General features: G+C 51.0%; 1 protein-coding gene across 1 annotated transcript; it reads right to left on the bottom strand.

The window, feature by feature from the left end:
- Window positions 1-39446: 39446 nt before the first annotated feature.
- LOC140395992 (sulfotransferase 1C2-like) lies at window positions 39447-67218 on the bottom strand. Its single transcript, XM_072484028.1, has 7 exons — window positions 67000-67218; window positions 61190-61318; window positions 59204-59301; window positions 57440-57566; window positions 50416-50510; window positions 43408-43588; window positions 39447-39610 (listed from the first exon to the last, which is right to left on the bottom strand). Exons 1-7 carry the CDS (start codon window positions 67196-67198, stop codon window positions 39498-39500), a joined length of 942 nt encoding a protein of 313 aa, XP_072340129.1. The 5' UTR covers window positions 67199-67218; the 3' UTR covers window positions 39447-39497.
- Window positions 67219-71855: the final 4637 nt, after the last annotated feature.

Raw genomic sequence — 71855 nt, 5'->3', positions numbered from 1 at the left:
GGGCTCAGGGAGTGTGTCGGTGTTTACCTGGGGGTTCAGGGAGTGTGTCAGTGTTTACCTGGGGGCTCAGGGAGTGTGTCAGTGTTTACCTGGGGGCTCAGGGAGTGTGTCAGTGTTTACCTGGGGGCTCAGGGAGTGTGTCAGTGTTTACCTGGGGGCTCAGGGAGTGTCAGTGTTTACCTGGGTGTTCAGGGAGTGTGTCAGTGTTTACATGGGGGCTCAGGGCGTGTGTTGGTGTTTACCTGGGGGCTCAGGGAGTGTGTCAGTGTTTACCTGGGGGCTCAGGGAGTGTGTCAGTGTTTACCTGGGGGCTCAGGGAGTGTCAGTGTTTACCTGGGTGTTCAGGGAGTGTGTCAGTGTTTACCTGGGGGCTCAGGGAGTGTGTCAGTGTTTACCTGGGGGCTCAGGGAGTGTGACAGTGTTTACCTGGGGGTTCAGAGAGTGTGTCAGTGTTTACCTGGGGGCTCAGAGAGTGTGTCAGTGTTTACCTGGGGGTTCAGGGAGTGCTTCAGTGTTTACCTGGGGGTCCAGGGAGTGTGTCAGTGTTTACCTGGGGGCTCAGGGAGTGTGTCAGTGTTTACCTGGGGGCTCAGGGTGTGAGTGTTTACCTGGGGGTTCAGGGAGTGTGTCAGTGTTTACCTGGGGGCTCAGGGAGTGTGTCAGTGTTTACCTGGGGGCTCAGGGAGTGTGTCAGTGTTTACCTGGGGGTTCAGGGAGTGTGTCAGTGTTTATCTGGGGGTTCAGGGAGTGTGTCAGTGTTTACCTGGGGGCTCAGTGAGTGTTTCAGTGTTCACCTGGGGGTTCAGGGAGTGTGTCCGTGTTTACCTGGAGGTTCAGGGAGTGTCAGTGTTTACCTGGGGGCTCAGGGTGTATGTCAGTGTTTACCTGGGGGTTCAGGGAGTGTGTCAGTGTTTACCTGGGGACTCAGGGAGTGTGTCAGTGTTTACCTGGTGGCTCAGGGAGCGTGTCAGTGTTTACCTGGGTGCTCAGGGAGCGTGTCAGTGTTTACCTGGAGGCTCAGGGAGTGTGTCAGTGTTTACCCGGGGGCTCAGGGAGTGCGTCAGTGTTTACCTGGGGGCTCAGGGAGTGTGGCAGTGTTTACCTGGGGGCTCAGGGAGTGTGGCAGTGTTTACCTGGAGGCTCAGGGAGTGTGTCAGTGTTTACCAGGGGGCTCAGGGAGTGTGTCAGTGTTTACCTGGGGGCTCAGGGAGTGTGTCAGTGTTTACCTGGGGGCTCAGGGAGTGTGTCAGTGTTTACCTGGGGTCTCAGGGAGTGCGTCAGTGTTTACCTGGGGGCTCAGGGAGTGCGTCAGTGTTTACCTGGGGGCTCAGGGAGTGCGTCAGTGTTTACCTGGGGGCTCAGGGAGTGCGTCAGTGTTTACCTGGGGCTCAGGGAGTGCGTCAGTGTTTACCTGGGGGCTCAGGGAGGGTGTCAGTGTTCACAGGGACAGTTCCGGGAGTGTGTCAATCCAGTCCTTTTGCTAAGACAGCACACGCAAACACGAAGCTAGTTTTGACAGTCACCAATTAATCTCAAGTAATGTCCAATGTTTGATTAGCAAGTTATCCACAAAGTCACGGGCAATCATTTGAGCAAACCGGGAGGCCCCGGCTAAGTTAGAAGCCAATGACGCAAGTGGGGGGTTAAACCAGAGATGAGAACTCCCTTAAAAATGGGACCTCGTGGTCGAGGTTCTTTGTCCCTGAATTCTTGAATCTTCCTGTTTTGTGTTTAGTGATTTATTTTGTGGTTATGTTTTTGCCATGTGGACTTCTAAGTTTTCTTCAGTGCTGCAGTGTGGAGTGTGTCAGTTTTTACAGGAGTGTTCAGCTCGTGTCAGAGTTTACAGCGGGTTCAGGGAGTGTATAAGTCTTTGCGGGGGGGCATTCAGGGAGTGTAAGTGTTTACTGGGGTATTCAAGGAGTGTGCCAATGTTTACGGGGGCTTAGCAAATGTGTCAGTTTATAATTTACAAGTTTATAGTCAATGGACAAACCAAATTGAATAGTCAACTTTCTCCAACTTTGAAATACCTGTGTTCATTACTGAAGGTGCTTTTATTTAAAAGTTGGGACAGTTTTGTTTTCATGTTAATAGAACCTTATTTAGCATTTACCCAAGTTTAATCATCAATATTAAATGGCCCAAAACCATCACAGGATTGCTATTAAATGAAAGACGTGGCACAGTAATAAATAATAATAATCTTTATTAGTGTTACAAGTCGGCTTGAAGTCACTGCAAATCCCATCGTCACCACACCTGCATCTGTTCGGGTACAGTGAAGGAGAATTCAGGATGTCCAATTTGTCTTTCGAGACTTGGGGGAGCAAACAGTGACCCAAGCCGGGAATCGAACCTGGGTCCTTGGCGCTGTGAAGCAACAGTGCTAACAACTGTGCTATCTTGTATGCAATCCATTGGTCCCATTCAGCCCTGACAGTACGTCGTCCCAGTCTGGTTAGATGTCATGAAGCTCGCCGGATCAATCGACCCATACCCTCCCAGTAAGCAGTGACACACTCCCGGAACTCCCAGCGACCTCCGACACACTCCATGAACCCCCCTGCAAACACTGACGTACTCCCTGAACCCACCCTTTAAACCTGACGCACTCGCTGAACCCACCCTGTAAACACTGACACTCGGGGGTTCAGGCAGACACTGACAACACTGAAAGAAAGATACACAAACATTAACAAGTGAAGCAAACATTAACAAGCGAAGCAAAGTTTGACAGACATTAACAAGCGAAGCAAACATTAACAAGCGAAGCAAAGTTTGACAGACATTAACAAGCGAAGCAAAGTTTGACAGACATTAACAAGCGAAGCAAACATTGACAAGCCATGCAAACACTCACACACCATGCAAACACTCACACCCCATGCAAACACTCACACCCCATGCAAACACTCACACCCCATGCAAACACTCACACCCCGTGCAAACACTCACACCCCGTGCAAACACTCACACCCCGTGCAAACACTCACACCCCGTGCAAACACTCAGACAACACGCCATGAACTCCCTGTCAATGTTTACAGGGTGTGTTCAGAGATGCATCCAGTGTTTTCAGAGTGGGTTAAGGGAGTACACCAGTATTTACAGGGGGGTTCAGGGAGGGTGTCAGGGGTTACTGGGAATTCAGGGAGGGTGTCAGTGGTTACTGGGAGGGTTGATGGTTCGCCGGTGGGCCGATTGGCATGGCGACCTCCATGCTGCTTTAGCTTCAACTCAGAACTGGGATTCCGTCAAGTCAGGGCTGAAAAAAATTGGACCAATTCCTCCCCAGTCCCGGCGTAATTCCCCATAGCGATCAGCTGGGTCTGATTTCCCCAGGGTCGATCATCTGGGTCGAGGTTATCCCAGAGTCGATCAGCTGCGCCTGAGTGACTCCCCCCTGGGTCGATCATCTGGGTCGAGGTTATCCCAGAGTCGATCAGCTGCGCCTGAGTGACTCCCCCCTGGGTCGATCATCTGGGTCTAGGTTATCCCAGAGTCGATCAGCTGCGCCTGAGTGACTCCCCCCGGGTCGATCGTCTGGGTCTAGGTTATCCCAGTCGATCAGCTGCGCCTGAGTGACTCCCCCCAGGGTCGATCATCTGGGTCTAGGTTATCCCAGAATCGATCAGTTGCGTCTTGAGTGATTTCCCCAGGGTCGATCGTCTGGGTCTAGGTTATCCCAGTCGATCAGCTGCGCCTGAGTGACTCCCCCCAGGTCGATCGTCTGGGTCTAGGTTATCCCAGTCGATCAGCTGCGCCTGAGTGACTCCCCCCGGGTCGATCGTCTGGGTCTAGGTTATCCCAGAATCGATCAGTTGCGTCTTGAGTGATTTCCCCAGGGTCGATCGTCTGGGTCTAGGTTATCCCAGTCGATCAGCTGCGTCTGTCTCCATCCCCTTCACCGGCCTCCACACTTTGACGTTTGCGGAGGTGGCATTAGGCGGCGCCATCGCACTTTGACTCGAGGCAGGCTCTGCCCGCTGACCTTTCAGCTGGCATTGACAACGCCGCTGGTCTCACAGGCCCTGCCCCAAGGATGGCAAAAGCCCCATTGGCTGATGCCCGATTGGCCCCGCCTTCTGGAGGAGCAATGACCCACCGCTTTCCTTTTATCTGGCAGAGCTGATGATGACACAAACCCACAGCCTGATGACGCCACAAGTCCTGTGACGACACAATCCAGATTCCCAGAGGCACCGACCACACCCCTTATTAGGGCACAGGCCCCAGCCCCTGTGATGACACAATGCAGCCCAGCGGCACTGACCACACCCCTTATTAGGGCACAGGCCCCAGCCCCTGTGATGACACAATCCAGCCCAGCGGCACCGACCACACCCCTTATTAGGGCACAGGCCCCAGCCCCTGTGATGACACAATCCAGCCCAGCGGCACCGACCACACCCCTTATTAGGGCACAGGCCCCAGCCCCTGTGATGACACAATCCAGCCCAGCAGCACCGACCACACCCCTTATTAGGGCACAGGCCCCGCCCCCTGTGATGACACAATCCAGCCCAGCGGCACCGACCACACCCCTTATTAGGGCACAGGCCCCACCCCCTGTGATGACACAATCCAGACTCCCAGAGGCACAAACCACACCCCTTATTAGGGCAGGGGCCCCACCCCCTTATGTCATCTCTGAATTTCTGGTGACGGCTGAGGCCATGCCCCTTGGTGATGGTTTGACCCCGCCTCCTCAAGACCGTCGTCTCTTGATGATGGCACCAACCTCACTCTGATGATGACGCTCCCCACCCCATAGATGGCTTGCCCCCGCCTCCTGATGATGCCACGTGAGCCAAAGAGGGTTAAGGGGAGGGGCTATCGACCCTTATGACGCGTGTGAATGCCGCCATTCTGATTCCCACACTGCAAGGGAGCACCCCACCAGCGTGATTCCCAGCAGCTGAATCAGTCCAAAACTGCACAGAATTTACACAGAACAAAGGATTTACAGTGCAGAAGGAGGCCATTCGGCCCATCGAGTCTGCACCAGCCCTTGGGAAAGAGCACCCAACTTCAGCCCACGCCTCCACCCTAACCCAGAAACCCCGCCTAACCTTTTGGACAGTAAGGGGCAATTTAGCACGGCCAACTTAACCTGCACATCTTTGGACTGTGGGAGGAAACCGGAGCACCCGGAGGAAACCCACGCAGACACGGGGAGGGACGTGCAGGCTCCGCACAGACAGTGACCCAAGCCGGGAATCGAACCTGGGACCCTGGAGCTGTGAAACAACTGTGCTAACCACTGTGCTACCCTGCTGCCCTAATTACACAGATTAGTGGTAGCTCCGAATATTGGTAAATCAGTTCACACAAGCTGAGGTTTTAGGAAAACATGCCACTGCACGCTTCAAAAATAATTCTAAACATCTGGCATGTAAGGAAATCAATGCAATATTCCTGCCTCTTCTGTGTGTAACCATAAGACATAGGAGCAGAATTAGGCCACTCGGCCCATCGAGTCTGCTCCGTCATTCAATCATGGCTGATTTTTTTCCTCATCCCCATTCTCCTGCCTTCTCCCCATAACCCCTGATGCCCCTATTGATCAAGAACCTATCTATCTCTGACTTGCAAGGTAGCATAATAGTTAGCATTGTGGCTTCGCAGCGCCAGGGTCCCCGGTTCTATTCCTGGCTGGGTCACTATTTGCGGAGTCTACACGTTCTCCCCGTGGCCGCGTGATTTCCTCCGGGTGCTCCGGTTTCCACTCACTCGTCCCAAAGGACTTGCTGTTAGGTAATTTGGACTTTCTGAATTCTCCCTCTGTGTCCCCGAACAGGCGCTGGAATGAGCCACTAGCTTTTCACAGCAACTTCATTGCAATGTAATAATAATCTTTATTGTCACAAGTAGGCTTACATTAACACTGCAATGTAAGTCCACTATTGACAAAGATGATTATTAAAGACACTCAGTGATTTGGCCTCCACAGCCCTCTGCGGCAAAGAGTTCCACAGATTCACCACCCTCTGGCTGAAGAAATTCCTCCTCATCTCTGTTTTAAAGGATCGTCCCTCTAGTCTGAGGCTGTGTCCTCTGGTTCTAGTTCCTACAAGTGGAAACATCTCTCCACATCCACTCTATCCAGGCCTCGCAGTATCCTGTAAGTTTCAATAAGATCCCCCCCCCCCCCCCTCATCCTTCAACGACGACAGACCCAGAGTCCTCAACCGTTCCTCATACGCCAAGGGATCATTCTTGTGATCCTCCTCTGGACCCTTTCCGAAGACACACTCCAGGAGTCACTCCGTCAGTGACACACTCCGGGAGTCCTTAGACATGGGTCCCAAAACTGCTCACAAGACTCTAAACGGAGTCTGACTGACGAATGTGATATAAAATAGTTAGTTTAAATATATTAGTTACAGTAATGTAGATGTGGGCCGGTCTAATTCTAGTGAGTTCACAGACAAAGGGTTTCAGAAAGCGTGGCAAGGAAGGGGGAGGGGTGTCTGGTAGAGGAGGAGAAAAGGATGCTGGGTAACAAGAGGCCCAGGGTTAAGGAATGAGAAGTGAGCCAATCAGGATGTATGGCCAGGTCAGGTGGGGTATAGGATGACCTATGGGAATCAGTGTGAAACTTGATGCCATTTGAATGTATTTGCAGAGATCCCTTTGTCTCCTTCCTCATTCGATTCCAAGGGGTCCAGGAGACTGGTTCTGTGTCCCTGAGAAGCGAGTCAGACTTGCAAGTTGGTTAAAAATAAATAATACTATGCCTACAAATCCATCTCGAGTTTTATTGAGGCCAGACTGACGGGTAAAGAATTCAACATTTGTCATTTGGTGCCGGAAACCCGGGATTTCTCCAGACGGTTATCGACCAACTGAGAAATCAGAATTAGACTGATTGTGGACAAGGAAAGTGGAAACGGGCCCACAATGTGTGTAGCTGGAAAATGACACACATTGGTCTTCCCCTCTCCTTATGGTCTGGTCACTCGCGGTTGGTACCAAGACGTCATAAGGTTACAGGAGGACGCTCCTGAGAGTGATAAACAAATGTGGAAATGGTTAGGTTGTACATATGATTCTGTTTCCTCTTTATGGACCACGCCAGCACATCAGACTTGTATGTCTGATGTACTGGCTTTATGGGTCACTGAATGTGTACACTTTGCAACTCATTGTGGGGCTCGGGGGACTAGTGATTTGTTGCTGGACACTTGGTGGCACCCTAAAATGCAGGGACTGGCCCAGAGCATCAGTAATCGGTGTTTAATCTGTCAGCAATATAACACCGGCAAAGGTATCCCTTGTGGGATGGGGCAAACCCTGTTACCCAGTGGTCCCTTTGAGACGCTCCAAATGGATTACATTGAGTTGGAAAGGTGTCAATGTTATAAATATGTTTTGGTCCTTGTGGATGTGTTCAGCAGATGGGTTGAGGCGCATCCGACTATCGATAATAAAGCTGCTACTGTGGTTAAAGTTCTGATGCGGGAAATCATTCCCCAGTACGGCATACCAGCTCAGTTAAGTTCTGATAACGGGCCTCATTTTATTGGACAGATTAACAAGGAGTTCTGCTCCCAGTTGGGCATACGCCAGCAGTTACACTGTGCGTACAGACCGCAGGCGGCCGGGGTGGTTGAGAGACACAATCAGACCCTCAAAACTAAATTGGCAAAATTAAGAGCAGACACGGGACTGACATGGCTTAAGTTGCTCCCCGTTGCCCTCTTCCAGCTGCGGGTTACACCTGCGGGACCGGCCTGGCTCTCTCCTGCCGAGATCCTTTATGGCAGACCCATTAGAACTCCCTGGAACCTGCATGTTCCCAGACTGGTTCAGTTTCACCATATGACTGAAGAGATGACTACCTATGTTCTAGCCCTCACTAAGGTCCTCAAGGAGCCCCATGGCCAGGTCCGCGCGGCTCACCCGTCACCGCCCCCATTACCTAGCTCACTTTCAGTGCAACCCGGTAGTTATGTCATGGTCAAAAAATTGGACTGGGAAAGGGTCGGAGCCGCGATGGGAGGGACCCTTCCAAGTTCTCCTTACCACCCCCACTGCAGTTAAAGTGGAGGGGCGGAGTGCTTGGCTCCACCTCCACCACTGTAAAAAGGCCGGTCACTAACCTGCCTCCCTTCCCCTGCGCTGTTTTACAGGTGTGGAGCATGATGGGGTGGCTGCGCACTGCCTGTGTAATCTTCGGCCTCGCCTCGCTTGGAGTGACATCGGCGACGGACATGGAAAAGGGAAATATCATCTACACCTGTAACCCCAACCAAACCACAAGGACATTTTGTTTCTGCAGAGGTGATGTTCTTCGCTGCCCCATATACGAGGACATGGTATCGACTCAGGGAAGGTCATCAGGTTAACGGGCAATGCGGGACTCATGAAGCAATTGCACCGGTCCCGGCGATGGTAAGGGAATATTATATGGACATTGCCTTGTTTTTGGAGTACATGTAAATTTAATTTCGGATGTGTTAAGATTGGTGCCATAAAGGTGAAGTCAGACCGTGCGGAGTGGGTAGGAAGAGGTTGTGAGAGAGAGAGGGGGACTAGAGAGAGGACGGGGCGTGTAAGGAGGGGAGTACAACTAGAACGTAGGTTATCAGGAGATACACTTAATTCATTTAGGGCCCAGACTGAGGAAAACCCGGGTAGTATGAATCTCTTCTACCAGATTTACCTCCGCTTGTATGGCCACGGACGGGTTGTCTGCTATCCGAACCCCGCAGCGGTGTGTAGGTTATTTTCTGTTTCACCGCTTTGGGGCACTCCCCAAACGGTGGTTCATTGTCAGCGTTCCGAGCCAACGCACGAGCAAGTCACTCTCCCTTCCGACCCGGGTTCAGCACCACCGGCTATTTGCCTTCCCCTTTCTATAAAATAGTTACTTTAAATATATTAGTTACAGTAATGTAGATGTAGGCCAGTCTAATTCTAGTGAGTTCACAGACAAAGGATTTCAGAAAGCATGGCAAGGAAGGGGGAGGGGTGTCTGGTAGAGGAGGAGAAAAGGATGCTGGGTAACAAGAGGCCCAGGGTTAAGGAATGAGAAGTGAGCCAATGAGGATGTATGGCCAGGTCAGGTGGGGTATAGGATGACCTATGGGAATCAGTATGAAACTTGATGCCATTTGAATGTATTTGCAGAGATCCCTTTGTCTCCGACCTCATTCGATTCCAAGGGGTCCAGGAGACTGGTTCTGTATCCCTGAGAAGCGAGTCAGACTTGCAAGTTGGTTAAAAATAAATAATACTATGCCTACAAATCCATCTCGAGTTTTATTGAGGCCAGACTGACGGGTAAAGAATTCAACATTTGTCATGACCAGAGCCTCATACAGCCTAAGCAGGACATCCCTGGTCTTCAGGTTTGTCAAGTAATTCCGAATAAAAAGAAACATGAAAATTTCGGCTGATGCATCAAAATTAATTATTTTGTTTCCGCAGCAACGAAAATGGATAAATGTGATTTATGTTTCAGATAGACACGTTTGATTCTAAAAGGCTGTTCAGAATTGTGATGTTAATTTTTGTTTGATTTCACATCAAATTCACAAGTGTTAAGGAGCGCAGTATGATGACTCCCACAAGTCCAGAAAGACATGCTTGTTAGGTGAATTGGACATTCTGAATTCTCCCTCAGTTTACCTCAACAGGCGTTGGAGTGTGACAACTAGAGGATATTCACAGGGTCCCCATTGCAGTGTTAATGTAAGCCTACTTGTGACACTAATAAACATCATTATTTCTACTTGGGACATGATAACAGACATTATGTTGATGTTGGTAACACATTCCAAAATTAGTTCTCCAGGAAGATGGCAAAAATTGGAGGAATCAATATTTGTATGGACTGGAGAAAGTTATAGTGATAGGGAGCTTTGTACAAGCTGGATGCGGTTAGTTATCGTGGGGCGATTGTGGCTGGAGAAGGCAACAGGAATGGGGAGGGCAGTAGGGGGTGCAGGAAGTTAGAGAGATAGAGGGCTGTTGTGGCTGGAGAAGGTTACAAATATGGGAAGGGTGTACGGGCTGGAGGAGACCGGGGACAGTTGCTGGGATCGGGAAGCTGGTAGTAGCTGATCTGTGCTGTGGGGATACAGAGGGAGAAGGGTATATAGCCATTTGATAATGAATTTTAAAATTGAGATATAAACTGGGATCTAATGTCCGTCAGTGAACACATGGGAGATGAGGCAATGGGACCTGCTGCAAGGTAGGATATGAGGCAGCAGAGTCTTGGATGAGCTGGAGTTTATGAAGTGTTGAAAATAAGAGGCCAGTCAGGCGATTGGGAGAATAATCAAGTTTGAAGATAATAAAGGCAGCGATGAGAGTGTCAGCGCCAGATATTGTTCACCCAGCCGCCAACATTAACATACTGAGAGACTACATTCACAATACGTAACGCAGGATAATCGCCTCAATCCCCAGAGTGCGTCCCTGATAACTGTTCACGATGTCGTTTGTCTTGGGAATGTCACTTGAAGAAATGTTTAGCTGCAATGATGTCAGAGTGTGGGTGGAGCTGAGCTCTGGCTCTGCTTTTTAGTTTCGCTTTGAGGCAAAGCTTGGGTGTGTCTGTGTTTTTTGGTTTCATTTTAGTGTTGGAGCTGAAGCCAGCCAAAGAAGGTGTAATTTCGATCTCTCTGCCATCTAAAGACTATCAAAAAGAAAGAGAAAGGGAGATACAGATCATGGAAAACGATGGAGAGAGAAAGTTGGAACTTCAGAAAATGGCCCTGAAACATGACAGTCAGTTAAAATTGGCGGACGTAAAGGGAAACGTACAGTTGGAGGATTGTGATGAGGATAGTGAGTAGGAGCGTCTTAGTCGAAGGCTTCATGGGGATCTATTTAAATATGTCCATGCAGTTCCAAGGTTTGATGAGAAGGACGTAGAAGCCTTTTTCATTTCATTTGAGAAGGTAGCTAAAGAAATGAAATGGCCACAAGTGGGTATTGCTGATTAAAACAAAGCTGGTAGGGAGGGCTAGTGAAGTGTTTGCATCACTATCAGAGGAGGTATCTGGGACGTATGAGGAGGTGAAAAAATCCATCTTAGGTACAAATGAACTAGTGCCTGAAGCTTACAGACAAAGGTTTAGAAATTTAAGAAAAGAATTTGGTCAAACATACATGGGGCGGGATTCTCTAATCCCGACGCAGAGTGGCCACGCCATCGTAAACGCCGTCACGTTTTATGACGGCATGAACGGGCCGACCCGACAACTAATTCTGGCCCCTACGGAGGGCCAGGATGGCACTGGAGCGGTTAACGCAGCTCCAGCTGCTGATATCGGCGCAAACTGTGCGCCGCGGGATACCTGCATGCACAGTGGCGCCAGTGCTAATGCGCGCAGGCTTCCTTCAATGCGCCGGCCCCGACGCAACATGGCGCAGCGCCGGCGCGGAAGAAACGGGGCCCCCAGCCAGAGAGGCCGGCCCGTCGATCGGTGGGCCCCGATCGCAGGCTAGGACACTTCGGAGGTCCCCCCCCCCCACCCCGGTTTGGACCCACCCTCCACACAGGCCGCCCCCAGACCCTTTCATGCCTAGGTCCCGCCGGCTGAGAGCAGGTGTGGCCGGCGCCGACGGGACTCGGTGCTTTTACGACGGCCGCTCGGTCCATCCCGGGCTGGGAATCGGCGGGCCTGCCCCCGACCGGCACCGCGCCAACCACGGCCCAGCCCTGGGCTGATAGAATCCCGCCCGTGGAGTATGAAAGGATCAAACAGAGTAATTTTGGTGGATACGGGCTTTGAAAATAGACCAAACGTATGAAGCTCTCAGAGAAAATATACTTTTGGAGGAGTTCAAAAATTCTGATGTAGTGAGAACTCATGTGGAAGAACAGAGGGTTAAAACTGCGAGATGAGCAGCAGAAATGGCAGATGATTATGAATTAGTTCATAAATCAAAGCTTGGTTTCCGACATCAGTTTCAGCCGGTGAGGGCTAGAAACTGGGGACATGAGAAATACTCAAGTGGTAAAGGTAAAGGTGATCTGATGGGAGACAATAAGGAGAGTGTACCTCAGATTAAAGAAGGAATCTAGGAGGGTGAAAGAGACATGAAAAGTTTAAAATGTTTTCACTGCAATAAACTCGGCCATGTAAAGTCACAGTGTTGGTGGTTGAAGAAAAGCACTGGGAAGGCTGATGTGGTAAAACAGGATAAGACAGTGGGGCTTGTTAAAGTGGTGATGGAAAGCCCAAGGGAAGCGAAGGAGGTGCAAACGATTGTTCAGCCTGTTCAAGAGCTCATTGATAAGAAGGTGCCAGATCTCTTTAAAGAATTTACTTGTGTGGGTAAAGTTTACTCGTGTGTATCAGGAGGAGCAGGTAAAGAAGTCACAATTTTAAGAGATACGGGAGATAGTCAATCTTTAATGGTAAGAGATGAGGAATTATGTAGTTTGGGAAGAATATTGCCAGAAAAGGTGGTAATATGTGGAATATTCAGGGTGAGAGGAGTAGCGTTCCATTATATAAGGTAAGGTTGGAAAGTCCAGTGAAGAGTGTGAAGTGGTAGTAGGAATAATAAAGAAACTATCTTGTCCAGGAATACAGTTTATCTTGGGTAATGATATAGCTGGATTGCAGGTGGGAGTGATGCCTACCGTGGTTGATAAGCGAGTACAGAATCAGACAACTGAAGTGTTGAAGGGTGAGTAGCCTGGGATTTTTCCGGATTGTGTAGTAACAAGGTCGCAAAGGCATAGGTTAAGACAAGAGGAGAAATCAAAGAGTGAAGATGAAGTTGAAGTGCAATTATCAGAAACGATTTTTGATCAGGTGGTTGAAAAAGAACAAGAACAGGTGGAGGATGAGGCGGATATTTTTAGTTCAGGAAAATTGGCGAAGTTACAACAGAAAGATGTAGCAATAAACTGGATGTATCAGAAAGCATACACGGAAGAGGAATCTGAGTGTATACCAGAGTGTTATTACCGTAAAATAATGTCTTGATGAGGAAATGGAAACCTTAACATATGCAGGTGGATGAAAAGTGGGCAGAAGTTCATCAAGTAGTATTGCCGGTAGGGTATAGAAAGGAGGTGTTGCGAGTTGCACATGAGGTACCAGTGGGAGGTCATTTGGGAATAAGGAAAACTCAAGCTAAAATCCAGAAACATTTTTATTGGCCTGGACTACATAAAGATGTAGTTAAATTTTGTTGATCATGTCACACATGTCAAGTGATAAGGAAACCTCAAGCAGTGATAAAACCAGTGCCCTTAATACCCATTCCAGCATTTGAGGAACCTTTTACAAGGGTCTTAAATGATTGCGTAGGACCGCTTCCTAAAACGAAAAGTGGGAATCAATATCTTTTGACTATAATGGATGTGTTTCCAGAGGCCATTCCAGTACGCAATATTTCAAGAAAAAGGTGAAGTTTGGACTGTTATACCCAGCCCGTCTCTGGGTCATGCATGAGGATCAGCACTTTTACTTTGAGTCACCTGAGGACGCGTTGGACTTTGCAAGAAAGAAAGGGCTGGCGAAGGACTGAGAACTTTTGAATTTGGCTGCAACGTTCGTGTTTTTGTTTTCTCTGTTTTTGTAAAGAGTTTCTCGTTTTGCTTGGAACCAGCAGTAGAGCTGGGTGAGTTTAGGTTTTCAGTTGCACTGTTGGGGGATGGAGGTGTGTTAGTTTTGATCTTGGTGTTTTTCGGTTGGGCAATTATGTGGGGATTGTTTGATGTTGGAGTTTGTTTGTATGAGCGGGAGGGAGGGAACAATAGGTGGGAGACTATCTGGCACCAGGGATGGGGCCCACCAAGCTAGCTGGGCGAGCTAGCTCTCGGAAGCGAAGTGGGGGTGTGTGCATATGTTTGATTTAGGAAAGGGATTGGGTTACAGGGTGTTGTTGCTAGGGGAGGGGAGGGGGGTGAATGTTCTGCTGGCGAGGGAGGGACTTGGGCTGAGAGACAGAGAGGAGGTTGGGGCTGGGGGCTGCCTGGCGACGCACCGTCGGAGGCGCGGATCACGGGATGGCGGCGGGCCTAAAAAAAGGGGATGACTGATCGACGAGAGGTGGTGGGGGGGCAATGAGCCCTCCAACTAGGCTGATCACCTGGAATGTTCGAGGGTTAAATGCCGGTCAAAAGGGCACTTGTGTTCGCGCATCTTCGGGGACTGAAGGCGGACGTGGTAATGTTGCAGGAGACGCACCTTAGAGTAACTGACTAGGTTAGACTGAGGAAAGGCTGGGTCAGTCAGATGTTTCATTCGGGACTTGATTCAAAGACTAGAGCGATTCTGATCAATAAGCGGGTGGTGTTTGAGGCGGGTAGAATAGTCTTGGACGTGGGAAGTCGGTATATTATGGGTAGTGGGAAACTGGAGGGGGTGCAGGTGGTATTAGTGAATGTGTATGCGCCAAATTGGGATGATGTGGAGTTTATAAAGAGGATGCTGGGGAAGATACTGGACCTGGACTCGCACAGATTGGTCATGGGAGGGGACTTATAAGAATCTTTAATTTATTGAAATCTTAACCTGTCGAACCACGCCAAGTTTGGGGGAAGCTTAGTTGATGAATCAAGTCATACGACAAGTTGTAAGATTTGTAATATTTGTAGACTGTGTTAAGTTGTTCGATTCCTTGTATTATTCGACTGTGTATAGTTGAAGGAATTTATATAATTTCCACTATTCGGTTATCAGTAGCACTTTGCGAATACTGGAACTCAGCAGAAATTTGCAGTATAAACTTCTCAGGTGCCAAAAGGAATTGTTTTATTTGTAGTCGCTTGATTACAATTTGAAAGTCACTTAAAAGGCAATTCGTAGACAATTCGAAGCTTTCAGAGAATGACGCCCATTATCTTTCTTTGCTTAGGCAGACAGCTCGAAAGTAACTTTTAAATGGTCAAAGTCTGGCAATGAAACATGAAGAGAGAGAGAAAGCTAATCTTCAGCTAAACTCAAACTCAAAGTCAAAAGTGGACTAACATCACTGACACAGACTGTTAGACTGACAGAACCCCCAAAAGACATGTCTAAAATGTAGACTATAAAGGACAAAACTGACTAAACTAACAGAAAGACAACACAAAGACATCTCCTCAACACACACACTCCCAAAGACAATACACTAAAATGGCGGGCGGAAACTTTTCAGTTATACACTTTCATATCTGTCTTAAGTCGTCTAATTACACCCCAATATAATCCTAATTGGTTTGGGTTAGACTCAAACACATTTGATTTGATGGCAAGCCGTCCATCTTCAATGTGCAACATCAGCTTTTTAATTGTTTCATGTCTACAAGTTATGGAATGTGATATTTTACTAATCTTTTAGCTGGCTTGGCTAATGTAACAATTGAGACTTCATATCGAGGATATATATATGATTCAATGCTCTTACGAACTGCATTGGACTCTTGCCACCTAGTTGCCATGGAACTCCGTCCTTGGCCTTGACAATTAGCACAAGCAGTGTCAAATTGTCTTGCAACTGTGCTGCTATAATCTTATCATGGAATTTTATGCTGTTTCATGTATCACATTGAAGTCCTGAATTTATGTGTGCTGAAATTCTCATTTTTAAAAATGAGTACTTAAACAGCTATCTTTTACCTATACTAGTTAGGGTTAGGGCCTTACTGATGGGGGTGGTGGACACGGGGTACTCGGCGATCACAATCTCAGACCATGCTCCACACTGGGTTGACCTGCAGGTTAGTAAAGACAGTAACCAGCGCCCGCACTGCAGGTTAGATGTGGGACTTTTGGCGGATGAAGGGGTGTGCGAGCGGCTGAGGAAATGCATTCAGAGCTACCTGCAGGTCAACGACACGGGGGAAACACCGGCAGCGGTGGTTTGGGAAGCACTGAAGGCGATGGTAAGGGGGGAGCTGATTGTGATCCGGGCTCATAGGGAGAAGGTTGACAGGGCAGAGACGGACCGACTGGTAAAGGAGATATTACAGATCGACAGGAGGTATGCGGAGACCCCAGAGGCAGGGCTGTTAAGGGAACGGCGGAGGCTGCAGGCGGAGTTTAGCTTGCTGACCACAGGGAGGGCGGTGGAGCAGCTGAGAAAGGCGAGGGAGCGATTTATGAACATGTGGAGAAGGCCAGCAGAATGCTTGCACAGCAGCTTAGGAAGAGGGAGGCAGCTAGGGAGATAGGGAAAGTAAAGGACGGAGATGGGAACCTGGTTGGTGATTCAGTAGGGGTGAATAAGGCGTTTAGAGATTTCTACAGCAGGCTGTACAGGTCGGAACCCCCTATGGGGCCGGAGGGGATGAGGCGCTTCTTGGAGGGGCTGAATTTCCCAAAGGTGGACGGAGAGCGGGTAGAAGGGCTGGGGGCCCCAATCGGGCTGGACGAGATAGTGGAGGGCTTGAAGGCCATGCAGGCGGGTAAGGCCCCGGGTCCGGACGGGTACGCAGTGGAGTTTTATAAAACGTTCCCGGGAATACTGGGGCCAGTGTTGTTGAGGATGTTCAATGAGGCGAGGAAAAGAGGGGTGCTGCTCCCCAATGATGTCACAGGCAATGATTCCGCTGATTCTTAAGCGGGACAAGAACCCGGAGCTGTGTGGGTCCTACAGGCCGATCTCCGTGCTGAATGTGGATGCCATGTTGCTGGCCAAAATCTTGTCCTCCAGGATTGAGGATTGTGTTCCGGACGTTATTGGGGAGGACCAGACGGGGTTTGTCAAGGGCAGGCAGTTGGTGGCCAATGTAAGAAGGCTGTTAAATATCCTCATGATGTCCCCGGAAGGTAGGGCGGTGGAGGTAGTGGTCGCAATGGATGCAGAAAAGGCTTTTGATCGGGTAGAATGGGATTATCTGTGGGAGGTACTGGGGCGGTTTGGATTCGGGCGGGGCTTTATTGACTGGGTCAGGTTACTGTATCAGGCTCCTGTGGCAAGCGGACGAACAAGACAACTTCGGACTATTTTAGGCTGCACCGGGGGAACGAGACAGGGATGCCCCCACTCCCCACTGTTGTTTGCGCTGGCTATAGAGCCATTGGCAATAGCTCTGAGAGCTTCAAGGGGCAGGAGGGGACTGGTCCGGGAGAGGGGGGGGGGTGGGGGGGAGCACAGGGTTTCGCTCTATGCGGACGACCTGCTTCTGTACGTTTTGGACCCAGTAGAGGGGATGGAGGAAATCATGAAGATTTTAGGGGAATTCGGCCGGTTTTCGGGGTGTAAGCTAAACATGAAAATGAAATGAAAATCGCTTATTGTCACAAGCAGGCTTCAAATGAAGTTACGGTGAAAAGCCCCTAGTCGCCACATTCCGGCGCCTGTTCGGGGAGGCCGGTACGGGAATCGAACCGTGCTGCTGGCCTGCCTTGGTCTGCTTTCAAAGCCAGCGATTTAGCCCAGTGTGCTAAACCAGCCCCGAAGATAAGAGTGGGATGTTTGTGTTTGCGACTGGGGGTGCTGCCGTTTAGGTCAGTAGGGGGTAGTTTTAGATATTTGGGTAACCAAGTGGCGCGAGAATGGGACTGGCTACATAAATTGAATCTGGCCCGGCTAGTGGACCAAATGAACGACGATTTCTGGAGATGGAACGTGCTCCTGTTGTCGCTGGCCGGGAGGGTACAAACGGTGAAAATGACGGTCCTCCCGAGGTTCCTATTTGTATTTCAATGTCTCCCCATTTTTTTCCGTGGTCCTTTTTAAAGCGGGTCAACAGGGTGATCACGGGCTTCGTCTGGGCGGGCAAGACCACGCGGGTATGGAAGGTAATGCTCGAGCAGAACCGGGGAGAGGGTGGGCTGGCGCTGCCAAATTTTAGTAACTATTACTGGGCGGCTAACAGAGCCATGATCAGGAAGTGGGTGGTGGAGGAGGGTTCGGCGTGGGTGCGTATGGAGGCGGCTTCATGCAAGGGCACCAGTCTGGGGGCGTTGGTAACTGCGCCTCTGCCGTTCCCGCCGGCGCGGTACCCCACCAGCCCCGTGGTGGTGACGGCCCTGAGAGTTTGGGGCCAGTGGAGGCAGCATGTGGGAGCAGTGGTAGCATTGGTCTGGGCCCCAATTTGTGATAACCACCGGTTTGCCCCGGGGAGTATGTGATAACCAACGGTTATGGCGGAGAGCGGGAATCGAGAGGATGGGGGAGATGTTCATAGAGGGGAGCTTTCCGAGTATGAGGGCACTGGAGGAAAAGTTTGGGTTGGCAAAGGGGAACAAATTCAGATATCTGCAGGTGCTGGAGTTCCTTCGTAAACAGGTGGCAAACTTCCCGCTCCTACCGCTGAGGGGGATTCAGGATAGGCTAAGTTCCAGAGGGTGGGTAGAGGAGGGGAGCGTCTCGGACATCTATAAGGAGCTTATGGGGTCGTAGGAGACGCAGACCGAGGAGCTGAAGCATAAGTGGGAGGAGGAGCTAGGAGGTGAGATGGAGGATGGTTTATGGACAAATGCATTGAGTAGAGTCAACGCATCCGCAACATATGCCAGGCTCATCCTGATACAATTTAAGGTTGTGCATCGGGCTCACATGAGAGTGGCCCGGACGAGCAGATTCTTTGGGGTGGAAGACAGGTGCGCAAAATGTGCGGGAGGACCAGGGAACCATGTCCACATGTTCTGGGCATGTCCAAAGCTGAGGGGATTTTGTCGGGTTTGCAGATCTCATGTCCATGGTGTTAAAAACAAGGGTGGCGCTGAGTCCAGAGGTGGCGATTTTCAGGGTGTCGGAAGACCCGGGAATCCAGGAGGAGAAAGAGGCAGATGTTCTGGCCTTTGCTCCCCTGGTAGCCCGGAGACGGATACTGTTGGCATGGAGGGACTCAAAGCCCCCGAAGTCGGAGACCTGGCTATCGGACATGGCTAGCTTTCTCTGTTTGGAGAAAATCAAGTTGGCCTTGAGAAGGTCACTGTTAGGGTTCACCCGGAGGTGGCAACCGTTCGTCGACTTCCTTGTGGAAAATTAATCGTCAGCAGAAGGGGGGGGGGTTGTATCTTAGGTTAGAGTTGGGGGGTAATAAGGGTGGGACCTGTACGAAAGGTAAACGGTTTTTGCACGATGTTTATGGTTTCATGTATATTGTCTATTTTGCTGTTGTTTCCATACCACAAATGCTAAATGAAATGTTTATTATTTGAATTGATGGTTGCTAAGATGTTCACTGTATGTTTTAAAAAGGTTAACTTGAGTTCGTGGAATAAACATTGTTTTGCTTTAAAAATTACTTTTCCATTTCTGCTGTCCCACACCTGGAGAGTGGGCCGTGCGCGCCCCATAACCACAATCTCGTGGGCCAGGACAAGTTAATGTTGCAGGACGCGGTTGCCTCGGTAGCGTGCTCTTTCAGAGGGTCGGTGCACTCTCCATGGTGTCGTAAGACTTCTTCCTGTGCTCACCCCAGTTCCAATGCCAACATCTCCACATCAGTGTTGGGGGAGACAGCGCCCTGTGGTTCCCTCTTGTTCCAGCTGCTACGATCCTTGTCAATAATGGCGGCCACGTTACCCGCAGCGGCCGCCATCTTTGTGAGGGGCAAAGATCAAAAGGAAGTTTCAAAGCAGGGACAACAATCAATAACCGTCCGTTCAGAAACAAATAAATATAATCCGTAGCTGTAGGGCATGAGTCATGTGTTACGCGGCTGTATGGTTTCCCGGGCTTGACATTTTACCGTCGACAATTGCCGGCCCAATGATGGTCAGTATGGTTGCGCGCTCTGCGCATGCGCACTGACGCCTGCGCATCGCTCTGCCCGGATCCACGCTCTGACCTTCCCTGCCCCCACCACGGCAACAGGGATTCCCGCTCTGCGCATGCGGACCCGCTCCCGCACTGACGCCTGCGCATCGCTCTGCCCGGATCCACGCTCTGACCTTCCCTGCCCCCACCACGGCAACAGGGATTCCCGCTCTGCGCATGCGGACCCGCTCCCGCACTGACGCCTGCGCATCGCTCTCCCTCGATTCGCAGCCCCGGCCACTGGTGAGGAATGTGGAGGGTTAATTGTGAAGGAGGAAAGTGGAAGGAGCATTGGGAGGGGGAATGTGGGGGTAGGGAGGGGGAATGGGGAGGGGGAATGTGGGGGTAGGGAGGGGGAATGGGAAGGAGTAATTGGGATGGGGTAATTGGGGAGGGGTAATTGGGGAGGGTAATGGGGAGGGGTAATTAGGGGTATTTGGGGATGGGTAATTGGACAGCGGTAATTGGGGAGGGGTAATTGAGGAAGGTAATGAGGAGTAATTGGGGAGGGGTAATTGGGGAGGGGTAATTGGGGAGGGGTAATTGGGGGTAATTGGGGAAGTGGTAATTAGGGGTAATTTGGGAAGGGGTAATGAGGAGTAATTGGGGAGGGGTAATGGGGAGGGGTATTGGGGTTGGGTAATTGGGAAGGGGTAATTAGGGGTAATCGGGGAAGGGGTAATTAGGGGCAATTGGGAAGGGGTAATGAGGAGGAGTAATTGGGGAGGGGTAATTGGGGAGGTAATGAGTAATTGGGGAGGGGTAATTGGGGAGGGGTAATTGGGGATGGGTAATTGGGGAGGGTAATTGTGGAAGGGGTAATTGGGGAGCGGTAATGGGGAGGAGTAATTGGGGAGGTAATGAGTAATTGGGGAGGGGTAATTGGGGAGGTAATGAGTAATTGGGGAGGGGTAATTGGGGAGGGTAATTGGGGAAGGGGTAATTGGGGAGGGTAATTGGGGAAGGGGTAATGAGGGGTAATTGGGGAGGGGTAATGAGGAGGGGTAATTGGGGAGGGGTAATAGGGGAGGGATAATTGGGGAAGGGGTAATTGGGGAGGTAATGAGGGGTAATTGGGGGAGGAGTAATAGGGGAGGGGTAATGAGGAGGGGTAATTGTGGAAGGGGTAATTGGGGAGGTAATGAGGAGGGGTAATTGGGGAGGGGTAATTGGGGAAGGGTAATGAAGAGTGATTGGGGAAGGGTAATGAGGAGTAATTGGGGAGGGGTAATTGGGCAGGGGTAATTGGGGAGGGGTAATGAGTAATTGAGGAGGGGTAATTAGGGGTAATTGGGGAAGGGTAATGAGGAGTAATTGGGGAGGGGTAATTGGGGAGGGGTAATTAGGGGTAATTGGGGAAGGGTAATGAGGAGTAATTAGGGAGGGGTAATTGGGGAGGGGTAATTAGGGGTATTTGGGGAGGGGTAATGAAGAGTAATTGGGGAGTGGTAATTAGGGGTAATTGGGGAGGGGTAATTAGGGGTAATTGGGGAGGGGTAATGAGTAATTGGAAAGAGGTAATGAGGTATAATTGGTGAGGGGGTAATGAGGAGGGATAGTTGGGAAGAGGAAGCGGTGAGATAATTGGGAAGGGGAATGGGAGGATGAATTGGGAGAGCGAATGGGGGTGCTAATTGAGGAGAGGAATAGAGAATGGTAATTGAGGAATGCAGAGGGGAGATTGGGAAAGGGAATGGGGAAGGTGTAATGGTGGAAAGTAATTGGAAAGAAGAATGAGAGGGAATTGGGCGATTGAGTAGGGAATGGGAGCACAGAAGGGCAACGGAGGGGTTATGGGGAAGGGTAATTCGGTCAGGGGTCTGTGCATTTGGAGAGGACGGGAAATTGGGGCGGATATTTTTTGTTAATGAATTTTACAATTTGGAGGTTGCAATGGGGAGAGATAATTGGGGGAGAGAAATGGGAAGGGAAATTTTCAGAGGAAATAGGATTGGGGTAATCCAGACAGAGAAAGGTAATTGGAAGCTGAAGGGGGAATAGACAGTTGTAATTGTGACAAGGTGAAAGGGTTTGATAATGGAGAGGAGAATAGGGAAGTTTTTGTGCTCATCCTAGCCAAATTCAACATAAAGGTTGTAGGTACCTTGTGCAATGCGGCAGCCAGGAAACCCCGGGGTGGGGGGGGGGCGATGCTATTTTTGTGGGCAAAACAAACACCCCCGGCAACGCTGCCCGGTCCGATCCGCAATCTGCAAGGGCTGCGGGAAGAAGGGGCACCTCGTGGCAGTATGCCAGGCCCGGTCGGCCGCCGCTGTCTCCACAGGCGAACCGGGCCCGCTGCCATTCCTCTTCTCACAGGCCATGTGCGATTCATGGGGGCAGCCATCTTGGATGACATCTCAGGTCCCTGACTCGGGTGGCCGTGTATCGCCCAACGAGATCTCTCAGCTTCTGCCACAACTTGCCTCAGTGACACTGGACCAGTCTCGGCCCCGAACGCTTTCAACCGCTACGACGTCGGTACTCATCAATGGGCACAAGACATCCTGCTTGATCGACTCTGGGAGCACGGAGAGCTTCATCCATCCCAATATGGTAAGACACTGCTCCCTCGCTCCCACCCGATTAAGCAAAAGATCTCCCTGGCCTCTGGGTCCCACTCTGTGGAGATCCTGGGGCACTGCATAGCCAACCTCACGGTCCAGGGCGTGGAGTTCAATAACTTCCGACTCTACGTCCTCCCCCATCTCTGCGCTGCCACACTCCTGGGACTGGACTTCCAGTGTAACCTGCAAAGTTTAACATTCAAATTTGGCGGCCCCATACCCCCCTCTCTGTCTGCGGCCTCGCGACCCTCAAGGTCGACCCGCCTTCCCTGTTTGCAAACCTCACCAGGAGCAGACAGTACAGTGCCCAGGACCGGACCTTCATTAGGTCGGAAGTCCAACGGTTACTAAAAGAAGGCATTATCGATGCCAGCAACAGCCCCTGGAGAGCTCAAGTGGTGGTTGTAAAGACCGGGGAGAAACATAGAACATAGAACGATACAGCGCAGTACAGGCCCTTCGGCCCACGATGTTGCACCGAAGCAAAAGCCATCTAACCTACACTATGCCATTATCATCCATATGCTTATCCAATAAACTTTTAAATGCCCTCAATGTTGGTGAGTTCACTACTGTTGCAGGTAGGGCATTCCACGGCCTCACCACTCTTTGTGTAAAGAACCTACCTCTGACCTCTGTCCTAAATCTATTACCCCTCAGTTTAAAGCTATGTCCCCTCATGCCAGCCATTTCCATCCGCGGGAGAAGGCTCTCACTGTCCACCCTATCTAACCCCCTGATCATTTTGTATGCCTCTATTAAGTCTCCTCTTAACCTTCTCTCCAACGAAAACAACCTCAGGTCCACCAGCCTTTCCTCATAAGATTTTCCCTCCATACCAGGCAACATCCTGGTAAATCTCCTCTGAACCCGCTCCAAAGCCTCCACGTCCTTCCTATAATGCGGTGACCAGAACTGTACTCAATACTCCAAATGCGGCCGTACCAGAGTGTTGTACAGCTGCAACATGACCTCATGACTCCGGAACTCAATCCCTCTACCAATAAAGGCCAACACTCCATAGGCCTTCTTCACAACCCTATCAACCTGGGTGGCAACTTTCAGGGATCTATGTACATGGACACCTAGATCCCTCTGCTCATCCACACTTCCAAGAACTTCACCATTAGCCAAATATTCCGCATTCCTGTTATTCCTTCCAAAGTGAATCACCTCACACGTCTCTACATTAAACTCCATTTGCCACCTCTCAGCCCAGCTCTGCAGCTTATCTATGTCCCTCTGTAACCTGCTACATCCTTCCACACTGTCGACAACACCACCAACTTTAGTGTCGTCTGCAAATTTACTCACCTACCCTTCTGCGCCTTCCTCTAGGTCATTGATAAAAATGACAAACAGCAACGGCCCCAGAACAGATCCTTGTGGTACGCCACTTGTAACTGAACTCCATTCTGAACATTTCCCATCAACCACCACCCTCTGTCTTCTTTCAGCTAGCCAATTTCTGATCCACATCTCTAAATCACCCTCAATCCCCAGCCTCCGTATTTTCTGCAATAGCCTACCATGGGGAACCTTATCAAACGCTTTGCTGAAATCCATATACACCACAACATAGGATAGTCATAGTCAGTCCATCAACAGGTATACTCAGCTCGTGCTTACCCTCTCCCCCGCAGATTTGAAATGGTCAACCAGATAGCGCAATACAAGGTTTTCTCCACAGTAGACCTTAAATCAGCCTACCACCAGCTCCCCATTTGCCCGGACGACCGCAGGTACACTGCATTCAAAGCAGATGGGCGGCTCTACCACTTTCTAAGGGTTCCCTTTGGTGTCACAAATGGGGTCTCGGTCTTCCAATGGGAGATGGACCGAATGGTTGACCGGTACGGACTGCGGGCCACGTTCCCGTAACTCGACAATGTCACCATCTGCGGCCACGATCAGCAGGACCACGACACCAACCTCCGCAAATTCCTCCATACCCCAGAAAATCCTTAACTTAACCTATTACAAGGACAAATGCGTGTTTAGCACCGATCGCCTAGCCATCCTCGGCTACGTAGTGCATGATGGAGTCATAGGCCCAGATCCCGAACGCATGCGCCCCCTCATGGAGTTTCCCCTCCCCCACTGCCCCAAGGCCCTGAAACGTTGCCTGGACTTCTTTTCTTATTACGCCCAGTGGGTCGCCAATTATGCAGACAAGGCCCACCCACTAATCCAGTCCACTGTTTTTCCCGGATCGGCAGAGGCCCGCCAGGCTTTCAGTCGCATCAAAGCAGACATCAAAAGGGCGACGATGCGCGCAATCGATCAGTCCCTCCCCTTCCAGAGCGACACGTCAGACGTAGCTGTGGCTGCCATCCTCAATCAGGCGGGCAGACCCGTGGCCTTCTTTTCACGCACCCTCCACGCCTCAGAAATCCGCCATTCCTCCGTCGAGAAGGAGGCCCAAGCCATCGTCGAAGCTGTGCGGCATTGGAGGCATTACCTGGCCGGCAGGAGATTCACTCTCCTCACTGACCAACGGTCGGTAGCCTTCATGTTTGACAATGCACAGCGGGGCAAAATTAAGAATGAAACGATCTTACGGTGGAGGATCGAGCTCTCCACCTTGTGGTGAATGTATAATGACTGATAATTCACCAGTGCACTGTATTATGTTATGTTCTGTTATTAACCCTGTGGGCTCCACCTATGGGCCATTGTGTGGCTTCACCCACAGGGGGATATGTTGGGGCATGTACGGGCTCCACCCATGGCTCCACCCCCTTTACAGGAAGTATAAGAGCAGCTGACCTGCGGGGCCGCCTTCAGTGTTGTACCGGTCGCAGGCAGGCACAGTTCTAAGCTGATTAAAACCACGGTTTACTTTTCCACGTGTCTGCGAGTGAATTGATGGTCGCATCAATTTAATCAGCTTAAAATACTACTATGGAATCAGCCCTCAAACCTGACAGACTGGAACTCGATCCACAGGCCGCGGAGGCGAAATACATTTTTTCACTAAGGCCTTGAAGCCTATCTCGCCACGTCGTTCACGCCATCCGTCGCTGACGAACAGAAGCTGAGCCTCCTCCACGCACGGGGAGCCATCGCATTTCTCTCCAGCTCGACAAAGCCGCTTCCTATACAGAGGCCCTCGCACTACTCTAATGCCTCTACGTGCGGCCTGTGAACGAGGTCGACGCGCGACACGTCTTCACCACTCGCCTCCAGCCCCCCGGGGAGTCGCTAGATGATTACCTACACGACTCAATTTCCAGTGCAACCTCAGGAGCCTAACTCTTAAGTTCGGGGGGCCCCTGCCCCCGCTCACCATATGCAGTCTCGCCACCCTAAAAATCGACCCCCCCCCTCTTCGCAAACCTCACCGCCGATTGCAAGCCAGTAGCCACCAGAAGCAGGCAGTTTAGCATGCAGGACAGGACGTTCATTAGGTCCGAAGTCCAGCGTCTCTTGCGGGAAGGGTCATAGAGGCCAGCAATAGCCCCTGGAGAGCTCAGGTGGTGGTCGTCAAGAAGCTCCGGATGGTGGTTGATTACAGCCAGACCATTAACCGGTTTACGCGACTCGATGCGTACCCCCTTCCCCGGATTGCAGACACGGTCAATCAGATCGCTCACTACCGCGTGTTCTCCACGGTGGATCTGCAGTCTGCGTACCACCAGCTCCCAACCCGCCCGGAGGACCACCACTACACGGCGTTTGAGGCAGACGGCTGCCTTTTCCATTTCCTCCGGGTCCCCTTTGGTGTCACGAATGGGGTTTCGGTGTTCCAACGAGCAATGGACCGAATGATGGACCAGTACGGGCTGCGGGCCACGTTTCCGTACTTGGACAATGTCACTATCTGCGGCCATGATCAGCAGGACCACAACACCAACCTCCACTGATTTCTCCAAACCGCCCAATAACTCAACCTCACCTACAACAAGGAGAAATGCGTTTTCCGCACATCCAGGCTAGCCATCCTCGGCTACGTCCAGGAAAACGGGGTCCTAGGGCCCGACCCAGACCGTATGCGCCCTTCCTACAACTCCCTCTCCCTCACTGTCCCAAGGCCCAGAAGAGGTGCCTTGGATTTTTCTCCTATTGCGCCCAGTGGGTCCCCCAGTATGCCGACAAAGCCCACCCACTATTTAAGGCCACCCTCTTTCCACTGGCAGCCGAGGCCCGCCAGGCCTTCAGCTGCATCAAGGCGGACATCACCAAAGCCGCGATGCGCGCGGTGGACGAGTCCGTCCCCTTCCAGGTGGAGAGCGACGCCTCAGAGGCCGCTCTCGCCGCCACCCTCAACCAAGCAGCCAGACCGGTAGCGTTCTTTTCACGCACCCTCACCACCTCCGAAATCCAACACTCCTCGGTCGAAAAAGAAGCCCAAGCCATCGTGGAAGCCGTGCGGCACTGGAGGCACTACCTCGCTGGCAGGAGGTTTACCCTCGTCACCGACCAACGATCGGTTGCCTTCATGTTCGACAATACGCAGCGGGGCAAGATCAAGAACGATAAGATCTTGAGGTGGGGAATCAAACTCTCCACCTATAATTACGATATAGTATATCGTCCTGGGAAGCTCAACGAGCCCATAGATGCCCTGTCCCGCGGCACATGTGCCAGCGCGCAAGATGACCGACTACGACCACAATGACCTCTGCCACCCGGGGGTCACCCGGCTCGCCCATTATATAAAGGCCCGCAACCTGCCCTACTCCACCGAGGATGTCAGAGCCGTAACCAGACACTGCCCAATCTGTGCGGAGAGTAAACCGCACTTCTATCGACCGGATAAGGCCCACCTGGTAAAGGCATCCCGGCCCTTTGAGCGCCTCAGTATCGATTTCAAAGGGCCCTCCCCTCCAATAACCGCAACACATACTTCCTCAACATCATAGATGAGTTCTCTCACTTCCCGTTTGCCATCCCCTGCCCCGATTTGACCACCCCCACTGTCATTAAAGCCCTGCACAGTGTCTTCACCCTGTTTGCTTTCCCCAGTTATGTCCACAGCGACAGGGGCTTGTCGTTCACGAGCGACGAACTGCATCAGTACGTGCTCAGTAGAGGCATCGCCTCGAGCAGGACTACCAGTTATAACCCCAGGGGAAACGGGCAGGTGGAGAGGGAGAACGTGACGGTCTGGAAGACCATCCTACTGACCCTGCGGTCCAGGAATCTCCCAGTTTCTCACTGGCAGGAGGTCCTCCCCAATGTGCTCCACTCTATCAGGTCCCTCCTTTGCACGGCCACAAACCAGACTCCTCATGACCGTTTGTTTGTTTTCCCGAGGGGAGCTACCTCAGGGGCCTCGCTTCCGCCCTGGCTGATGACACCGGGTCCAGTCCTGCTCCGAAAACACGTTCGGAGCCATAAGACCGAGCCCCTGGTAGAGAGGGTCCAGCTCCTGCACTCCAACCCACACTATGCGTACGTCGAACACCCTGATGGCCGGCAAGATACCGTCTCCCTCCGGGACCTGGCGCCCGCAGGCTCCAACACCACTCCAACTACTGCATCCCCCACACTATGTCCCGTCCAACCTCCCATGTTCAGTGCCCCCACCCCTATATGGTTCCCGCGCTCCCTCCCACCCGTCGCACCGGTCCACAGGAATGAAGCTCCGGAAGAGCCGCTCCCGGAGTCCACGCCTGTGCCCGTTCCGGACCCACATCCACAGCCACCCGAAGCGGCTGCAACACCAGTGCTTCGGCGGTCGCAACGTACGATCCGGGCACCGGACCGACTGAATCTATGAGCCCGTCACCCCCGCCAGACATCATTTTTTAAACAGGGGGTGCATGTGGTGAATGTATAATTACTGATAATTCACCAGTGCACTGTGTTATGTTATAAACCCTGTGGGCTCCACCTATGGGCCATTGTGTAGCTTCACCCACAGGGGGATATGTCGGGGCATGTACGGGCTCCGCCATAGCTCCACCCCCTTTACAGGAAGTATAAGAGCAGCTGACCTGTGGGGCCGCCTTAAGTATTGTACCGGTCGCAGGCAGGCTCAGTTCTAAGCTGATTAAACCCACGGTTTACTTCTCCACGTGTCTTCGAGTGAATTGATGGTCGCATCACACCTATAATTACGAGATCTTATATCGTCCCAGAAAGCTCAACAAGCCTCCTGATGCCCTGTCCAGCGGCACTTGTGCCAGTGTACAAGTAGATCGACTCCAGACCCTGCACGATAACCTCTGCCACATGGGGGTCACCGGGTTCTTCCACTTTGTTAAAACCCGCAATCTGCTCTACTCCATCGAGGAGGTCAGGGCCGTAACCAGAAACTGCCAAATCTGCGCGGAGTGAAAGCCGCACTTCTACAGGCCAGAGAAAGCGCATCTGGTGAAGGCTTCCCGCCACTTTGAACGCTTCAGCGTGGATTTCAAAGGGCCCCTTCCCTCCACCGACTGCAACACGTATTTCTTAAACGTGATTGATGAGTACTCCCGGTTCCCTTTCGCCATCCCCTGTCCTGACATGTCGGCTGCCACCGTCATTAAAGCCCTCCACAGCATCTCTACCCTGTTCGGTTTCCCCGCCTACATCCATAGCGATCGGGGGTCCTCCTTCATGAATGACAAGCTGCGGCAATTCCTGCTCAGCAAGGGCATTGTCTCCAGCAGGATGACCAGCTACAAGCCCCGGGGAAACGGGCAGGTAGAGAAGGAGAACGGGACGTCTGGAAGGCCGTCCTACTGGCCCTACGGTCCAAGAATCTCCCAGTGTCCCGATGGCAGGAGGTCCTCCCCGATGCACATCACCATCTGATCACTACTGTGCACTACTACCAACGAAACACCTCATGAACGTCTCCTTGCCTTCCCTAGGAAGTCCTCCTCGGGGACCTCGCTCCCAACATGGCTGGCAGCCCCCGGACCCATCCTACTCTGCAAACACGTACGGGCCCACAAGTCGGACCCACTGGTCGAGAGGATATTTAAAAATTCATTATCAAATGGATATATACCCTTGTCCCTCTGTATCCCCACAGCACAGATCAGCTACTACCAGCTTCCCGATCCCAGCAACTGTCCCCGGTCTCCTCCAGCCCGTATACTCTTCCCATATTTGTAACCTTCTCCAGCCACAACAGCCCTCTATCTCTCTAACTTCCTGCACCCCCTACTGCCCTCCCCATTCCTGTTGCCTTCTCCAGCCACAATCGCCCCACGATAACTAACCGCATCCAGCTTGTACAAAGCTCCCTATCACTATAACTTTCTCCAGTCCATACAAATATTGATTCCTCCAATTTTTGCCATCTTCCTGGAGAACTAATTTTGGAATGTGTTACCAACATCAACATAATGTCTGTTATCATGTCCCAAGTAGAAATAATGATGTTTATTAGTGTCACAAGTAGGCTTACATTAACACTGCAATGGGGCCCCTGTGAATATCCTCTCGTTGTCACACTCCAGCGCCTGTTGAGGTAAACTGAGGGAGAATTCAGAATGTCCAATTCACCTAACAAGCATGTCTTTCTGGACTTGTGGGAGTCATCATACTGCGCTCCTTAACACTTGTGAATTTGATGTGAAATCAAACATAAATTAATATCACAATTCTGAACAGCCTTTTAGAATCAAACGTGCCTATCTGAAACATAAATCACATTTATCCATTTTCGTTGCTGCGGAAACAAAATAATTAATTTTGATGCATCAGCCAAAATTTTCATGTTTCTTTTTATTCGGAATTACTTGACAAACCTGAAGACCAGGGATGTCCTGCTAAGGCTGTATGAGGCTCTGGTCAGACCCCATTTAGAGTATTGTGAGCAGTTTTGGGACCCATGTCTAAGGAAAGTTGTGCTGGCCTCGGAAATGGTCCAGAGGAGGTTCACAAGAATGATCCCTTGTCGTATGAGGAACGGTTGAGGACTCTGGGTCTGTCGTCGTTGAAGGAAAAGGGGGGGGGAAATCTTATTGAAACTTACAGGATACTGCGAGGCCTGGATAGAGTGGATGTGGAGAGATGTTTCCACTTGTAGGAACAACTAGAACCAGAGGGCACAATCCCAGACTAAAGGGACGATCCTTTAAAATAGATGAGTAGGAATTTCTTCAGCCAGAGAATTATAGAATTTACAGTGCAGAAGGAGGCCATTCAGCCCATCGAGTCTGCACCGGCTCTTGGAAAGAGCACCCCACCCAAGGTCAACACCTCCACCCTATCCCCATAACCCAATAACCCCACCCAACACTAAGGGCAATTTTGGACACTAAGGGCAACTTATTGTGGGCAATCCACCTAACCTGCACATCTTTGGACTGTGGGAGGAAACCGGAGCACCCGGAGGAAACCCACGCACACACGGGGAGGATTTGCAGACTCCGCACAGGCAGTGACCCAAGCCGGAATCGAACCTGGGACCCTGGAGCTGTGAAGCAATTGTGCTATCCACAATGCTACTGTGCTGTAATGAAGTGCTTCGAGAGGTTGATTATGACGCGCATCACCTCCATACTCCCAGAACGCCTTGATCCACTGCAATTCGCATACCGTAGCAACCGGTCCACAGCAGACGCCATTTCCCTGGCCCTACACTCATCCCTAGAGCATCTCGACAACAAGGACTCCTACATCAGACTCCTATTTATTGACTACAGCTCTGCCTTCAACACCATAATCCCAACTAAGCTCATATCAAAGCTCCAAAACCTAGGACTTGGCTCCCCACTCTGCAACTGGATCCTCGATTTTCTGACCAACAGACCACAATCAGTAAGAATGAACAACAACACCTCCTCCACAATAGTCCTCAATACCAGGGCCCCGCAAGGCTGCGTACTTAGCCCCCTACTCTACTCCCTGTACACACACGACTGCATGGCAAAATTTGGTTCCAACTCCATCTACAAGCTTGCTGATGATACGAACATAGTGGGCCGGATCTCGAATAACGACGAGTCAGACTACAGGAGGGAGATAGAGAACCTAGTGGAGTGGTGTAGCAACAACAATCTCCCCCTCAATGCCAGCAAAACTAAAGAGCTGGTCATTGACTTCAGGAAGCAAAGTACTGTACACACCCCTGTCAGCATCCTGGGGGTACGGGACCCCCCACAGGCACCTCCTCTCCCCCCAGGGTACAGGACCGCACAGACATCGTCTCTTCCCATGGGGGTACGGGTCCCCGCGTGTGTGCCGTTCTGGTGCAGGGCCAGACGGAATCAGTGCTCTAGAGAACATGACCAGTTGAATGTTTATTGTTAAACACTAAATGTGGGTCAGATAACAACATGAAAACTATCAAAATCTCCTAACTACTATAAATTAAGTTATTACAAATGCGACTGTCCACTCCGACGACTATCTCCAGACTCCCAGGGGCAACAGTGTCACGTAGATGCTCTTTAGTGCCACCTGCTGGTTGGAGGTTGTATATGTTAATATTTACATGATTGTTTATGCATATTATCACACCACAGGCACTGTCTGTCCTCGGAGTACGGGGTTCCCCACTGGCACCGACTCTGGGGTACGGGTCCCCCCACGGGCACCGACTCTCCCCGGGGTACGGCTCCCCCCCACGGGCACTGACTCTCCCCGGGGTACGGGTCCCCCTCCACGGGTACCAACTCTGCCCGTGGTACAGGTCCCCCATGGAAACCGACTATCCCTGGGTACGGGTCCCCCCCACGGGCACCGACTCTCCCCAGGGTACGGGTCCCGCCCACGGGCACCGACTCTCCGGGGTACGGGTCCCCCCCATGAACACCAGCTTTCCCTGGGGTACGGGCCCCCCACGAACACTGACTCTCCCCGGGGTACAGGTCCCCCCTCGGGCACCGACTCTCCCCGGGGTATGGGACCCTCATGGACACTGAATCTCCCTGGGGTACGGGTATGAGTTGATGAAAATTATCACCAATTGGCCTGATCTTTTCCGGAAAGAATTCGAGGAAGGGGCTTCTTTCGAAGACGGGAGCTCGTTTACACATCTTCACATCACCGTTCTGATTAATCAGATCCACAATTTCCTGGATCCACGTTGTCTCTGTGGAGAGAGAGAGACAGACAGAGAGAGAGAGAGAGAGAGTGATGGAGAGAGAGACAGAGAGATGGAGAGACAGACAGATAGAGCTAGAGAGAGAGAGAGAAAGATACAGATAGGCAGAAATAGAGAGAGACAGAGAGAGCGTGAGACACAGAGAGACAGATAGAGCGAGAGACACAGAAGAGAGAGAGAGAGACAGATAGAGAGAGAACCATAGGCAGAGAGAGAGAGGGAGAGACTGAGAAAGATGTAGAGAGAGAGTCAGAGAGGCAGAGAAAGAGACCCCGAGCAATACTTCCAAAGTGGGGCACAGTATAAACCAGGAAATAATAATGTGAGAAGGGCACAACGGAAATCATGGTGAATTTGCATATCGTCTGGATTAATCAAATTGGCAAGGGTAGCCTCGAGGGAGATTTCATAGACTGTATGAGGGATTCTTTCTTAGAGCAGTATGTTGAGGGGCCAACTAGGGAGCGAGCTATTTTAGATTTACTATTATGTAAAGAAGAAATGTTGATATGTAGCCTTGTCATTAAGTATCCTCTTGGAAGGAGTGATCACAACATGCTAGAATTTCAAATTCAGATTCAGCGAGATAAGACTAGAGTTTTAGTGTTGGGCAGAGGTAATTACACAGATGGGGCCACCTAAAATGGTGTCCGGCTGAGGATGCTGGGAAAAGTGGCCAAGTTCATGTACAAAAAAGGCTGCAGCTCTCAAATTAACAGAAGGCTGCAGGCCAGACTTTGCAAGCAACACAGGCAAAACGCCATCGAGAGGCCATCCCGGGACAATGGGCTCAAAATGCAAACCGATAATAGTGTCGTAGACTTGGTGGCGCCTGTTTCCTTTTTTGGAAAGGCCTACGTGCCTCGGACCCCAATGGACATGGCCGATAAGGACATGGCCTGCCATCAAGGGTGGCGGGTCTTGATTGGACCTAATCGAGCAGGGTGATCGAGCCCTGAGCGATTGATTGGACGTTCACCTGGGACCACCCAAAAGGTGGCGAAACCCCCCCCGGAGGACAAAGGGTACTGCGCAACCCCTCACTCGCTCTCTTGACAGCAACCAATAATGGTGACCCTTCACCGGCCGAAGAAGAGGAAGAACATTCACGCCATCGACGGAAGGACCAGAGCTGAGGACCACGAGGACGAGCAACTGACTGTCAACACTGGCAGACTGTGGGCTCTGGAAGAAGGCCATATCGGCCTGGTACGCGCCAGTGCCCGCTCCCTTCACAGTGAGGCATGTTCCCCTCTCCAGCACCATGATACCTGGGCCGTTTCCGTCCACCATGAATCCTGAGGCCTCATTCTCTGCCGTCGGCCCCTCTCCCCGATCCATTCACCTCATTTGGGGTAGGTGGCGATGAGCAGGTCATCGGCCTTTGCCTGGAAGTTTTTCACCGTCTCCCAGTTCCCAGCCACCCAGGCGGGAAAGGGGACATCTTGCAGCAGTTTGAGCTGCGGCCTCCTCACTGTGAGGCCTCGCAGCTCCGGATGATAGTCCAGCTCCATCTCCAGGATCCTGAAACTGGGCAGCATCATGGTCAATTCACTCAGGACCCAGAGGCTCCCGTCTCCCTCACTCCCCCCCCCCCCCACCCCCCACTGACCCTCACCCACGGACCCAGAGGCTCCCGTCCCCCTCACTCCCCCCACTGGCCCTCACCCACAGGGACCCAGAGGCTCCCGTCCCCTCACTCACCCCCTCCCCCCCCCTCCCACTGACCCTCACCCACAGGGACCCAGAGGCTCCCTCACTCCCCCCCACACTGACCCTCAGAGAGAGAGAGGCAGAGAGAGACATAAAGAGATGCGGAGACAGAGAGAAATTGGGAGTGAGAGAGATAAAAGAGTGAGAGAGGCAGAGAAAGAGCAAGAGAGACAGATTAGAGAGCGAGGCACAGCGAGAGAGACAGAGCAAGAGAGAGACAGGGAAACAGAGAGAGAGAGAGAGACAGTGAGAGAGAGAGAGAAAGAGAGACTGAGAGAGAGAGAGACAGGGTGACAGACAAAAAAAGAGAGAGAGACAGTGAGAGAGAGAGACAGAGAAAGAGAGACAGCGGGGTAGGGACAGAGAAATGAAATGAAAATCGCTTATTGTCACAGGCTTCAAATGAAGTTACTGTGAAAAGCCCCTAGTCACCACATTCCGGCGCCTGTTCTGGGAGGCTGGTACGGGAAGAGAATGGTCTCCTGCTGTTACCTTGTTTTCTCTCCAAGTCTCAAATGGTTGACATTGTTTTCCAGTTTTGTCAGATGGGATATGCAAATAAAGGAAGCAGATGATGATGTGGCTCTGCCCAGGGCAGTCGTGAGTTAGACTCTCGGTTGAGTATTTGAGTGCGGTCAGAGCTCCAGGCCTAATCTGTAACCTGTTCTGATGTAGCTCTAATAAACAAGAGTTCAACAAATCCCCCAATATGTCTGCAGTCTGCCCCACACCGAGAGCCCAAGATAAAAGGACCCAATTATATACCGTGGTGGCAGCGGTGTCGGCGCCGCGGTAAAAGACACATCGGTGCTTTATCGAAGGAATCAGTGCGAAGAAACACATGAAATCTCGGCGGTTGAAGGAGGCGCACTGGAGAGAGAGGAAATGATGGCGGAACCTCATGGTCAGGCCGTGTCCTTGCCCCAGCTGTCTGACAGTCTCGACGGGCAGCAGGGAGGTCGGCAGTGGGAGTTATGGAAACACCATCATCTCCAGTACACAGCAGCGTCAGATCCTCACGTTAAAGAGGCAAAGCTCCAAGTAACTACGTCCCTTTATTCAATCAGTCCATCAGCAGACGTCCCTCAGCTCTGTCTACTCAATATAATGAGGAAATAAATCTTTACTGTCATTGTGTTCTGGCCTGGGGCTCTTTATAACTGGCAGATGTTGCCCATTTTCAGACTCGACAGACAAACCTGGAATAATATGTCAGTGGAATGTGGAACCTCTTTTTCAGGCTATTTGCATTGTACATAGGAAGGTTGTTTGTGGTGCTCCTGAGGTTCGGGTCTTTTGGATGTGGCTGTGGGATATCGCGTGGAGTCAGGTTCGAAGAAGGCGAGACGGCTGCATAATATGAATACTGTTTCCTAATTCGCTGATCATGAGGCTTTGGGGGTGGAGTCGAGATTTCCGGATTTACTTCCAGCTATGGCTGTAGTGTTGGGGCAATTCCAAGGGTCGGCGGACAATCCCTCCTCACCCCAGTCCTGTCTCCAACTTGAGTGAGAGGGTGGGAGCCCCTGGAGTGAACTGGATGCACAAACACACTCAGGCTGCATGGTGTGGGACACACACACACACTGCCCCTCGACCACCTCCTCCCTCCCCAAAAGCTTAATCACACCAACCGAGGCTGGGAGGAAAAACCAGAGTGAAACTCAACCGGCTTCCACTGAGACCCCTCGGAAACTGCATCATCAATGACAAATGCAAGGTTGGTGTGAATGAAGCCCAACTTCATTCCCCACCCCCCTTCCCTGGTGACAACTTTCGGATCCCAGTCTGTCTCTCTCTACCTCTGCTCCGGAAGTGAAAAGGCAAAAAATGTTTTTTTAAATCACATAGGTCTGCTGTTTGACACTTTTCAATGATCATCTTTATTAATTCCTGTCTTTTTTAAATTATCAATTTATTGCTTCGAAGTAGATTTCACTTTTTGCTCAGCGAGATTTTTCTGTTTCCGTCAGACCTCAGCAGTTGCTGATGAAATTGATATTTAAGGTTGCTCTCAACCAAATTTGAGTTGGTGGCTGTTAGGTTTCCTGCTGAAGGGGAATGAGACGCTCGCAGGATGGACGACAGCTCTTTGGTGTCCGTGTGAAAAGGGTCAATTTAGCCCCAGTTGCAATGGGAAGTGTGGGAAATACTCAGCACGTGTTGTGGTCTCTGTGTGCGGAGAAACCGAGCTCAGTGGCACCACCCCGCTGTCCAATTCCCGCATCCCTCCTCCTCCACCCCCCCCCAACCCACCCTTCACTGCCACCCCCCAGAGTGAGCGCAGACCCTGGATTTGCAATGTTGCCTCTCTGACCATAGAGCAGTACAGCACAGAACAGGCATTTCGGCCCTCAATGTTGTGCCGAACCTTGTCCGAAACCAAGATCAAGCTATCCCACTCCCTGTCATTCTGGTGTGTTCCATGTGCCTATCCAATAACTGCTTGAAAGTTCCTAAAGTGTCCGACTCCACTACCACAGCAGGCAGTCCATTCCACACCCTAACCACTCTCTGAGTAAAGAACCTACCTCGGACATCCCTCCTATATCTCCCACCCTGAATCTTATAGTTATGCCCCCTTGTAACAGTTGCATCCACCCAGGAAATAGTCTCTGAACGTCCACTCTATCTATCCCCCTTATCTTATAAACCTCTACCAAGTCGCCTCTCATCCTCCTCCCCTCCAAAGAGAAAAGCCCGAGCTCCCTCAACCTCTCCTCAGAAGACCTATCCTCCAAACCAGGCAGCATCTCTCTGCACAGATGCTGGCTGGCTCGATGAGAATGTGCAGCACTGCTGTTGATATTTCAGATCTCCAGCGTCTGCCGTACTTCACTCCCCTCGTACATGCTCCGGCCATGTTGTTCCAAGTGCGGTTCTCGTGACAAATCGTTGCAAATGGGCAGCACGGTAGCACAAGTGGATAGCACTGTGGCTTCACAGCGCCAGGGTCCCAGGTTCGATTCCCCTCTCTCTGCGCAGATTCTGCACATTCTCCCAGTGTCTACGTGGGTTTCTTTCGGGTGCTCCGGTTTCCTCCCGCAGCCCAAAGACCTGCAGGTTAGATAGATTAGCCATGATAAAATTGCCCTTCGTGACCAAAAAAAGTTAAGAGGGGTTTTTGGTTACAGGGGTTGGGTGGAAGTGAGGGCTTAAGTGGGTCGGCGCAGACTCAATGGGCCGAATGGCCTCCTTCTGCACTGTATGTTCTATATTCTATGTTCTAAATCAGAATGGCAAAATAATTGTTCTCAAAGCAAAAAGGTAGATTTTTCTGTCAACATTTGCTGCTGAAATCTTTACTGGAAGGTTTTGCCAATCTTAATATGGAATAAAATCCAGGCGTGATACTCCAATAGAATATGTCTCTGCTAATTCAAGATATTCTCATCTGTACAGGAGATCGTTGCTTGCGGTGCTTCTGAGCTTCACGCAGTTTGTATCTTCCTGTCTGGATGTTTCACAGGGTCAGATACAATGGAGCAGAGATGTATTAGACATGATGCATGACTGTGCCAAGAATAATGGCCGGATAAAACAATGGTTTTAAATGTTATCTCTCTGAAAGCGGAGGTTGCCATGGGCTTTCGAACCAACAACACAAAGGCAAGGTTTTTGCGAAATTTGTCAAAGGGGTTGAGGTCGCAGTGACCATTTTTCCCACTTGGGGCATCAAAAGGCTGTGTGTGTGTGTGGGGTGGGGGGGGGGGGGGGGGGGGGAGACAAATGAGGCGAGGAAGGGCAAAGAAGGGCCTGGCAAACAGGAGAAGAACCAATGACAAAACATTTACCCCCCCAGTCCCTTCAGTGTCAATCCCCACACTCTCAGGACAATAACCATACACTGACTGATGTCTCAGTCCCCTCTCTCTCTCAGGGAGATATCTGTACACTGATTGATGTCTCAGTCCCCTCTCTCTCTCAGGGAGATATCTGTACACTGACTGGTGTCTCTCAGTTCCCTCTCTCACAGGGAGATATCTGTACACTGACTGGTGTCTCTCAGACCCCTTTCTCTCTCATGGAGATATCTGTACACTGACTGGTGTCTCTCAGTCCCCCCTCTCTCTCAGGGAGATATCTGTACACTGATTGATGTCTCTCAGTCCCCTCTCTCTCAGGGAAATATCTGTACACTGACTGATGTCTCAGTCCCATCTCTCTCTCAGGGAGATATCTGTACACTGACTGGTGTCTCTCAGTCCCCTCTCTCTTTCAGGGAGATATCTGTACACTGACTGGTGTCTCTCAGTTCCCTCTCTCTCTCAGGGAGATATCTGTACACTGACTGATGTCTCTCAGTCCCCTCTCTCAGGGAAATATCTGTACACTGACTGGTGTCTCTCAGTCCTCTCTCTCTCAGGAAGATATCTGTACACTGACTGGTGTCTCTCAGTCCCCTCTCTCTCAGGGAGATATCTGTACACTGACTGGTGTCTCTCAGTCCCCCCTCACTCTCAGGGAGATATCTGTACACTGACTGGTGACTCTCAGTCACCCCTCTCTCAGGGAGATATCTGTACACTGACTGGTGTCTCTCAGTCCCCTCTCTCTCAGGGAGATATCTGTACACTGACTGGTGTCTCTCAGTCCCCTCTCAGGGAAATATCTGTACACTGACTGGTGTCTCTCAGTCCCCCCTCTCTCTCAGGGAGATATCTGTACACTGACTGGTGTCTCTCAGTCCCCTCTCTCTCAGGGAGATATCTGTACACTGACTGGTGTCTCTCAGTCCCCCCTCTCTCTCTCAGGGAGATATCTGTACACTGACTGGTGTCTCTCAGTCCCCCCTCTCTCTCAGGGAGATATCTGCACACTGACTGGTGTCTCTCAGTCCCCCCTCTCTCTCAGGGAGATATCTGTACACTGACTGATGTCTCAGTCTCCTCTCTCAGGGAGATATCTGTACACTGACTGCTGTCTCTCAGTCCCCTCTCTCTCTCAGGGAGATATCTGTACACTGACTGATGTCCCTCAGTCCCCTCTCTCTCTCAGGGAGATATCTGTACACTGACTGCTGTCTCTCAGTCCTCTCTCAGGGAGATATCTGTACACTGACTGGTGTCTCTCAGTCCCCTCTCTCTCAGGGAGATATCTGTATACTGACTGGTGTCTCTCAGTCCCCCCTCTCTCTCAGGGAGCTATCTGTACACTGACTGGTGTCTCTCAGTCCCCTCTCTCTCTCAGGGAGATATCTGTACACTGACTGGTGTCTCTCAGTCCCCTCTCTCTCTCAGGGATATATCTGTACACTGACTGGTGTCTCTCAGTCCCCTCTCTCTCAGGGAGATATCTATACACTTACTGGTGTCTCTCAGTCCCCTCTCTCTCAGGGAGATATCTGTACACTGACTGGTGTCTCTCAGACCCCTCTCTCTCTCAGGGAGATATCTGTACACTGAGTGATGTCTCTCAGTTCCCCCTCTCCCTCAGGACGATATCTGTAACCTGTTCAATGATGGATCAGAGTTGATGTGAAATAATCGGAGTTTGTGTTTTGGGTGATTGGAGAAGTTTATTTGCTTTATCGCTCAGAGTGGTTACAGAACGTTGCGAAACTTCACTGAGCTGTGAACCATCTGTCTCGCATAGTGTTCATCAAAATCTTCATTCTGAGATACTGTGAAGTGATTCTTCCAGTCTCCAACCTCACCTGTGAGAGAGGGAGAGAGAGAGAGAGAGCCCGAGAGAGAGAGAGGAAGTGAGATGGAGGGAGAGAGAGATACAGAGAGATGGGTGGAGAGAGAGAGAGACGATGAAACAGAGACAGAGGGATAACAAGATGGAGGGAGAGAAAGAGGGACAGAGAGAGAGAGATAGAGAGTGAGATGGAGGGAAAGAGATATGGAGAAAGAAAGAGACCGGGAGAGGGAGAGATAGAACCAGAGAGAGAATGACAAAGAGATGGAGGCAGAGAGATGGGGGACAGAGAGTGAACCGGTGAGATATAGACAGAGCGATAGAGGCAGAGACAGATGGATTATAGAGAGACAGAGGGATAGAGAGAAAGAGACAGAGGGAGTTCGAGGGAGGGATTGAGAGAAAGAGATTTTGACAGACAGATGGATGGAGAGACAGGGTAAGTGAGACAGTGAGAGAGAGAGACAGACAGACAGATGGAAAGGGCGCGCGTGACAGAGAGAGTCAGATGGAGAGAGAGTGAGACAGAGAGAGGGACAGAGAGAGTGAGACAGAGATGTAAAGATAGATAGTAAATAGTGGGAGAAATTGAGGCAGAGAGACACAAAGAGAGAGAGACAGAGAGAGAGAGAGAGAGAACCAGAGTGTGCAACGGGACAGAGAGATAGAGATAGTGGTGAGGGAAGCAGAGGTTGGGAAAGAGAGAGGGAGAGAGTGTTTCAATATATTTGGGTGAAATTCCCGAGCTGATGTGTTTGGATTCACCTCTTCCCATCCATTCCCTCCCTGGGATCAACATTCCCCTCGCCCTCTGTTGACAGAGGCTTGGCGACTTCCTGCAGTGTCTCTGGCCAATGGGAACCCCCCAGGATGTTGACAGTGGGGTGTTCAGCGATGGTGATGTCATTGAATGTCAAGGGGAGATGGATATGGTCATGGACGGATTCAGTGTCTGAGGAGTTGTGAATGGTGCTGAACATGGTGCAGTCATCAGCGAACTTCTGACCTTACGATGGAGGGAAGGTCATTGATGAATCAGTTTAAGATGGTTGGGGCCTAGGACACTCATCGCCCCTTGATCCTGGGTGTCCCACACAGATGTTGGAGGCACTGACCCAATATTTTGCCTCTGTCTTCACAGTAGAGGATACTGAAACATTTCCAAGAACTGCAGTTAATGCACTTGGTGCAATGACCATCACCAGGGAGACTATTGAATAAACTGATAGGATTAAAGGCAGATAAGTCTCCGGGACCCAATGGCCTGCACCCTGCGGTATTAAGGGAGGTGGCAGCAGAGATACTGGATGCATTTGTTAGGATATTTCAGAATTCCCTGGATTCTGGAAGGGTCCCGGTGAATTGGAAACACACTAATGTGACGCTCCTACTCAACAAGGGAGAGAGGCAAAAAGTAGAAAATTAAAGACCGATTAGCTTGGCCTCTGTGGTGGAGAAGTTGTTGGGATCAATCATTAAGGAGTAGATGACTGAACATTTGGAAAGACAAAGCCCAATCCACTATTGTCAGCGTGGTTTTATGAAGGGGAAGTCATGCCCGACAAACTTGCTCGAGTTCTTTGAGGACATAACCAGCAAGGTGGATAATGGGGAACCTGTGGATGTGGTATATCTAGACTTCCAGAAGGTGGTTGATAATGTGCTGCATAAAAGACTGACCCAGAAGGTGAGATCATAGGGGATTGGAGGAAGAGTGCGACATTGGATTGAGGATTGGCCGACTGACAGAAAGCGAAAGGTTGGGATAAATGTGTCCTTCTCTGGCCGGTGAACTGTAAATCGGAGTTCCACAGGGGTCAGTCCTCGGAGCTGAGCTATTTACAATCTATATAAATGATCTGTAAGCAGGGACAGAGTGTAACATAGCAAAACTTGCGGCTGATACTAAAATAGGCGGGAAAGCAGGGAGCGAAGAGGAGATAAAGATTTTACAAATAGATATAGATAGGCCAGGAGATTGGGCCAAAATTTGGCAGATGCAGTTTAATGTGAATAATTGTGAGGTGATCCATTTCGGCCGAAAAAAATGGAAAGGCAAATTATTATCTGAATGGAAATCAGATTCAAGATGCGTCTGGGCAGAGGGGCCTGGGTGGCTTTGTTCATGAATCACAGAAAGTCGATTTGCAGGCACAGCACGTAATTAAAAAGACAAATGGAACGTTAGTGTTTATTGTGAAAGGACTGGAGTGTAAGAGTAGAGAAGTGTTGTTGCAATTGCATAGGGTGTTGGTGAGACCACATCTGGAGTGTTGTGTCCAGTTTTGGTCTCCTTATTTGAGGAAGGATGTGGTGGCATTGGAGGCAGCTCAGAGGAGGTTCACCAGATTGATTCCAGGGATGAAAGGGTTGACGTGTGAGGAGAGATTAAACAGTTTAGACTTATACTGGCTGGAATTTAGAAGATTGAGAGGGGATCTGATCGAGGTGTATAAAATCCTCAACGGGATTGATAAAGTAAACGGAGACCAAATGTCCCCACTTGTGGGGCAATCGAGGTCACAGATAGAGGTTGAGAGGCGGTAGATTTAAAACTGAGATGAGGAGAAACTGCTTCTCGCAGAGGGTGGTGAATTTGTGGAACTTGCTGCCCCATGGTGCGGTGGAGTCTGAGTCATTAATGGTTTGAAGAAAGAGATAGATATATTTCTGACGGTGAAAGGGATATGGGGTCCAGACAGTGAGGTGGATTTAAGAGCAGGAAGAGATCAGCCATGATCTGATTGAATGGCAGGCTCCAAGGGCTGAATTGCCGACGTCTGCTCCTAATTCCTCTGTTCCTGTGTTTCTAGGTTCCCATTGACCAGAAACTGAACTGGACCCAGCCACATAAACACTGTGGCTCCCAGAGCAGGTCAGAGGCTGGGAATCCTGCGGAGAGTAACTCACCTCCTGACTCCCCCCAAAGCCTGTCCACCATCGACAAGGACACAAGTCAGGAGTGTGATGGGACCCTCTCCACTTGCCTGGATGAGTGCGGCTCCCAACAACACTGGAGAAGCTCGACGTCATCCGGGACAAAGCAGCTCCCGCTCGATCGACACGCTAACCCCCACCTTCCACATCCGCTCCCTCCCCCACCGACGCACAGCGGCAGCCGTGTGTACCGTCTACAAGATGCACGGCAGCCGCTCGCCGAGGCTCTTTCGGCAGCACCTTCCAAACCCGCCAACTGTCCCATATAGAGGGACAAGGGGCAGCGGACTCATGGGGAACACCCACCGCCTCCAGGTTCCCCTCCAAGCCCCCCCCCCACACACACACCATCCGGACTGGGAAATATATCGGCCTTCACTGTTGCTGGGTCAGAATCCCGGAACTCCCTCCCTACCAGCACTGCGGGTGTACCTACACCACACGGGATTGCAGCAGTTCAAGATGGCAGCTCACCCAGCACCTTCTCAAGGGGCAATTAGGAATAGGAAATAAACATTGGGCCAAGCAGCGATGCCCCACATCCCGTGTGTGATTCAGTACAAAGGCTTGAGTCTTGAGCCTTTCCTGGTGTGTATGTGTGTGTGTGAGGAGAGGGAGACAGTGTCTCAGGGAGCCGTCCCGCCCCGCATGCTCTACATTGACCCTTTTCAATGGCTAGATCGTCTCTCCCAGCCCAGAATGGAGGTCCAGGGGGTGGGTTCAGGGGAGGCCCAATCCGGCCTACCCGGAAAGGCTGGGCCCAGGGGAGGTCAGTTCACAGGCCCCACAAAGGAGGGAAAAACTCAACATTGACCCCCGCTCCCCCCCCCCCCCCCCCCACCGGCTCTCTCACCCTTGACCGCCGGAACCTACCCTTGCGCATGAACCTGGAGATGTTCTGATTCATGACGCTCGCCGGAAGGGTGCCGTAATTGGCCATCGGGTTGTCCTTCATGATGTTGAAGGAGGAAGATTGAACGATCTTCTCAATGACGTCCTCTTCCAGAACCTTCTCCATGAACTTGGCCACCTTCAGGATCTCCCGTCTGGGATACTATAGGATGGAAATGGACTGGAGTTAGAGACCTCATGGGTCAGTGAGACAGGAGGATCGAGAAACCAGAACTGGGGTCAGACTTCAGTGAGAAAGGGAGACTGGGCAACAAGACCCAGGGTCAGAGGTCAGTGTGACCGGGTGAACCAATAACCAGATCTGGGGTCAGGGGGACAGCAGGACCGGGAATCAAGAAGCAAGGTAAGGGGTCAGTAAAAGAAGGACTGGCCATACAGCGGAGAGGTCAGCGAGAGAGTGACAGACCATCCAGGTCAAGGTCAGGGACCATCCGCACTGAGGGACAGGGATCATCTCTAACTCTCTGTCTCACTCTCACATGTCTCTTTCGCTGTCTTGCTGCACCTCTGTCTCTCTCTCTCTCACTGACCTTTCTCCCTCTGTCTCTCTCTCTCTCTCTTGCTGACCTTTCTCCCTCTGTCTCTCTCTCTCTCTCTCTCGCTGACCTTTCTCCCTCTGTCTCTCTCTCTCTCTCTCTCGCTGACCTTTCTCCCTCTGTCTCTCTCTCTCTCTTTCTCTCGCTGACCTTTCTCCTCTGTCTTTCTTTCTCTCTTGCTGACCTTTCTCCCTCTTTCTCTCTCTCTCTTGCTGACCTTTCTCCCTCTGTCTCTCTCTCTCTCTCTTGCTGACCTTTCTCCCTCTGTCTCTCTCTCTCGCTGACCTTTTTCCCTCTGTCTCTCTCTCGCTGACCTTTCTCCCTCTGTCTCTCTCTCTCTCTCGCTGGCCTTTCTCCCTCTGTCTCTCTCTCTCGCTGACCTTTCTCCCTCTATCTCTCTCTCTCTCTCTCGCTGGCCTTTCTCCCTCTGTCTCTCTCTCTTGCTGACCTTTCTCCCTCTGTCTCTCTCTCTCTTGCTGACCTTTCTCCCTCTGTCTCTCTCTCTCGCTGACCTTTTTCCCTCTGTCTCTCTCTCGCTGACCTTTCTCCCTCTGTCTCTCTCTCTCGCTGGCCTTTCTCCCTCTGTCTCTCTCTCTCGCTGACCTTTCTCCCTCTATCTCTCTCTCTCTCTCGCTGGCCTTTCTCCCTCGGTCTCTCTCTCTCGCTGACCTTTCTCCCTGTGGTAATACCAGGTATTGCGGTACCTGAGAGGTGGATGATCATTGGTTCGACCTAGCAGTCTACCATTGGCTGATGTACGTAGCTCCGCCCTGAGAGGCGGCGTATAAGAACCAGTGCCGTCCCAGCAGCCTTCACTTTCTGTATTGAAGCTTCTGGGGAAGAGTTCTAGCAGATTAAAGCCTTCAGTTATGAATCACTACGTCTTGAGAGTAATTGATTGCGCATCAATTTAATCTGCTACAACTTCAGTTGGAAGGATGGATCTCTGTATCAAACTGGAGTGCCTTCAGCTCAGCCCCCACGCGGACAACTCTGCTGCTATCTTCAAACATTGGCTGTCGTGCTTTAAGGGCTACCTCGACACGGTCGCCGACACCCCCAAGGAAGGACAAAAGATGCATCTCCTACGCTCGCGGGTCAGCCCTGGGATCTACCCTCTTATCGAGGAGGCGGAGAATTATGCTGCCGCGATCGAGTTGCTAGAAGGACATTACATCCGCCTGTGAACCAGGTCTACGCTCGTCACCTGCTGGCGACTAGGAGGCAAAGCCCCGAGGAAACGTTGGAAGACTTCTCCCGGGCGCTGCTGTTGCTGGGCCGAAACTGTGGCTGCCCCCCAGTTTCGGGGAGCGAGCACACGGAACGTTTGATCAGGGATGCTTTTGTGGCAGGTATGACCTCCCCCGATAGCTGCCGAAGGCTCCTAGAAATGGACACTCTGGGACTTACTGAGGCACAGGCTCTGGCAGGGTCCATGGACGTTGCCGATAAAAACGCGCTGTCCTTTGCACCCGGTCGCGCGGCGGCCCCCTGGGCTGCGTGGCACCCCGTAGCGGCAGCCCCTCAGACTTTTCCCGTGACCCCGCAAGCCTGCGCGGCGAGACGGCCCGCTAACGCCGCCAGACACCGCTGTTCTGCGGGCAGGCAAATCATCCCCGTCCGCGCTGCCCGGCCCGCACCGCCACCTGCAAAGAGGGCGGCAAGAAGGGCCACTATGTGGGGGTCTGCTAGGCCCCGCCGTGGCCACGGTCTCCAGCGACTATCGGGAACCCCCTTTCAGGCCCCGACCGCCCAGCACTCACCGCCAACCCCCTATCCTAAGGCCACGTGCGACCCGCGGGCGCGGCCATTTTGCCCCCCGGACACCACGCTGGACGGGTGGGCGCCGCCATTTTGTCCCTCACCGCCGCCATCTTCTTCATCCCCGGACACCATCTGCGACCCATGGGTGACGCCATCTTGGATGGGGCCCCAGGCCCCCAGCACAGCCGACTACACGCTGCCCGACCAGAACTCTCAATTACTTCAGCTGGCCTCGGTGACTCTGGACCAGAGTCGGCCCCGGACGCTTGCAACAGCTACAACGACGATCTCCATCAACGGCCACGAGACGTCGTGCTTGATCGACTCCGGGAGCACGGAGGGCTTAGTTCACCCCGACACGGTAAGGCGCTGTTCTCTTGTCACCCAACCCGTAAATCAAAGGATCTCCCTGGCCTCCGGGTCACACTCGGTGGAGATAAAGGGGTTCCGCCTGGCGAACCTCAGTGTCCAAGGCCGGGAATTCCGCAATTTCCGCCTGTACGTCCTGCCGCACCTCTGCGCAGCCACCCTCCTTGGGCTGGATTTCCAGTGCCATCTGCAAAGCCTGACCTTTAAATTGGGCGGCCCTATACCCCCCCTTACTGTCTGCGGCCTCGCGACCCTTAAGGTCGACCCACCTTCCCTGTTTACGAACCTCACCCCGGATTGCAAGCCCGTCGCCACCAGGAGCGGACGGTACAGTGCCCAGGACCGGACCTTCATCAGGTCCGAGGTCCAAAGGCTGCTGAGGGAAGGGGTCATTGAAGCTAGCGACAGTCCCTGAAGTAGTGGTGGTAAAGGCCGGGGAGAAACATAGGATGGTCATCGACTACAGTCAGACCATCAACCGGTTTACGCAGCTGGACGCGTACCCTCTCCCCCGTATAGCCGACCTGGTAAACAGGATCGCGCAATACAAGGTTTTCTCCACGGTGGATCTCAAGTCCGCCTACCACCAGCTACCCCTCCGTAATGGTGACCGCCAGTACACTGCCTTCGAAGCAGATGGGCGGCTCTATCACTTCTTAAGGGTTCCCTTCGAACCGGGTCTCGGTCTTCCAGCGAGAGATGGACTGAATGGTTGACCGGTACGGCTTACGCGCAATGTTCCCGTAACTGGATAACGTCACCATCTGCGGCCATGACCAGCAGGACCACGACACCAACCTCCGCAAATTTCTCCAGACCGCGAGTATCCTTAATCTGACATACAATAAGGATAAATGCGTATTTAGCACCGACCGTCTAGCCATCCTTGGCTACGTAGTGCATGATGGAGTCATAGGCCCCGACCCTGAGAGCATGCGCCCCCTTATGGAGTTCCCCCTCCCTCACTGCCCCAAGGCCCTAAAGCGCTGCCTCGGGTTCTTCAGCTATTATGCACAATGGGTCCCTAATTACGCAGACAAGGCTCGACCCCTGATCCAGTCCACAACCTTCCCCCTGTCGACGGAGGCCCGCCAGGCCTTCAGCCGCATCAAAGCAGACATTGCAAAAGCCACGATGCGCGCGATCGACGAGTCCCTCCCCTTCCAGGTCGAGAGCGATGCGTCCGACGTAGCTCTGGTGGTCACCCTCAACCAGGCGGGCAGGCCCGTGGCTTTCTTCTCCCGCACCCTCCATGCTTCCGAAATTCACCATTCCTCGGTCGAAAAGGAGGCCCGGGCCATAGTAGAAGCTGTGCGACACTGGAGGCATTACCTGGCCGGCAGGAGATTCACTCTCCTCACGGACCAATGGTCGGTTGCCTTCATGTTCGATAATGCGCAGCGGGGCAAGATTAAGAACGACAAGATCTTGCGGTGGAGGATAGAACTCTCCACCTATAACTACGAGATCTTGTACCGTCTGGGGGAGCTAAACGAGCCTCCTGACGCCCTGTCCCGCGGCACATGTGCCACTGCACAAGTGGACCGCCTCCGATCCCTCCACGAGGACCTCTGCCACCTGGGGGTCACTCGCTTTTTTCATTTTATCAAGACCCGCAACCTGCCCTACTCCATCGAGGAGGTCAGGTCCGTCACCAGGCACTGCCAAATCTGCGCGGAGTGCAAACCTCACTTCTGCCGGCCAGAGAGGGCGAACCTGATAAAGGCTTCCCGTCCCTTTGAACGCCTCAGCATGGACTTCAAAGGCCCCCTCCCCTCCACCGACTGCAACACGTACTTCATTAACGTGATTGACGAGTACTCCCGGTTCCCATTCGCCATCCCCTGCCCCGACATGACCACGACCACCGTCATCAAGGGTATCTTTACACTGTTCGGTTTCCCCGCATACATTCACAGTGATAGGGGGTCCTCCTTCATGAGCGACGAACTGCGTCAATTCCTGCTCAGCAAGGGCATTGCCTCGAGCAGGACGACCAGTTACAACCCCCGGGGAAACGAGCAGGTAGAGAGGGAGAACGGAACGGTCTGGAAGACCGTCCTACTGGCCCTACGGTCCAGGAATCTCCCAGTCTCCTGCTGGCAGGAAGTCCTCCCGGTGGCCCTCCACTCCATCCGGTCGCTGCTCTGTACTACCACAAATCAGACACCTCATGAACGTCTCCTTGTTTTCTCCAGGAAGTCCTCCTCCGGGACCTCGCTCCCAACCTGGCTAGCGACACCCGGACCCATTCTGCTGCGGAAACATGCAAGGGCGCACAAGTCGGACACGTTGGTCGAGAGGGTCCGCCTGCAGCACGCTAACCCCCAGTACGCCGACGTGGCGTTCCCTGACGGTTGCCAAGACACGGTCTCCCTTCGGGACCTGGCGCCCGCCGGAACCCCAAGCGCACCCGAACCATTGTCCCCACCCCCACCCTCCCCACAGCACCTCACTGGAGGGTCAGTACTCCCGCCGCTCCTGCCTAGGTCCGACCACACACCGACACCCCCTACAGGCGCTTTCCCCCCCTGTCCACCCTGTGCCCTAACAGCGCCGCCTAGGGGTGATGAAGCTGCCTTGGAGGACGACATCACGCTCCCGGAGTCGCAACCGCCGGGACCCCCATCAGAATCACCGCTGAAGCCCAGACGCTTCAGAAGGACGAACAGGCCACCCGATCCACTGATTGCTGCACTATGAACACTTTGTTAATTTACACTTGACATCACGGTACCTCCATACCTGGTCCTACCATGCAAAAGGCGACTATTAACGCTGGCCATCCCCCCGCTGGGCTCTTTTTTAACAGGGGGTGAATGTGGAGTACCAGGTATTGCAGTACCTGAGAGGTGAATGACCATTGGTTAGACCCAGGAGTCTACCATTGGCTGTTGTACATAGCTCCGCCCTGAGAGGCGGAGTATAAGAACCAGTGCCGTCCCAGCAGCCTTCACTTTCTGTATTGAAGCTTCTGGGGAAGAGTTCTAGCTGATTAAAGCCTTCAGTTATGAATCACTACGTCTTGAGAGTAATTGATTGCGCATCACTCCCTCTGTCTCTCTCTCTCTCTTGCTGACCTTCCTCCCTCTGTCTCTCTCTCTCGCTGACCTTTCTCCCTCTGTCTCTCTCTCTCTCTTGCTGGCCTTTCCCCCTCTGTCTCTCTCTCTCTCTCTCTCTCGCTGACCTTTCTTCCTCTGTCTCTCTCTCTCTCTCTTGCTGACCTTTCTCCCTCTGTCTCTCTCTCTCTCGCTGACCTTTCTCCCTCTGTCTCTCTCTCTCTCGCTGACCTTTCTCCCTCTGTCTCTCTCTCCCTCTTGCTGACCTTTCTCCCTCTGTCTCTCTCTCTCGCTGACCGTTCTCCCTCTGTCTCTCTCACTCTCTTGCTGGCCTTTCTCCCTCTGTCTCTCTCTCTCTCTCTCTTGCTGACCTTTCTCCCTCTGTCTCTCTCTCTCTTGCTGACCTTTCTCACTCTGTCTCTCTCCCTCTTGCTGACCTTTCTCCCTCTGTCTCTCTCTCTCGCTGACCTTTCTCCCTCTGTCTCTCTCTTGCTGACCTTTCTCCCTCTGTCTCTCTCTCTCGCTGACCTTTCTCCCTCTGTCTCTCTCTCTCTCTTGCTGACCTTTCTCCCTCTGTCTCTCTCTCCCGCTGAGCTTTCTCCCTCTGTGTGTCTCTCTCTCTCGCTGACCTTTCTCCCTCTGTCTCTCTCACTCTCTTGCTGGCCTTTCTCCCTCTGTGTGTCTCTCACTCTCGCTGGCCTTTCTCCCTCTGTCTCTCTCTCTCTTGCTGACCTTTCTCCCTCTGTCTCTCTCTCTCTCGCTGACCTTTCTCCCTCTGTCTCTCTCTCTCTTGCTGACCTTTCTCCCTCTGTCTCTCTCTCTCTCTTGCTGACCTTTCTCCCTCTGTCTCTCTCTTTTGCTGACCTTTCTCCCTCTGTCTCTCTCTCTTGCTGACCTTTCTCCCTCTGTCTCTCTCTTGCTGACCTTTCTCCCTCTGTCTGTCTCTCTCGCTCGCTGACCTTTCTCCCTCTGTCTCTCTCTCTCGCTGACGTTTCGCCCTCTGTCTGTCTCTCTCTCTCGCTGACCTTTCTCCCTCTGTCTCTCTCTCTCTCGCTGACGTTTCTCCCTCTGTCTGTCTCTCTCTCTCGCTGACCTTTCTCCCTCTGTCTCTCTCTCGCTGACCTTTCTCACTCTGTCTCTCTGTGCCACTTCCGCTCTCTGTCCCTCTCTCTCTCCCTTGCTTTGTCACACCGTCAAGACCTTCATCCTCCTCCACACTCGGTCCCTCGTGCTGCCGTTACCTCCTTTATATCCTCATAGAAGAGGAAGAGAATCCGATGTTTGTCCTTCGCTTCCCACCATCCTTTCACATGGTCGTACCATGAACCCCAGCTCACTGAAACAGAGCAAGAACAGGCACAGTAAGATCCCACCGAGTTTCTCCCTGTTCCCAAAGACAAGGGGCTGGATTCTCCACACCCCAGCACCGAAATCGCGGCCGGCGCCGGAGAATCGAGTTTGACGCGTGGGGACATCGCCTCAATAATGGAGAATCCAGCTCAAGGTTCATAGCTCCTTGAAGGTGGAGTCGCAGGTGGACAGGAGGTGAAGACGGCATTCAGCATGATCGGTTTTATTGGTCAGAATATTGAATACAGGAGTTGGGACGTCTTGCTGAAGTTGTACAAGACATTGGTAAGGCCACACATGGAACACTGTTCAGTTCTGGTCACCCTGTTATAGGAAGGATATTGTTAACTCGAAAGAGTGCAGAAGAGATTTACGAGGATGCTACCAGGACTTGATGGTCTGAGTTATAAGGAGAGGCTGGATAGGCTGGGACTTTATTCCCTGTAGTGTAGGAGGCGTGGGGTGATCTTATGGAGGTCTGTAAAATAATGAGGAGCATTGATAAGGTAGATAGTCGACATCTTTTCCCAAAGGTAAAGGAGTCTAGAACTAGAGGGCACAGGTTTAAGGTGAGAGGGGAGACATAAGAGACGAGAGGGGAAATATTTTTTTTAAAAAAATTATTATTTTTTATAAAAATGTAATTTAGTTGTTAGCCAGATCTTGGTAGAAAGTTAGAGGAATGGCAGGGAAGGGAGTGCAATGTTCCTCCTGCAGGATGTTTGAGGTGAGGGATGCAGTTAGTGTCCCTGCTGATTTTACCTTCAGGAAGTGCTGCCATCTCCAGCTCCTCCAAGACCGAGTTAGGGAACTGGAGCTGGAGTTGGAAGAACTTCGGATCATTCGGGAGGCAGAAGGGGTCATAGATAGCAGCTTCAGGGAATTAGTTACACCAAAGATTGGAGATAGGTGGGTAACTGTAAGAGGGACTGGGAAAAAGCAGTCAGTGCAGGGATCCCCTGCGGTCGTTCCCCTGAGAAACAAGTATGCCGCTTTGGATACTTGTGGGGGGGACGACTTACCAGGGGTAAGCCATGGGGTACGGGCCTCTGGGACGGAGTCTGTCCCTGTTGCTCAGAAGGGAAGGGGGGAGAGGAGCAGAGCATTAGTAATTGGGGACTCTATAGTCAGGGGCACAGATAGGAGGTTTTGTGGGAGCGTGAGAGACTCACGTTTGGTATGTTGCCTCCCAGGTGCAAGGGTACGTGATGTCTCGGATCGTGTTTTCCGGGTCCTTAGGGGGGAGGGGGAGCAGCCCCAAGTCGTGGTCCACATTGGCACTAACGACATAGGTAGGAAAGGGGACAAGGATGTCAGGCAGGCTTTCAGGGAGCTAGGATGGAAGCTCAGAACTAGAACAAACAGAGTTGTTATCTCTGGGTTGTTGCCCGTGCCACGCGATAGTGAGATGAGGAATAGGGAGAGAGAGCATTTAAACACGTGGCTACAGGGATGGTGCAGGCGGGAGGGATTCAGATTTCTGGATAACTGGGGCTCTTTCTGGGGAAGGTGGGACCTCTACATACAGGATGGTCTACATCTGAACCTGAGGGGCACAAATATCCTGGGGGGGAGATTTGTTAGTGCTCTTTGGGGGGGTTTAAACTAGTGCAGCAGGGGCATGGGAACCTGGATTGTAGTTTTAGGGTAAGGGAGAATGAGAGTATAGAGGTCAGGAGCACAGATTTGACGTCGCAGGAGGGGGCCAGTGTTCAGGTAGGTGGTTTGAAGTGTGTCTACTTCAATGCCAGGAGTATACGAAACAAGGTAGGGGAACTGGCAGCATGGGTTGGTACCTGGGACTTCGATGTTGTGGCCATTTCGGAGACATGGATAGAGCAGGGACAGGAATGGATGTTGCAGGTTCCGGGGTTTAGGTGTTTTAGTAAGCTCAGAGAAGGAGGCAAAAGAGGGGGAGGTGTGGCGCTGCTAGTCAAGAGCAGTATTACTGTGGCGGAGAGGATGCTAGATGGGGACTCTTCTTCCGAGGTAGTATGGGCTGAAGTTAGAAACAGGAAAGGAGAGGTCACCCTGTTGGGAGTTTTTTATAGGCCTCCTAATAGTTCTAGGGATGTAGAGGAAAGGATGGCGAAGATGATTCTGGATATGAGCGAAAGTAACAGGGTAGTTATTATGGGAGACTTTAACTTTCCAAATATTGACTGGAAAAGATATAGTTTGAGTACAATAGATGGGTCGTTTTTTGAACAGTGTGTGCAGGAGGGTTTCCTGAAACAATATGTTGACAGGCCAACAAGAGGCGAGGCCACGTTGGATTTGGTTTTGGGTAATGAACCAGGCCAGGTGTTGGATTTGGAGGTAGGAGAGCACTTTGGGGACAGTGACCATAATTCAGTGACGTTTACGTTAATGATGGAAAGGGATAAGTATACACCGCAGGGCAAGAGTTATAGCTGGGGGAAGGGCAATTATGATGCCATTAGACGTGACTTGGGGGGGATAAGGTGGAGAAGTAGGCTGCAAGTGTTGGGCACACTGGATAAGTGGGGCTTGTTCAAGGATCAGCTACTGCGTGTTCTTGATAAGTATGTACCGGTCAGACAGGGAGGAAGGCGTCGAGTGAGGGAACCGTGGTTTACCAAAGAAGTGGAATATCTTGTTAAGAAGAAGAAGGAGGCCTATGTGAAGATGAGGTGTGAAGTTTCAGTTGGGGCGATGGATAGTTACAAGGTAGCGAGGAAGGATCTAAAGAGAGAGCTAAGACGAGCAAGGAGGGGACATGAGAAGTATTTGGCAGGAAGGATCAAGGAAAACCCAAAAGCTTTCTATAGGTATGTCAGGAATAAGCGAATGACTAGGGAAAGAGTAGGACCAGTCAAGGACAGGGATGGGAAATTGTGTGTGGAGTCTGAAGAGATTGGCGAGATACTAAATGAATATTTTTCGTCAGTATTCACTCAGGAAAAAGATAATGTTGTGGAGGAGAATGCTGAGCCCCAGGCTAATAGAATAGATGGCATTGAGGTACGTAGGGAAGAGGTGTTGGCAATTCCGGACAGGCTGAAAATAGATAAGTCCCCAGGACCTGATGGGATTTATCCTAGGATTCTCTGGGAGGCCAGGGAAGAGATTGCTGGACCTTTGGCTTTGATTTTTATGTCATCACTGGCTACAGGAATAGTGCCAGAGGACTGGAGGACAGCAAATGTGGTCCCTTTGTTCAAAAAGGGGAGCAGACAACCCCGGCAACTATAGACCGGTGAGCCTCACGTCTGTAGTGGGTAAAGTCTTGGAGGGGATTATAAGAGACAAGATTTATAATCATCTACATAGGAATAATATGATCAGGGATAGTCAGCATGGCTTTGTGAAGGGTAGGTCATGCCTCACAAACCTTATTGAGTTCTTTGAGAAGGTGACTGAACAGGTAGACGAGGGTAGAGCAGTTGATGTGGTGTATATGGATTTCAGCAAAGCGTTTGATAAGGTTCCCCACGGTAGGCTATTGCAAAAAATACGGAGGCTGGGGATTGAGGGTGATTTAGAGATGTGGATCAGAAATTGGCTAGCTGAAAGAAGACAGAGGGTGGTGGTTGATGGGAAATGTTCAGAATGGAGTACAGTCACAAGTGGAGTACCACAACGATCTGTTCTGGGGCCGTTGCTGTTTGTCATTTTTATCAATGACCTAGAGGAAGGCGCAGAAGGGTGGGTGAGTAAATTTGCAGACGATACTAAAGTCGGTGGTGTTGTCAATAGTGTGGAAGGATGTAGCAGGTTACAGAGGGATATAGATAAGCTGCAGAGCTGGGCTGAGAGGTGGCAAATGGAGTTTAATGTAGAGAAGTGTGAGGTGATTCACTTTGGAAGGAATAACAGGAATGCAGAATATTTGGCTAATGGTAAAGTTCTTGAAAGTGTGGATGAGCAGAGGGATCCAGGTGTCCATGTACATAGATCCCTGAAAGTTGCCACCCAGGTTGATAGGGTTGTGAAGAAGGCCTATGGAGTGTTGGCCTTTATTAGTAGAGGGATTGAGTTCCGGAGTCGGGAGGTCATGTTGCAGCTGTACAGAACTCTGGTACGGCCGCATTTGGAGTATTGCGTACAGTTCTGGTCAACGCCTTATAGGAAGGACGTGGAGGCTTTGGAGCGGGTGCAGAGGAGATTTACCAGGATGTTGCCTGGTATGGAGGGAAAATCTTATGAGGAAAGGCTGATGGACTTGAGGTTGTTTTCGTTGGAGAGAAGAAGGTTAAGAGGAGACTTAATAGAGGCATACAAAATGATCAGGGGGTTGGATAGGGTGGACAGTGAGAGCCTTCTCCCGCGGATGGATATGGCTGGCACGAGGGGACATAACTTTAAACTGAGGGGTAATAGATATAGGACAGAGGTCAGAGGTAGGTTCTTTACGCAAAGAGTAGTGAGGCCGTGGAATGCCCTACCTGCTACAGTAGTGAACTCGCCAACATTGAGGGCATTTAAAAGTTTATTGGATAAACATATGGATGATAATGGCATAGTGTAGGTTAGATGGCTTTTGTTTCGGTGCAACATCGTGGGCCGAAGGGCCTGTACTGCGCTGTATTGTTCTATGTTCTATGTCTTCACACAGAGGGTGGTGAGTATCTGCAACGGACTGCCAGAGGCAGTGATCGAGGCGGGTACAATATTTTCCGTTAAAAAGCAGTTAAACAGTTACACAGGCAGGGTGGGTATAGAGCGATGTGGGTCAATGCAGGCAAGTGGGAATAGCTTCGTGATAGAAACTGGGCGGCATGGACAAGCTGGGCCGATGGGCCTCTTTCCACAACGCAAACATCTATCACTCGATGACAAGAACAGGGACAGTGTCGATGGAGCTTTACTCTGTATCTAACCCCGTGCTGTACCTGTCCTGGGAGTGTTTGATGGGAAGAGTGTAGAGGGAGCTTTACTCTGTATCTAACCCCGTGCTGTACCTGTCCTGGGAGTGTTTGATGGGGACAGTGTAGAGGGAGCTTTACTCTGTATCTATCCCCGTGCTGTACCTGTCCTGGGAGTGTTTGATGGGGACAGTGTAGAGGGAGCTTTACTCTGTATCTAACCCCGTGCTTTACCTGCCCTGGGAGTGTTTGATGGGGACAGTGTAGAGGGAGCTTTACTCTGTATCTAACCCCGTGCTGTACCTGTGCTGGGAGTGTTTGATGGGGACAGTGTAGAGCGAGTCTTACTCTGTATCTAACCCCGTGCTGTACCTGTCCTGGGAGTGTTTGATGGGGACAGTGTAGAGGGAGCTTTACTCTGTATCTAACCCCATCTATACCTGTCCTGGGAGTGTTTGATGGGGACAGTGTAGAGGGAGCTTTACTCTGTATCTAACCCCGTGCTGTACCTGTGCTGGGAGTGTTTGATGGGGACAGTGTAGAGCGAGTCTTACTCTGTATCTAACCCCGTGCTGTACCTGTCCTGGGAGTGTTTGATGGGGACAGTGTAGAGGGAGCTTTACTCTGTAACTAACCCCATGCTGTACCTGTCCTGGGCGTGTTTGATGGGGACAGTGTAGAGGGAGCTTTACTCTGTATCTAACCCCGTGCTGTACCTGTCCTGGGAGTGTTTGATGGGGACAGTGGAGAGGGAGCTTTACTCTGTATCCAACCCCGTGCTGTACCTGTCCTGGGAGTGTTTGATGGGGACAGTGTAGAGGGAGCTTTACTCTGTATCTAACCCCGTGCTGTACCTGTCCTGGGAGTGTTTGATGGGAAGAGTGTAGAGGGAGCTTTACTCTGTATCTAACCCCGTGCTGTACCTGTCCTGGGAGTGTTTGATGGGGACAGTGTAGAGGGAGCTTTACTCTGTACCTAACCCCGTGCTGTACCTGTCCTGGGAGTGTTTGATGGGGACAGTGTAGAGGGAGCTTTACTCTGTATCTAACCCCGTGCTGTACCTGTGCTGGGAGTGTTTGATCGGGACAGTGTAGAGCGAGTCTTACTCTGTATCTAACCCCGTGCTGTACCTGTCCTGGGAGTGTTTGATGGGGACAGTGTAGAGGGAGCTTTACTCTGTAACTAACCCCATGCTGTACCTGTCCTGGGCGTGTTTGATGGGGACAGTGTAGAGGGAGCTTTACTCTGTATCTAACCCCGTGCTGTACCTGTCCTGGGAGTGTTTGATGGGGACAGTGTAGTGGGAGCTTTGCTCTGTATCCAACCCCGTGCTGTACCTGTCCTGGGAGCCTGGGAGTGTTTGATGGGGACAGTGTAGAGGGAGCTTTACTCTGTATCTAACCCCGTGCTGTACCTGTCCTGGGAGTGTTTGATGGGGACAGTGTAGAGGGAGCTTTACTCTGTATCTAACCCCATCTATACCTGTCCTGGGAGTGTTTGATGGGGACAGTGTAGAGGGAGCTTTACTCTGTATCTAACCCCGTGCTGTACCTGTGCTGGGAGTGTTTAATCGGGACAGTGTCGAGGGAGCTTTACTCTGTATCTAACCCCGTGCTGTACCTGTCCTGGGAGTGTTTGATGGGGACAGTGTAGAGCGAGTCTTACTCTGTATCTTACCCCGTGCTGTACCTGTCCTGGGAGTGTTTGATGGGGACAGTGTAGAGGGAGCTTTGCTCTGTAACTAACCCCATGCTGTACCTGTCCTGGGAGTGTTTGACGGGGACAGTGTAGAGGGAACTTTACTCTGTATCTAACCCTGTGCTGTACCTGTCCTGGGAGTGTTTGATGGGGACAGTGTAGAGGGAGCTTCACTCTGTATCTAACCCCGTGCTGTACCTGTCCTGGGAGAGTTTGATGGGACAGTGTAGAGGGAGCTTTACTCTGTATCTAACCCCGTGCTGTACCTGTCCTGGGAGTGTTTGATGGGGACAGTGTAGAGGGAGCTTTACTCTGTATCTAACCCAGTGCTGTGTCGGTCCTGTGGGAGGGGTCATTGAGGTGTGGGGGATGTGCGGATAATTCTCACCTTGCCCGTCCATGAATTTTTGGGAGAATTCCTGCCAGGTTCCCGGCTCCGGCAACAGGTGACAACTGTTATGGAAGTGAAAATATGATACGAGACTATCCTTCGCGTTACGAGCAATGAATATGGTCTAGGAACAGGAAGAATCATCAATTAGTAAATCCCTCTGTTTCTTTCAGTCCATTGTTCAGGAGTTTGTGGGAGCGAGTGATGGACTCCCAGAGACTGGAGACTGATGGAAGTTGTGAAGGAGTCTATGTGAGGGAAAATTCATTTTCGTTATATTTTTGCCATAATATTGTCATCGTGTCAGATACGGGGAAGGAACCTTCGTGCGTGAACATGGGTATAACTGGCTTAATTAAACTGGAGGGAAAGGTTAAATCATTAATGTAGGTGTGAAGGTAAATAGTTGGAATAGTAATGAATGGGACCGGGGTGGAGGACGGGCAACCGTTAAACCGGATATTTACATTAGGCAGATAAGAGCCATGATTTGAAACTTGCCTGTGAGGACTTCAAAGGAAACATACACAATTGGGAGATCGTAAATGTGTGAGGAAAATTAGTAAGTTTCCATTTAAAAAAAACAACACCCATCAGCTTAGTAAGAAAAGGGTTGATTAAATCTGAGAAATGGGAATGTCTAATGGGTTGTAGATGCAATGGAATGGGAGATTAAATAGGTCGAAACAAACATTATTAATGTGTGACTTTCAAGGGAGCTCTGAAATGTTGAAAAAGACGGTTTGCGCTCAAACCAGACATATGAATAGTGATTTTGGCATCACCCTCGCAGGGGAATTCTGGGTGAGATTACCTGAAGCGCAGCAGAGCATTTGTGGTAATATTACTGAAACTCCTCTGGATTAGAATATCCATAAGGACTGTTGCCATCAAAAGGTTTTTTTTTCTCAGAGTTTATTCAATCAAATAAAATTGAGGACATGTTTGTATAGTGTTGGTGATGGTGTAAAGGTGTTATTCCATCTGTAGATGTCCTATTTTCTCTTCATTGAATAGATGTTTAAATTTAACATTTAAAATTACCACAAGTAATCTCAGATTTTTACTTATGTCGACTTCAGATAATTCCTCATAATATACAAATTACAAAACATGGTGGCAGCTTGTTGCCAGTTATCCGCTCGGACAGGGCAGCCAGAATCATAACATTCCACAGTTTGGTGTCTGAGGGAGGTGTGTGTGAGAGTCACAGTGTATGGAGATTGAGGGTGGGGGAATAAGGGAGCCCACAGTTTGGAGACTGCGGGAGGGGGGAATAAGGGAGCCCACAGTTTGGAGACTGAGGGAGGGGGAGTGAGGGAGTCCCACAGTTTGGAGACTGCGGGAGGGGGGAGTGAGGGAGTCCCACAGTTTGGAGACTGAGGGAGGGGGGGAGTGAGGGAGTCCCACAGTTTGGAGACTGAGGGGGGGAGTGAGGGAGTCCCACAGTTTGGAGACTGAGGGAGGGGGAGTGAGGGAGTCCCACAGTTTGGAGTCTGAGGGAGGGGGGAGTGAGGGAGTCCCACAGTTTGGAGACTGAGGGGGGGAGTGAGGGAGTCCCACAGTTTGGAGACTGCGGGAGGGGGGAGCGAGGGAGTCCCACAGTTTGGAGACTGAGGGGGGGGAGTGAGGGAGTCCCACAGTTTGGAGACTGAGGGAGGGGGAGTGAGGGAGTGATGAACAGGGTGAGGGGTGAAGGGTTTACGGGGTCGATGGGGGTGATTGGAGGGAGGGGGTGAGCGGTGTGTGCCGGGTCCCTACCTTACAGTCCTGCTCCCAGAATGATTTGGGAACCAGTTGGATCGGGAGGTGAGTTTTCATCACCCTCGGAGACGCCATTTTGGCAAGCAGGTCAGTACCTGCGAAATGGAGATGTTACAACATTGCAGCACAATAATCTTGCTCACATTGTAGACCCGACTCTCCCTGGGGTAGGGTGCACCCCCCCCCTCCCACCCCCCATAGGCAGTGACTCTTGCCGGAGTACGAGTCCTCCATGGGCACCCACTCTTCCTGGGGTACAGGTCCCCGAATGGGCACCGACTCTCCCTGGGGTACGGGTCCCCCATGAGCACCCACTCTCCCCAGGGTATGGCCCCCGAATGGGCACCGACTCTCCCCAGGGTATGGGTCCCCCCCCACCCCCCATGGGCAGCGACTCTTGCCGGAGTACGGGTCCCTCCAGGGGCGCGGACTCTCCCCAGTGACACCCGAGTCTGCTCCGCCCTCAATCGAGTCTGTGGCTAATCTTTTCCCTCACCTTCGCCTCACTCCCGTCTTCTCCCCTCGATTACCCCCCTCAGCCTCCACAAATCTCTCGATCTCGTGTCTACTCGGGGAGTGAGCAACCCACAGCTCTCTGGGGGTAGGAGGTGGGAGAGAGAATTTCAAAGATTCACATCCCTCCGAGCAAAAACATTTCTCGTCTCAGTCCAAAATGGCCGCCTCCTCGCCCTGAGACTGTGAGCGTCACCCCCCTCCCCCCGTGTCCCAGACGCTCCAGCCGGGGTGCGGGGTGAGGAGGGGGGGACTGGGAAACAGCCCCTCAGAAATGTGGTCGCCCTTTGTTTCCCGAAACTCCAGGGAATACAGACCCTCCTCCATCTCTCCTCATTGTGGGGACAATCCCTCTTATCCCGGGAGCAAGACCTTACTCTCCCCCTCAGGCAAACCTTGGGAAGTTGGATTCAAAACAGAGATACTGATCGGGACGCAGCTGCACTGAGGGTTTGTGAGATTAGACAAGTAGCTGATTTTAGCAAATGCTTTGTTAGGCAAAGTGGACAGGAACAGCCTCGCACCCCAGCACAAAGCCACACCCAGTTGCAAAGCAGAGCTCCCTCTCTGGGAGAAGCAAATTGTTGTGATGAAAATTCGGCAGCAGGCTTCTGTCTGAATAAAAACCTAAAGGTTCTACGCTAAACAATAAGAAAGGTTCCCAAAAGAAAGCTATCTGCCCTGTGTGGAAATTGCTTCCTGGATTGGACTCACCAAAACCTATGGGCTGTTGTTTTGGGGTGCTGTATTCTTGGAGCTGAGGGAAGATTTAGCATTTTGGTGGGAGGGGGATTGTTTTATAAGTAAACTGTCTGCATATCTGCTATTGCAGCTCATTATAAATGCTGTTCCCTGTTGCCCATCCTGTCGTGGGTTCTTTTTTCTAATTTAGAGTACCCAATTCATTTTTTCCAATTAAGGAGCAATTTAGTATGGCTAATCACCTACCCTGCACATCTTTGGGTTGTGGGGGCGAAACCCACGCAAACACGGGGAGAATGTGCAAACTCCACACAGACAGTGACCCAGGGCCGGGATCGAACCTGGGACCTCGGCGCCGTGAGAATGTTAATTGTCGTGTGTTTGGGAGTTTAATAAACGTTTTGTCATTTGAATAATTTAAGACTGTACCCCCTCCTCAGGCGGTTTCATCTCTCTTCACACATTTATTTCCATATCACAAAAAATAAAGAGTTAAGAACTGGCGTTCCCGCTTTCACCTCTGGGGTCTGGGTTGCCCTCACGATGTATGTCAGCGAGGGTCACGTCACGAGAATGTCCCTCCATCAATAAGGAGACTAAAAGTGGACACATTGCCCCATCTCCCTGATGGGGGACAGTTGTCGTAAGACTCCCCGAATTTGATGCTCCTGACAGTCCCCCTGCCTGCCCCCCTGTGTCACCAGCCCCTCCCCTCTGTCTCACCCCCCCCTACCCCTGGGCTTGCCCCCTCAACATAACCAGTCTAACCGGTTGGCAGAATATTATTCATGAAGAATTCCAGGATGGGAACTCGGTAGTAGACGGGAGCTCGTTTACACATCCCCACATCACCGTTCCGACAAATCAGGTCCACAATTTCCTGCATCCATGTACTTCCTGTGGAGAGAAAGAGAGACAGAGAATGAGAGAGAGACAGAGAGAGAGAGAAAGCGAGACAGAGAATGAGAGAGAGAAAGAGAAAGAGAGAGAGAAAGAGAAAGAGAGAGAGAGACAGAGAGAGAGAGAATGAGAGAGAGAGAATGAGAGAGAGAGAAAGAGAGACAGAATGAGAGAGAGACAGAGAGAGAGAAAGAGAGACAGAATGAGAGAGAGAGACAGAGAGAGAAAGAGAGACAGAGAATGAGAGGGAGACAGAGAGAGAGAAAGAGAGACAGAATGAGAGCGAGACAGAGAATGAGAGAGAGAGAGAAAGAGACAGAATGAGAGAGAGAGACAGAGAGAGAAAAAGGAGAGACAGAGAATGAGAGAGAGACAGAGAATGAGAGAGAGACAGAGAGAGAGAAAGAGACAGAATGAGAGACAGACAGGGAGAGAGAGAGACAGGAAGAGAGACAGACAGAGAAAGAGAGACAGATTAAAGAGAGAGTGAATGAGAGAGAGACAGAGAGAGAGAAAGACAGGGAGAGAGGCAGACAGACAGGCAGCGAGAGAGAGAGATAGAGAAAGAGACAGAGAGAGAGAGAGACTGCGAAAGAGAGAGAGAGAGAGAGAGACAGAGAGAGAGAAATACAGGGAGAGAGGTAGACAGACAGGCAGAGAGAGAGCGAGACAGAGAGAGAGAGAAAGAAAAGGAAAAAGAGACAGAGAGAGAGCGAATGAGAGACAGATACAGAGAAAGAGAAAAACAGAGAGAGAGCGAGACAGGCCAACCAAGAGTGAGAGAGAACATCGAACATACAGTGCAGAAGGAGGCCATTCGGCCCATTGAGTCTGCACCGACCCACTTAAGCCCTCACTTCCACCCTATCCCTGTAACCCAATAACCCCTCCTAACCTTTTTTGGTCACTAAGGGCAATTTATCATGGCCAATCCACCTAAAGTGCACATCTTTGGACTGTGGGAGGAAACCGGAGCAGCCGGAGGAAACCCACGCAGACACGGGGAGGACGTGCAGACTCTGCACAGACTGTGACCCAGTGGGGAATCGAACCTGGGGCCCTGGTGCTGTGAAGCCACAGTGCTAACCACTGTGCCGCCGTGCAGCCCAGAGAGAGGGAATGAGAGAGAGACGAGACAGGGAGAGGGATACAGAGAAAGTGAGAGAGAAACAGTGAGAGAGAGACAGAAGGAAAGAGAGACAGAGAGAGACAGACAGAGAGTCACAGACAGAGAGAGAGAGATGCAAGGCAGACGGAGACAGAGATACAGAGTGCAAGGGAGACATACACAAAGCGAGAGAGGGAGACAGATGGAGAGAGTTAGAAAGAAAGTGCGACAGAGGGAGACAGCGTGGCAGACAGAGAGAGAGAGGCAGACAGACAAAAAAAACATAGAGAGAGAGAGAGTCAGAGAATGGGAGGCGGAGGGAAAGAGGCGGAAAGAAATGGTGACAGCATGAGGGACAGAGTGGGACACAGTGAGAGAGACAGAGAGAGAGAGGGAGACAGACATAGAGACAAAGATAGAAGGAAAGAGACACTAAATGAAAGGGACATAGAGGGAGACAGAGTGACAGACAGAGAGAGAGTGACAGAGAGAAAGGGAGACAGAGGGAGAGGGAGACAGAAAACGAGACATACACAGTGAGAGATTGAGAGTCACAGAGTGAGACAGAGACACACACAGAGCGGGATTGAATGAAAAAGACAGAGGGAGAGAGACTGACAGAGAAAGAGAGAGTGCGGGAGACAGAGAGAGTGCGAGAGACAGAGAGTGAGAAACAGCGCGAGACAGAGGGAGAGAGACAGAAGGAAAAGGAGACAGACAGAGAGAGAGAGAGGGAGAAACAAAGAGAGTGCGAGAGACAGAGAGAGATAGACAGAGAGTGAGAGACAGAGGGAGAGACAGAAGGAGAGGGAGACAGAGAGACACAGTAAGAGCGAGATAGAGCGAAAAGACACAGTAAGAGAGCGAGAGGCAGAGAGAGAGAAAACACAGAGAGAGAATCAGCGAGAGAGACAGAGAAAGATAGATCGAGACAGATAGAGATGCAGAGGCAGTGAGAGAGAGAGAGAGAGACAGAAGGAGAGAGACACAGAAGGAGAGAGACACAGAGAGAGACAGAGTGACAGACAGAGAGAGAGTGACAGAGAGGGAGCGAAACAGAAGGAAAGAGGACAGAGGGAGGGTGACATGAGAGAGCGAGAGGCACAGAGTTAGAGAGGGAGACAGAGAGACCGGGAAAGTGAGACAGAGACACAGAGGCTGTGAGAGAGAGAGACAGAAGGAAAGAGAAAGTGTGAGACAGAGAGCGAGAGTGAGGGACAGAGGGAGAAAGTCAGAAGGAAAGAGAGACAGAGAGACAGATTGAGAGAGAGGGAGAGGGAGACAGAAAGAGAGATACAGAGTGAGAGACAGAGAGAGAGACTGACAGAGACATAGAGGCTGTGAGATGTTGTGTTATGCTGCTTTGATAACACAGGCTGCTACTTGATGCAGTCTTAACTAAAGGATGCTCCAGACTCTGAAATGAGTTCAACGTGTTTATTGAACTATTAGCACAGTTCCCAAATGAGTTCGACTCTCTGCTAATCTAACTGTAGTAACTCAGTCTAACTGTGCCAGCCTGCTCTAAGCCACGTGCTGGGGTGTGACGCTGCTGATCAACCCTGTCTAACTCTCTCGATGTCTGTCTGTGGAAAGACGCAGGGTGTGAGTGCCTCATCCCTTTTATAGTGTCATGTCATGCCCCCCAATGAAGTGTTCATTGGTTGCATGTTTGCGTATCATGACATGAGCGAGAGACAGAAGGAAAGAGACAGAGAGAGAGAGACAGAGAGTGAGAGAACATAGAACATAAAACATAGAACATTCCAGCGCAGTACAGGCCCTTCGGCCCTCGATGTTGCGCCGACCTGTGAAACCACTCTAAAGCCCATCTACACTATTCCCTTATCGTCCATATGTCTATCCAATGACCATTTAAATGCCCTTAGTGTTGGCGAGTCCACTACTGTTGCAGGCAGGGCATTCCACACCCTTACTACTCTCTGAGTAAAGAACCTACCTCTGACATCTGTCCTATCTCTATCTCCCCTCAATTTAAAGCTATGTCCCCTCGTGCTAGACATCACCATCTGAGGAAAAAGGCTCTCACTGTCCACCCTATCCAATCCTCTGATCATATTGTATGCCTCAATTAAGTCACCTCTTAACCTTCTTCTCTCGAACGAAAACAGCCTCAAGTCCCTCAGCCTTTCCTCATAAGATCTTCCCTCCATACCAGGCAACATCCTGGTAAATCTCCTCTGCACCCTTTCCAATGCTTCCACATCCTATAATGCGGTGACCAGAATTGCACGCAATACTCCAAATGCGAGGGAGAGAGAGAGAGAGTGAGAGAAGAGAGACACAGAGAGGCCGAGAGACAGAGACAAGGAGAGGACAGAAAGAGATCGAGAGGCAGATAGACAGAACGAGAATAACAATTCTGTCACCTTTAAAATGCCTTCGGGCAGCAAACCGCACCCAACCCTTTATTTTAAATGGAGCATCAGTTTGCATTTGTTTAAGTGCTGGAGAATTTTTGAGGTCTCCACAAACTTATTCTTCTGTGTTATTCCTCCAGAAAACAATGATATTTCATCACTGGAGATTGTGCCTTCCACTGTGCTGACTGGTCTGGGGTTGAGCTCAGAGTAACAAGTCTGAGTAAAGTGATTTTCTTCCATTGCACCTGGAACAACACTTGCCAAACGCTGGACACTGCCTTAATTTGTGCTTTTGAAACATCTTTCGCACAGAAATCCTTCCTCCTGATCTTTAACCTGTGTGTTGGTGTGCGAGGAGCTGCAGGAACCTTCCTGCCTATTCTTGGACGTTTCCCACCTCTTTGGAAAAAGGGCAGCAACTTTCCTCCCAGGAGACGCCGCCATGACTGGGAAACATTTCGGAATGCTGTGCTGCCAGCCCGTGAGCCCGACAAATCTTAACTGTTTGTTCTAAAGGCAGCTCCCATTCCCTCACCAACCGCTCCCTCAGCTTATTCTCATTCACACCAAACACAACCCGGTCCCCAATCATGGACCGCAGAAACATTACAGGTTTTAGCTTTTAACTTTAAATCAGTGATGGAATAATCCATAGCCTCTTCTGCCTTCTGTAGACGTGACCTAAATACATAGCGTTCAGAAATGTCATTCTTTCTGGGGGTGCAATGTATGTTATTCTCTAAGCCTGAATAAAGATTGGAGACTTCCAGTTAACACAAATACTTTATTCAGTGGGTTTGTCCTGTTTCCAGAGCTTAACTAGATATAATAGTCAAGAGGTATGACCAGTGAAGCTAAGGTAAGCTACCTATGCTGAGCTCTCTCTGTGTGCTGCTGCTCACTAGCCCTGTGCTGCTGCTCACTAGCCCTGTGCTGCTGCTCACTAGCCCTGGGCTTCTGAAAGAGGCGGATCCTCCCTTGGGCTGGACCCTTTATACCCATCTCTGATGCCCTCTAATGGTGCTGTGGCTGTTACATCTGTCTGTAGTCCCTGGTGTATGTGCAGATGTATGTACAGATGTACAGATCACTACACAATGTTCATCAGATCTTCGAATTATGACGTAAAAATTGTTACAATCTTCAATTTAAATGTATTAAACACAGCAATTGCTTCGGGCCTTGCCTCTGTTAAGAGCATCGCTACCTTACTCAAGTCTTTTTTTATATTTCAGGGGAAAAAAAAATATCCTCTCCGTGATCTTTAGGCCCTCCGACTTTAAAGTTTCTTCCTCCCTCTCTTAGAGTCCAGCCCAACACCGATTCAGCATCTCTGTGCCGTGGGGGGTTTAAACAACCAAGTCTATTTACAGCTCTTGAACGCAAGTTGAAAGCGAAAAATAAAAAGGGAAGAAAGCCACGATACCCGGTGGGAGCTCCCCCACGTGCAGCCGCTCCATTGAACACACCGGGCCCAGTTTCTAAAAGCTTCCTGGGCGGGATTCTCTGATCCTGAGGCTAAGTGTTGAGGACGTCATCAACGCTGTCGCGTTTCTCGACGGCGACAGCATGCCTTCAGGAGCAGCGATTCCGACTCCTACAGGGGGCCAGCACGGGACTGGAGTGACCCACGCCGCTCCAGCAGCCGACCTGCGTCGGGGCGGGGTGGCCCGATTCGCGCCTGTCCCGGCGATTCTGTGGACCTCATGACTTCACGCAATGATGTTATAGTTTTTTTCTCTGTGATTAATACCATCCAACCCTGGTACCATGTAATGTTCTTTTTGGATGGCCTGATTTATATTACAAGAACACTTATAGCTAAAGCTATAAAAAATTTATTAACAATAACTGTGGGTCAACTATCTACAAAATAACAGATGAATTATGGTATGATCAAGCAAAAGCAAACTCCCAGCTCCCTAGTCAGTCTGAGGTCACCTGACTCTAACATTCACTTATATACTAATGAGACTCCTAGAGGTCAGTTGGTGAATTACAACACAGCCATGATATCACTACGGGCCCCTCTCTCTACAGCATGGGCCCCTCGCACTCTAGCGTGGGCCCTCTACCTCCAGCATGGGTCCACCTCCCTCCACGGTGGGCCCCCTCCCTCCAGCATGAGTCCCTCCTCTCCAGCGTGGGTTTCTCTCCCTCCGGCGTGGGGCCTCAGAGCTACTCACCTGATTTGGGGAAGGTGGCGATGAGCAGGTCATCGGGCTTTGCCTGGAAGTTTGTCACCGTCTCCCAGTTATCAGCCACCCAGGCGGGAAAGGGGACATCTTGCAGCAGTTTAAGCGGTGGCCTGTTGACTGTGATGCCTCGCAGCTCCGGATGATAGTCCAGCTCCATCTCCAGGATCCTGAAACTGGACAGCACCATGGTCAATTCACTCAGGACCCAGAGGCTCCCGTCTCCCTCACTCCCCCCACTGACCCTCACCCACAGGGACCGAAACCCAGATATTCACACATACTGACACACACAAACTCACATTCACATTTGCACACTCACCCTCACACTCGCACAAACTCAGAGATGCACATTCAGACACACACACATTAAGACACACACACACTCAGACACACACACTCAGACACACACACACTCAGCCACACAGACTCTGAAACACACACAGACACACACATTCAGACACACGCAAACACGCTTAGACACACACACACACTCAGACACAATGGCACAGATTCAGACACACACACTCAGACACACACTCAGTCAAACACACACTCAAACATACACACACTCAGACATTCAGACACAGACACTCAGACAGACACACACTTCAGACACACACCCTCAGACACACACTCAGACACACACACACCCAGACACACATACCCTCAGACATTCAGACACACATACTCAGACACACACACACTCAGACACACACACACTCAGCCATTCAGACACACATACTCAGACACACACACATTCAGACACAAACACTCAGACACATACACACTCAGACACACACACACTCGGACACACACACCCCCAGACACGCACTCAGTCACACACACACTCAGGCACACACACCCAGACACACACACACTCAGACACACACACCCAGACACACATACCCTCAGACATTCAGACACACACTCTCAGACACAAACACTCAGTCAAACACACACTCAAACAAACACACACTCAGACATTCAGACACTCAGACACACACACTCAGACACACATACACTCAGACACACGCACTCAGACACACACAGTCAATCACACACACACTCAGACACACACACAATCACACCCAGCCACAGTTGCACACACTCAGACGCACACACTCAGACATTCAGACACACACACTCAGATACACACACACACTCAGACACACACACTCAGACACACACACACTCAGACACACACACACACTCAGACACACACACACTCAGACACACACACATTCAGACACACACTCAGACACAGACACACACGCACACTCAGACACACACACTCAGACACACACCCTCAGACACACACAGTCAATCACACACACACTCAGACACACACACAATCACACCCAGCCACAGTTGCACACACTCAGACGCACACACTCAGACATTCAGACACACACACTCAGATACACACACACAGTCAGACACACACACTCAGACACACACCCTCAGACACACACACTCAAACATACACACACTCAGACACACACACTCAGACACACACGCACACACACACGGACACACACACACCCTCAGACACACATACTTAGACACACACACTCAGACACACACACTCAGACACACACACCCTCAAACACACACAGACAATCACACACACACTCAGACACACACACAATCACACTCAGCCACAGTCGCACACACTCAGACGCACACACACTCAGACATTCAGACACACACACTCAGACACACACACGCTCAGACACACACCCTCAGACACCCACACCCTCAGACACACACACTCAGACACACACACACTCAGACATTCAGACACACACTCAGACGCACACACTCAGACACAGACACACACACTCAGACACACACACTCAGACACAGACACACACACACTCAGACACACACACTCAGACACACACACAATCACACTCACAGACACTCAGACACACACACCCTCAGACATTCAGACACACACTCAGAGACGCACACACTCAGACACACACACACTGACACACACACACTCAGACATTCAGACACACTCTCAGACACACACACACTCAGACACAGACACACACACACTCAGACACACACACTCAGAGACTCACACACTCAGACACACACACACAGACACACGCACACTCAGACATTCAGACACACACTCAGACACATGTTCAGACACACACTCGGACACACACACACCCTCAGTCACACGCACTCAGACACACACACACTCAGACACACACACTCAGTCACACACACACTCAGACACACACAGCTTCAGACACACACACACTCAGAAACATACACATTCAGACACACAAACCCTCAGACATTCAGACACACACACTCAGACACACACACCCTCAGACACACACACACTCAGATACATGCACGCTCAGACACATGCACACTCAGACACACACAATCACACACTCAGACACACATGCAGCTATAGAGACAGGGGGAGATAGTGACAGGGAGAGATAGTGACAGGGAGAGATAGTGACACGGAGAGAGAGAGACAGAGATGGATAGAGTCAGGGAGAAGGAGAGACAGGAAGAGTTAGAGACCGGGAGAGATAGAGACAGGGAGAGATAGAGACAGATAAAGATAGAGACAGGGAGAGATAGAGACAGGGAGAGATAGAAACAGAAAGAGATAGAGACAGAGAGATAGAGACAGGGAGAAAGAGAGATCGAGACAGAGAGAGATAAGGACAGGGAGAGATAGAGACAGGGAGAGATAGAGACAGGGAGAAAGAGAGACAGAGAGAGATAGAGACAGAGATAGAGACAGGGAGAGATAGAGACAGGGAGAAAGAGAGACAGAGAGAGATAGAGACAGGGAGAGATAGAGACATGGTGAAAGGGAGACAGAGAGAGATAGAGACAGAGAGAGATAGGGACAGGGAGCGATAGAAACAGAGAGAGTCAGGGAGAGATAGAGACAGGCAGAGAGAGGAACAGGGAGAGATAGAGTCGGAGAGATAGAGACAGGGAGAGATAGAGAGAGACAGAGAGAGACACAGGGAGAGAGAGACAGAGAGAGAGAGAGACAGGGAGAGATAGAGACAGGGAGAGATGGAGACAGGGAGAGAAAGAGACAGGGAGAGATAGAGACTAACAGATAGAGACAGAGAGAGATAGAAACAGAGAGAGAGACAGGGAGAGAGAGGGAAAGGGAGAGAGAGGGACGGAGAGATAGAGACAGAGAGAGATAGAGAGGGAGAGATAGAGACAGGGAGAGATAGAGACAGAAAGAGAGAGGGACAGGGAGAGATAGAGACAGGGAGAGATAGAGACAGGAAGAGAGAGGGACAGGGAGAGATAGCGACGGAGAGATAAAGGCAGGGAGAGGTAGAGATGTAGAGAAGAGACAGGGAGAGATAGAAACAGGGGGAGAGAGAGACAAGGAGAGAGACAGGGATGGATAGAGTCAGGGAGAAGAAAATACAGGGAGAGATAGAGACAGAGAGAGAGAGACAGAAAGCGATAGAGACAGGGAAAGATAGAGACAGGGAGAGATAGAAACAGAGAGAGATAGAGACAGAGAGAGCTAGAGGCAGGGAGAGATAGAGACAGGGAGAGAGATAGAGATAGGGAGAGAGATAGAGAGAGAGAGTTGAAACAGAGAGAGGGACAGGGAGAGAGAGACGGAGAGAAAGACAGAGAGAGACACAGGGAGAGAGAGAGAGGGAGAGGTAAAGACGGAGAGATAGAGACAGAAGAGATAGAGACAGCGAGAGATGGAGACAGGGAGAGATAGAGATGGAGAGATATTGACAGAGAGAGTTGAAACAGAGAGAGGGACAGGGAGAGATAGAGACATGGAGAGATAGAGACAGGGAGAAAGAGAGACAGAGAGAGATAGAGACAGAGATAGAGACAGGGAGAGATAGAGACAGGGAGAAAGAGAGACAGAGAGAGATAGAGACAGGGAGAGATAGAGACGGAGAAAGAGAGACAGAGAGAGATAGAGACAGAGAGAGATAGGGACAGGGAGCGATAGAAACAGAGAGAGTCAGGGAGAGATAGAGACAGGCAGAGAGAGGAACAGGGAGAGAGAGAGACAGGGAGAGATAGAGACAGGGAGAGATGGAGACAGGGAGAGAAAGAGACAGGGAGAGATAGAGACTAACAGATAGAGACAGAGAGAGATAGAAACAGAGAGAGAGAGACAGGGAGAGAGAGGGAAAGGGAGAGAGAGGGACGGAGAGATAGAGACAGAGAGAGATAGAGAGGGAGAGATAGAGACAGGGAGAGATAGAGACAGAAAGAGAGAGGGACAGGGAGAGATAGAGACAGGGAGAGATAGAGACAGGAAGAGAGAGGGACAGGGAGAGATAGCGACGGAGAGATAAAGACAGGGAGAGATAGAGATGTAGAGAAGAGACAGGGAGAGATAGAAACGGAGAGAGAGACAAGGAGAGAGACAGAGAGACAGGGATGGATAGAGTCAGGGAGAAGAAGATACAGGGAGAGATAGAGACAGAGAGAGAGAGACAGAAAGCGATAGAGACAGAGAGAGAGACAGGGAAAGATAGAGACAGGGAGAGATAGAAACAGAGAGATAGAGACAGAGAGAGCTAGAGGCAGGGAGAGATAGGGATAGAGATAGAGATAGGGATAGAGATAGAGATAGGGAGAGAGATAGAGAGAGAGAGAGATGAAACAGAGAGAGGGACAGGGAGAGATAGAGACGGAAAGAAAGACAGAGAGAGACACAGGGAGAGAGAGAGAGGGAGAGATAAAGACGGAGCGATAGAGACAGCGAGAGATGGAGACAGGGAGAGATAGAGATAGAGAGATAGAGACAGAGAGAGTTGAAACAGAGAGAGGGACAGGGAGAGATAGAGACA

Source organism: Scyliorhinus torazame, chromosome 19, assembly GCF_047496885.1.
Source record: "Scyliorhinus torazame isolate Kashiwa2021f chromosome 19, sScyTor2.1, whole genome shotgun sequence".
NCBI lineage: Eukaryota > Metazoa > Chordata > Chondrichthyes > Carcharhiniformes > Scyliorhinidae > Scyliorhinus > Scyliorhinus torazame.
Note: the sequence above shows the minus strand (reverse complement) of the source record. Positions and strands in the feature narration are given on the sequence as shown.

What these genes read in the sequence shown, in the direction of transcription:
- LOC140395992 (XM_072484028.1), bottom strand. Translation starts at nt 67,198, where the DNA reads ATGGTGCTGTCCAGTTTCAGGATCCTGGAGATGGAGCTGGACTATCAT. An exon ending in CGCCACCTTCCCCAAATCAG is followed by an intron (nt 61,319 to 66,999) that starts GTGAGTAGCTCT and finishes TTCTCTCCACAG; the next exon opens with GAAGTACATGGATGCAGGAA. An exon ending in TCTATGAGGATATAAAGGAG is followed by an intron (nt 43,589 to 50,415) that starts GTAACGGCAGCA and finishes TCCATCCTATAG; the next exon opens with TATCCCAGACGGGAGATCCT.